The 60,948-nt window shown below is 36.7% G+C and overlaps 6 protein-coding genes across 11 annotated transcripts in view; 2 read left to right on the top strand and 4 right to left on the bottom strand.

The window, feature by feature from the left end:
* Window positions 1-7,452, bottom strand: part of cfap43 (cilia and flagella associated protein 43) — a 15,134-nt gene extending 7,682 nt beyond the window's left edge. The window contains exons 1-19 of one of the 3 annotated variants that reach the window (XM_077237064.1): window positions 7,360-7,452; window positions 6,718-6,971; window positions 6,490-6,586; window positions 5,761-5,928; window positions 5,490-5,640; window positions 5,040-5,202; window positions 4,813-4,892; window positions 4,566-4,697; window positions 4,224-4,340; window positions 3,792-3,872; window positions 3,537-3,685; window positions 3,242-3,345; window positions 2,524-2,673; window positions 2,224-2,387; window positions 1,965-2,132; window positions 1,706-1,836; window positions 1,384-1,555; window positions 1,155-1,256; window positions 120-197 (exon numbers count right to left, since the gene is read on the bottom strand). In XM_077237064.1, coding sequence (XP_077093179.1) covers window positions 120-197; window positions 1,155-1,256; window positions 1,384-1,555; window positions 1,706-1,836; window positions 1,965-2,132; window positions 2,224-2,387; window positions 2,524-2,673; window positions 3,242-3,345; window positions 3,537-3,685; window positions 3,792-3,872; window positions 4,224-4,340; window positions 4,566-4,697; window positions 4,813-4,892; window positions 5,040-5,202; window positions 5,490-5,640; window positions 5,761-5,928; window positions 6,490-6,586; window positions 6,718-6,971; window positions 7,360-7,388 — 2,490 coding nt within the window. In that variant the 5' untranslated portion in view covers window positions 7,389-7,452. Of the gene's footprint in view, window positions 1-119; window positions 198-1,154; window positions 1,257-1,383; window positions 1,556-1,705; window positions 1,837-1,964; window positions 2,133-2,223; window positions 2,388-2,523; window positions 2,674-3,241; window positions 3,346-3,536; window positions 3,686-3,791; window positions 3,873-4,223; window positions 4,341-4,565; window positions 4,698-4,812; window positions 4,893-5,039; window positions 5,203-5,489; window positions 5,641-5,760; window positions 5,929-6,489; window positions 6,587-6,717; window positions 6,972-7,359 lie in introns of those variants that run through there. The other 2 variants (XM_077237065.1, XM_077237066.1) reach the window with 2 other exon arrangements.
* Window positions 7,453-8,027: 575 nt separating this feature from the next.
* On the top strand, window positions 8,028-16,193 carry erlin1 (ER lipid raft associated 1). 2 transcript variants are annotated; one of them, XM_077237069.1, is made up of 12 exons: window positions 8,028-8,207; window positions 9,052-9,179; window positions 9,757-9,838; window positions 10,031-10,077; window positions 10,196-10,257; window positions 10,607-10,732; window positions 10,884-10,957; window positions 11,043-11,101; window positions 11,702-11,793; window positions 11,881-11,970; window positions 12,054-12,133; window positions 13,701-16,193. In XM_077237069.1, exons 2-12 carry the CDS (start codon window positions 9,067-9,069, stop codon window positions 13,923-13,925), a joined length of 1,050 nt encoding a protein of 349 aa, XP_077093184.1. In that variant the 5' UTR covers window positions 8,028-8,207; window positions 9,052-9,066; the 3' UTR covers window positions 13,926-16,193. The 2 variants fall into 2 exon arrangements, with proteins under 2 accessions (XP_077093184.1, XP_077093183.1); XM_077237068.1 differs by having other exon boundaries at window positions 8,060-8,207; window positions 10,607-10,738.
* A 9,582-nt stretch (window positions 16,194-25,775) lies between these two features.
* On the bottom strand, window positions 25,776-40,737 carry spef1 (sperm flagellar 1). Of its 2 annotated transcripts, none has more exons than XM_077237071.1 (7): window positions 40,522-40,737; window positions 40,249-40,360; window positions 32,712-32,862; window positions 32,554-32,596; window positions 29,009-29,069; window positions 28,805-28,901; window positions 25,776-26,807 (listed from the first exon to the last, which is right to left on the bottom strand). In XM_077237071.1, exons 1-7 carry the CDS (start codon window positions 40,634-40,636, stop codon window positions 26,724-26,726), a joined length of 663 nt encoding a protein of 220 aa, XP_077093186.1. In that variant the 5' UTR covers window positions 40,637-40,737; the 3' UTR covers window positions 25,776-26,723. The 2 variants fall into 2 exon arrangements, with proteins under 2 accessions (XP_077093186.1, XP_077093185.1); XM_077237070.1 differs by having other exon boundaries at window positions 40,249-40,363; window positions 40,522-40,727.
* A 60-nt stretch (window positions 40,738-40,797) lies between these two features.
* adam8a (ADAM metallopeptidase domain 8a) lies at window positions 40,798-50,707 on the bottom strand. The gene is made up of 25 exons (XM_077237072.1): window positions 49,730-50,707; window positions 49,495-49,607; window positions 49,321-49,394; window positions 49,143-49,221; window positions 48,972-49,048; window positions 48,488-48,671; window positions 48,263-48,328; window positions 48,107-48,175; window positions 47,824-47,993; window positions 47,359-47,440; window positions 47,131-47,264; window positions 46,845-47,022; window positions 46,302-46,391; window positions 46,005-46,200; window positions 44,277-44,343; window positions 44,012-44,180; window positions 43,845-43,922; window positions 43,616-43,700; window positions 43,392-43,506; window positions 43,103-43,286; window positions 42,940-42,975; window positions 42,783-42,839; window positions 41,920-41,991; window positions 41,753-41,827; window positions 40,798-41,609 (listed from the first exon to the last, which is right to left on the bottom strand). Exons 1-25 carry the CDS (start codon window positions 49,779-49,781, stop codon window positions 41,565-41,567), a joined length of 2,547 nt encoding a protein of 848 aa, XP_077093187.1. The 5' UTR covers window positions 49,782-50,707; the 3' UTR covers window positions 40,798-41,564.
* A 585-nt stretch (window positions 50,708-51,292) lies between these two features.
* On the top strand, window positions 51,293-53,741 carry znf511 (zinc finger protein 511). Of its 2 annotated transcripts, XM_077237074.1 has the most exons (7): window positions 51,299-51,385; window positions 51,509-51,551; window positions 51,746-51,819; window positions 52,165-52,366; window positions 52,999-53,123; window positions 53,288-53,479; window positions 53,587-53,741. In XM_077237074.1, the coding sequence occupies exons 1-7, from the start codon at window positions 51,354-51,356 to the stop codon at window positions 53,651-53,653; spliced, it is 735 nt and encodes a 244-aa protein (XP_077093189.1). In that variant the 5' UTR covers window positions 51,299-51,353; the 3' UTR covers window positions 53,654-53,741. The 2 variants fall into 2 exon arrangements, with proteins under 2 accessions (XP_077093188.1, XP_077093189.1); XM_077237073.1 differs by having other exon boundaries at window positions 51,293-51,551.
* Window positions 53,742-54,571: 830 nt separating this feature from the next.
* On the bottom strand, window positions 54,572-57,305 carry msx3 (muscle segment homeobox 3). The gene is made up of 2 exons (XM_077237075.1): window positions 56,752-57,305; window positions 54,572-56,155 (listed from the first exon to the last, which is right to left on the bottom strand). Exons 1-2 carry the CDS (start codon window positions 57,158-57,160, stop codon window positions 55,740-55,742), a joined length of 825 nt encoding a protein of 274 aa, XP_077093190.1. The 5' UTR covers window positions 57,161-57,305; the 3' UTR covers window positions 54,572-55,739.
* Between the last annotated feature and the right edge of the window lie 3,643 nt (window positions 57,306-60,948).

The following is a 60,948-nucleotide window of genomic DNA, read 5'->3' on the forward strand; positions in this document are numbered from 1 at the left end:
AGCCAGAAACAATTAGGATGAACCTTTCCACTTCAAATGTGTGTAATGGAAACATTCAAAAAAAAAATTTTTTTTAAATAAATACATTACTAATAGAAGCGGAGGATTCTTTCTCTTACTCTGTCACGAAGAACCTTAATGTTTCTTCTTAGGTTCTTCTTCATCTCTGCATACTGCTGGATCTCTTCTTGGAGAACCTGGTGAGATACCACTAGAGTCATAATCTAAAAGTATTAATGGATTATCTTTCAGTTATTCTATTTCTTAAGCATCTTCCTAGATGTTTGTGGAAACCAGTATAATAAATATACACTGCCATTCAAAAGTTTGGGGGCGGCAAGATTTTTTTTTTAATAAAGTCTTTAGGCTGTATTTATTTGATCAAAACTATAGTACAAATAATACTATTACAATTTAAAATAACTGTTTTCTATTTTAACATCTGAATTTTAAGCAGTCATTACTCCAGTCTTCAGTGTCACATGATCCTTCAGAAATAATTCTAATATGCTGATTTGCTGCTCAAAAAAAAAAAAATCTTATTATTATCAATGTAGAAAACAGTTGTGCTGCTTAATATTTTTGTAGAAACTGTGATACTTTTTTAAATGATTTTTGATGAATATAAAAGTATTCATTTCTTTCAAATGTATTAATCATACTGACCACAAACTTTTGAATGACAGTGTAGGTTATGGGTTTCGCTCAATTTATTGGGTTTTGATCAATTTATTCACTGTGGTGATAATAATATTAGTATGAATATAAATAATATAATAACTATTACTAACCCCAAACTTTTAAGTGTATATTTTTATATTAATAAAAAAAAAATTTAATGCACAGTACATACTGTTACATAAGGTTAAAACACCTTTGCCAGTACCACATCAGTTGTTAACATTTATACATGTTAATTATTTCCATAAATATATTTTGTAATCATATTAATTTTTTCTCCTGGAGGCCTGTGATCAGCCATTTTAAACTCATAAAAAATAAACACAAAAGTTGTTGCAACCTGAAAAGAATTAGCTGCTGGCAACAAATGATTCTATATTATACAATTAAGAAAAAGAAACACAAAGTGAATTTATATTTTTAATTAAATGAGACACAACAACACATAAATAAATTCAGAGACAAGCACTAACCGCATCAAATTTCCCATCAAGCCATGTTGAACTAGTTGGGGATGCAAAATAGTTTTCCTCTTGTTCTGTTTCATGACTCATCATCTTTTCATTAAAATTGACCTGCATGGAGAATTCTTTTGACAGTTTATATTGTGTATCTCAAGGAACATCTCCGCAGTTAAATTGCTAAACCAGGTACAATATTGTGCATACTATTTAAAAATTAGAAACTGCTGTGTTTCCATACCTCTTCTGTATGAAATGAGGCACATCTGGTAAAGGATTGTGTCTGTGAATCCCAGTCAGTCATTTTGGTGAGGACAGTGTTCTCTGAGGATACTACTGACTCAAAAGAATCAGCAACTGATTGACCGTAGTGGGTAGCTGCAGCTGCTTTGCCAGCTCCAGAAAGCTTTAGCCTGTTAAATTTGAAAGCGTTGTAAAAACAAAAATACTTCAGGTCCAGCTTCAAGGGCATTTTAAAATGACCAGAGAGAGAAAATATTGCTATAGATCAAAGTTCTATAGTAATATTCTCTGTTTGATGTTTTTTGAGACCCCGAGCTCACCTTAGCCTGCTGCAGACAAGCGAGCCATCCCTCAGGCCAGTGGTGATGATGGTCTGACCGTCTGGGGTGAAACAAACAGATCCGACTCCACCCTGCCAACATGAGTGGCACTGCAGCTGCACACACCTGTCCTGCATGTCAAAGGCATACTCTTACATACTCTTCAGATATTTGGGCATTTTCTGAGAAACATGTTGCTCCTAGCCCTGTGCTCATAAAGATGGATTAACTTGCAGAGAGTGGTTTTAACAAACAATACCATTGTTGAAATCTCACAGATGCGCAGCAGTCCATCCCTGCCAACTGTTGCCAGCCAGGCTTGATGTGGAGAGAGCTGTAAAAATGCAGGGCTCAGAAAATGGCCCGCTGCCTCCTTCTCTGGTATAAGTTGAACTGCTTCCTGCACATTAGAGGGCTTTTCAACACTCTGTTTAACACATGAGAAGCAGTTAGGGGCACTGCCAAAAAACAAAATAAAACTGTCATCAAGCTGTGAGTGTTGTCTGTTCTTATTGCACCTCAGGGATACTGAATCTTTGCAAGACTTTTCTCTGTTGGCAGTAACCAAATATCTTGTTTGTGGCCAGGACACAAGAACAAAGTGCGAGAGGGAGCTCATACAAACAGCTGTGAAGGACATGTTTACGCAGACGGCCGTGGACATCCACACAACTTGTTGAGTCTGGAAGAGGCACAACATTATAATAAGGAGAGCTGGAGTGATGTACTTTGAATGTCTATCATTTGTTCTCCTAAATTTTCAGCAAAGCCAGGCTTCTATGCCAGCCTCAATTATGGCATGTTTTTTCCCCATGTACCTGTAAGCTGTTGCACAATCAACGTCAGTAGCAGAAGTACATTTCCCTCATTGATTTCTCTCCCTGTCTTGCTGCATAGCACCAGCACTTTAACCTGTCCGCTTTCCTTTTGGTACTGAGTGGAAAGGCTTACAATGGCACCTGGAGCCTCTGAAAAAAAAAGTAAAACAACTTGTTAGAAATGTTTTAAAACTTTAGGCCAAAACGTTAATGCACTGCCATTCAAGGTTGGGGTCAAGTAGGTTTTATTTGTATTTATTTAATGTTTTTGAAAGAAGTCTGTTATGCTTACCAATGATGCATTTATTTGAACAAATATACAGCAATATTATGAAATATTAAAATAACTGCTTTATTTTAATACATCTCAAAAAGTATTTTATTCCTGTGATGGACCATGATCCTTCAGAAATCATTGTAATATGCTGATTTGGTGCTCAAGAAACATTTTTTATTACAATCAATGTTGAAAACGGTTCAAAACATACTGCTTAATTTTTTTCTTGTGGAAACCAGGATCAATTTTTTCTGCATTCTTTGATGAATAGAAAGTTCAAAAGAACAGCATTTATTATAAATAGAACGCTTTTATTATAATTATATATGTATTTACTTTTCCAATCAATTTAATGCTCGCTGAATAAAATGATTCATTTCTTTCAAAATAAATCTTACTGACCGAAACTTGAATGACAGCGTACGTTGTCCTAAAAATTACCAATCCATCCAATAACTTCAAATCCTTTTGATGGCCTTGCATTAAGCACAAACATGCGTGAGTCTGATGCTCCAGTGATTAAGAAGTTGCCACCTTGATCAAACCTGTTGAACAAATATATATTATACAGTATGCTCAACATTCAGTTCACATCCCAGACAGCAACATAGTGTCGGCCCATATCCGGCACACATTTGGTGCACGTAGATTCCACGCGTACCAGATGTTGCTGTCTGGGATTCCTCCAATTCTAAAGAAATATGAGAGCAAATAACCCTGGAGCTGAGAAACTCACACTAAATGGTCTACAGGGACATGGTAGAAATGAACTCTGTGAACTAGTCTGGGCTTCTGTTTTGTAGTCATCTCCACAAACAGGACATCTCCAGTGGCTGTCCCTACAACAACATACTGCGCTACGAGGCAGCATGCCATACTGGTCACCTGAAGTAAAGTCATTCCAAATAGTTATACACAGATTTGTGTATTTATGATTTGGGAAAAATAAGTACTGTGTGATTCATATAGAACCTGTAATTATAGCACTAACATGTGTTTGCAGAGAGATAGAGCCCATGCATTGTCCATCATCCAGAACCCACAGCTGTACGTCTCCCGCTTCTCTGACTGACTGCAACAATGGAGATGAAGATGCTATTATCAATAATATTTTATTTCTACTTTTTGTAATCTAATATATATTAAATTGTAATAATACTAGTCTAATAGTATCAATGTATTATTTATATTAAAATATTTTGGAGAATGTCAGTAACCAGTAACAGTTGATGGGCCCCATTGACTTCCATTGTAGTTGAAAAAAAGTCAATTATGGAAGTCAATGTTACCCAGCAACTGTTTGGTTACTCATATACTTAAAAATACATGTTACTCAAGTATTTTTTGTATAAAAATACAAATACTCAAGTAACTTGAGGGTGAACTATCCCTTTAACCTACTGACACTACAAAGGTATTTTACCAAACAAATGTTTCTATCAGTGTAGATTGGAGCAACAGCCACAAAATCTCCACAGAGGACATCTAGGACTTTGACAATTTTATCCTTCAGAAGTGGTTTGAATCTGTAAACACAGCCCTGTGAAGCAAAACCAGAATTTATTAACAATATTTCTCATCAATGTCTTTAAATAATTAGTTTTTTTTATGATTTGCATTGTATTATGGCATAAATATAAGGCTATGATGAGTTTTTGATCAAATATATTGTACATTATAATAAAACTGTTTTTACAATAATATGTCTGTGGCATGAATCATAATTCATGATTATGATTATGCAGTAAATTATAATAACACTTACTGTGTTAGAAGTTAGCAGGAGTGTCTCACCGTCAGGGGAAAAGCATATAGCCGAGGCTGCCTCATCCAAAGCCCAAGTCTGCACTACCTCTAATTTGTTTGCTTTCATTTGTATTTTTCGTAAAATGCCTTCCTGTAAAGGATTTGGAAATGCTCTTGAATCAGGTTGAAATTATGTCTGACTTCAAAAGAGAGTAGTGTTTAGTTTCAGGGCTATTATCAGGGTGAAGATAAATAACATTTCTTACAAATCCTGCAGCAAAGAGATTACAGTCCTGCAATGCTAAGCTCTGGAAACTGCCCTCCTGTAGCGACATTTCACTGTCATCTGTGATGTAAAATTACAATAAAATGCAATTAAAATAAGATCTAAAAAAATTGAAACTTAATAAATCTAAAATTCATACTAGTTACAAAAATGTCAATAGTGAAATCAATAATGTTCTAATTTCATATGTATCAAGTATAAGTTTACCAGTGCTGGTTACTTCAGTTTGGGGTTTATACAGGACAGAGACAAGCAAAGTGTCAGGATTCACACAAAGCAGGAAACCTTCCTTGCAACCAACATACAGGTCAGAAGAAGTTGACCAGCAAATGGCACTTGGACACAATTTTGTTTTTATTAGTTTCAAAGGCTGTTGGGACAAAGACAAATTTTTTGCTGTCACTTTCACAAAAATCTAGTGTAGTCTGAACTTTTAGAATTAATGATCTTTCCCATAGAAAAGCAGTCTTACTTAAAAAATGATCATTGATTAAACCAACGTCTGCTCTTTTGTTTTGATCGAAAAATGGAAAACATATAAACATTTTTTGTACATTATTTTTTTGTTTTAGATTAATTCAGCACTAATGAAAACCTATCTTCAGGAGAACTACTGGTTTATGAGAACACACTTCTAACTAAAGACACAACCCATACCACAAAGTTGTCAGCTTTGTCTCCACTCAGTCCAGCGACAGCTGAAGTGGGCATCTGAGGACTGAAGTGGGTCAGCTTCCTACTGAGCATATGAGATGGGTTTGCTTCACACTCAATAGCTGAACCATCAGTGGCGGGGAGATCGACAGCACTGCCAAGCATACATAAAGAAGATATAATGAGTACAATAAACAATTTCTGTGCATTGATCCCATCTGCATATGAAATACATGTGCAAATAACAGTGACATCTGCTGGAGACACACTCTACCTAGGATTCATCAAATGATAGTTGCCACATCTTTCAACATTCCAGATGGTAAGGGCTTTAGATTTTACAGCACAAATTTGACACCAATTCATGGGGTTGAAAACCAGTGCTGTGATGTCCTCTCCCAAAATTGGATGGCTACAAAGTGGAATCATACTCTCGCAGTTCCTAAAAAGATATTAATTAATAATATTAAAACTGTAATGCAAAATATAAATAACTTCTGTAGCAAATCTCAGACTAATGTAAATAAAATTATTGTATTTGTACTTATATATATATATATATATATATATATATATATATATATATATATATATATATATATATATATATATATATATATATATATATATATATATATATATATATATATATATATATGAAGACTTCAGATGCAAAAGCAATTAATTAACATTTTTATCAGGCTCCTATGTATAGGTTTCTACATAAGTAAAGACATTTCTGAATGGGCTGAGGGCTGGGATTTAGTGAGTTTGAAGTGAAAGTATTAGATGAATGTATACTATGTGCGGAGAGCATTCACTCAATACTATTATCATCTCATTTTTGACACAGGTGGCTTTTTTGAGCCTTTTGCATTGGAGGCTTTTGCATTGGAGGTCTTCATATATATATATATATATATATATATATATATATATATATATATATGATTATATTACATATATATACATACACACACACACACACACACATGAATTTTACCATAACGTGATGGTGTGATCAGGTATGGAGGAAGAACTGACTAAATAAGGACCAGTATCACACAGTGCCAAAGCTGTATAGCCCAGTTTAGTTGTACCTAAAAAAACAAAAGGGAAAAGTTTTAAATAGTTTACCATGTTAAAAATAGTTTTACATGTTTACAAAATTGTGTGTCCTAAAACAGCTCTAGGAGTTTTTTGTTTAAGGTGCAACTCAAAAATAGCTGACCTTTCAGTTCACACACTAGCTCAAGCTCTGGATAGTTGTAGATAAAGATGGAAGGATTCAGTCTGAGGTCAGAGAAAGCAAGACACCTGCGATGTCCACTTGCTGTAAAGGCCCCAATACCAGAAGCAGGACTCTGCAGAGTCTTCCTCGTTTTAGTTTCCACATTGAGGAAAACAATGAAATTTCCGCAGGTGTAGCATGCTGTTTTCTTGTCGACAAATTTAAATGTGCTATTGGTGAATCCTTGCACCCACCTTATACATGGCAATTAACATAAAAGCAGAATTATTTACATATCTTTAGTATGAATTCTCATCATTGCAAGAATAACGTTACAACAATATTTGTACATATTTTATTAGCTTTTTTATAGTTTTTTTTCAGATTGTAAGAGTAGTACGTTGATTTTAGTGTATTTTAGTCTACTTTATATCATAACAAAGTATTTCCAGTGTGTGCTGTGTATATTCGAGCAAGTTTTCTGCTCAATGCTAGGTAGCCTAACTGTTAGCTAACTAGGATACTGATGCAAAAAAATGTTATCGCGACAGGATAACTTTACAAGCTAAAAATTAATTATCTTTTACGGAAACAATGTTAAAGACTTTCCAAGTTTTCTCAAAAAAATAATTCGTAACTCACCGAACTTCCAAGTTTCCCAGTACATCCATTTTCAATCCGTAAGCAGCTCACCCTCTGAGTATGTGCGTCTGTTTCCATAGCAACCAATAGCACACGGACTTCAATAACAACAAACATTTTATTTTATTAATTTAAATTTAAGATTGTAATACATATATGAAACATAATATAATATTATGCGTAGCTTGTATGGTCTTGTAACACCACTTGCTTGAACTTAACAAAAGATGACTTTTGACTTCAAAGTGTAGCCCTTTTGCTTTTCACCATTAACATCTCCTTTACTAATGTATTTAACACTTCTTATTATAATGTTTAATGATTTTTAATAATGGTGTAATTAAGTAGTTTTAGAATTAAAGGGATAGTTAATCCTCCTAAAATAAAAATGTTCTCATCACTTACCCTCATGCTGTTCCAAACCTGTATGAGTTTCTTTATTCTGTTATATTTATATATATAATATATTTGAAAGAATGTTGGTTCCATAAACTGTCTGGTTACCAACATTCTTCAAAATATCTTCTTTTGTGTTAAACAGAAGAAAGAAACTCATACAGGTTTGTAACAACAATGTGAGGGTGAGTAAGTGATGACAGAATTTTCATTTTTGGGTGAACTATCCCTTTAACTCAACTGTTTTTCTGTTGCTGATTAGAAATGGTGCTGGTGACTCTTATTTTGAAGGTGAGCTTGAAGCAGATTTCGAAAGGGAAATCAGTATAGGATTCACAAAGCGTTTCAGTTGGGAACCTTCCAACCCAAAATGTTGGACACGGTGTCGTGAGTAATAAAGTAATGACCTGCGAAAGGAGGACAGCATCGTTCATTATATAAACGAATCATCGGTAAATTATTACTGTTGCTATTATTAGCCCATCGTATATGGAGTTTAACTTGACAGAATGTCGTTTTGCCTGCATTTCAAATAATTAGCTTAGTTAGCCAACCGTGGGCGTGAGTTAGCTTAATTGTAGCCATGTGTAAGTGATGTGGTGGCTTCTACAATGTCTAGATCACGTGAATGACTGTGACGGTTGTTTTAGCATATGAACCGAAAGATTACGCTCATTCATATCAGTTCGTGCCGTGTACAGTAGCACGGGCGAGTCAGCACTTAATTTGAGGAAGTAGCTAGCCTGCGTAGTCAGGACAAGTAACGTTAATGGAGACGCTATGTTTTGAAAAGATACTGAGTTGCCTTCCTAGACACCGTCATAGGCGCATTCGAACAAAAAACTGCCCTTTTGCACTAGCTGTCTAGGTAGGCAGCTCACTAGGTGTTGAAACGCAGCCAGACTGCAATTCCTTGTCACTGACAGCCTTATGATTGACACTCGTTTCCCTAAAATATCTTTGAGAGTTATGCAGCTCTCACTATCACTAATGCATGCACGATGTGGCCATAATAATGTATTTGTATATTGCACATTTGCATTTGGAAACATTACTTCCGTGTACGGGTTTAATGGACTTTGAAAACTTGTTATCTCGGTTTGCTGTGCAGCTCTCCAGAGATTATTGTGTGTTCGGCTCAGTGGAGATAGGTTCTGCAGCACAGGCTGATCTATACTTACATGTTTGCAACCAGGGCCTTAGCTTGTGTTATAAGCTGATCTTTTGTCACCTAAATTGAGTGTTTATCCTAAGTATCAACTCGGCTTTCCTTTTTACAAACTTGTCTTTCGGCAGGTGAGCGCTGGCTAAATGACAATGGCACATGTTGGGGCAGTGGTTGCAGCAATGGCTGGTGTGATGTCCATTCTGCTTCATTCTTCCATACACAAGATTGAGGAAGGACATTTAGCTGTGTATTACAGGTGAGTTTAAGGAAGTTGCATTGAAAATATCCAGGGTTTTATGCTGCTTATGTTAATCATTTATAAAATATCTGTAATATAATTATAGGTTGGGGAAAGGCTTGATCAGTTAACTTTGTTTCAGTCGTTCAAAATGAAAATTGTCATCATTGCTTACCTTCATGTTGTTTCAAACCGGTATGACTTTTATTTTATTTTCTGTCTAACATAAAAGAAAATATTAAGATTTTTTTTTGGGGGGGGGGGGGGGATGGGGCATACAATGGAAATCAATGCTCACTGAAATGTTTTAGTTACCAACATTCTTCAAAATATGATATTTTTTGCTCCACAGAAAAATGAAAGTCAAACAGGTTTGAATTGAATTGAAATGAAATGACATGACATGAGGATGAGTAAATGATGACAGAATTTTCAGTTTTGGGTGGACTATCACTTTGATAGCACTATCACTTTGATAGTCCACCCAAAAGTGAAAATGGCAGTGGTAATGTTATTTCTATGCAAATTAAATTGGTGACATTTATCATTCACTATCATTCATATTAGTTCATGTGTTTTACCATTCATTTTTCAGAGGAGGAGCTTTGTTGACATCTCCTAATGGCCCAGGTTACCATATAATGCTGCCTTTTATCACTTCATACAGATCAGTGCAGGTACCAAATGTATTATTATTTTTTTTACAACTCGCCTAATAACAAATTAATTATTGCTCCTATTATAGATTTAAATGTTGCTGATCATGATAATTTTATTTGACTTCTGTAATAAGGGTGGGTTTTTGAGATTATTGAATATTTTGTTGAAGATGCTAATTTGTTTCTCATGTTTGTATCATTTGTTTATAGACAACTTTGCAAACTGATGAAATAAAAAATGTGCCTTGTGGAACCAGGTAAACCTTCCTTTTGTTGGATGTTCTGTTAAATGTATAATAAATAGCCATCTTTATTTTGCGTGGTATATTTTCTCTGGCTCTTGAATAAAAATAATATTTTCTCTGTCTTCCACAGTGGGGGTGTTATGATCTATTTCGACAGAATTGAAGTGGTCAACATGCTGGTTCCATCAGCTGGTAAGAGCCTTAAAGTTCCCGTGAACCGGAAATTGCAACCGACTTTACTTCCTTGTTGTGATGTATTTCCAAGTGAAACGGAGGGTGGGGTTTTACTTTACCACACCTCCTCTACATAGTCCACTGATTGTTGGAGGGGAGGGTTGCACGGATTAATTGTTCACCACAAGACTAGTAATGTGCACTAACAAAGTAAATAGGGTCAATTTTGATTTCATGACGACTTTAAAGAGAGTTCATCCAAAAATGTAAAAAAAAAATCCTCTCATAATTTACTCACCCTCAATCTTCTTTCAAACCTGTATTACTTTCTTCCGTGGAAGACAGAAATAATGCTTTTTTTCCACAGTGCTGGAGATAGTGAAGAACTACACTGCAGACTATGACAAGACGCTAATCTTCAACAAAATTCACCATGAGTTAAACCAGTTCTGCAGTGTGCACACACTACAGGAAGTCTACATAGAGCTGTTCGGTGAGTGTGAGTCACTTATGTCAAACAGTTTATTCTGCCGAGTATACTGTGAACTTTAAGTTGTTTATATGAGCAGAGCACTGAAGTTTCTGCTGTGTCATAAGTTTCGTCTTTGTCAGAGACTTGCATTTGTGTCGTTTTTGTTTGACAGACATAATTGATGAGAATTTAAAGACTGCACTGCAGAAGGACTTGAATGCTATGGCTCCTGGTCTCACTATTCAGGTATGGTTTTTACTCCACTGTTTTTTTTCTCTGGGGTTTCAGCTTTGACTTCAGCAGAATTACACACTTGCATGATATATTGCAGGCCGTGCGAGTCACCAAACCTAAAATTCCAGAGGCAATCAGAAGAAACTATGAGCTAATGTGAGTGAATATTTATTTATTTTTCATTTTTATATTTATTATATTATTCTGTGCAGTTTGATTGGATGTGGTTTAAGGTATCTCCATATATATTTTTTTTTTTTACAAATCTTTTGAGTCTTTTTATAATATTATTACAATTTAAAATAACTTTAAATATATTTTAAAATGCAATTCATTCCTGTGATGGCACAGCTGAATTTTCAGCATTATTACTCCAGTCTGCAGTGTCACATGATCAATCATTCTAACATTCTGATTTGGTGTTCAAGAAACATTTATTATTATCAATGTTGAAAACATTGTTGCCTAATATTTTTGTGGAAACGTGATCCTTTTTTTGTAGTATTCTTTGATGAATAGAAATCTCAAAAGAGCAGCTGGAAACTTTCATAACATTTAAATTAATTGAATGCATCCTCCTTGCTGAATGAAAGTATTGATTTCTTTAAAAAAAAAAAATCTTACTGATCCCCAACTTTTGATCGGTAGTGTAATGAAAATCTTCAGGCATCTTGATTTATTGTCCTTGAATGCATGTATCTATTGTTTTATTAAAATTGTTACAAAATAGTTTTCCCTGTCTTTTATGATCTGCAGGGAAGCAGAGAAGACAAGGCTGCTTATCACCGTTCAGACGCAGAAAGTTGTGGAGAAAGAGGCTGAAACTGAGCGAAAGAAGGCCATCATAGGTGAGTCCAAACTTACAAATATAATGCTGATCATGTATGGGATCAGGGTTCTGCTCTAATTCATCTTGTGTGTTGCTCTCATTACAGAGGCTGAGAAAATGGCTCAAGTGGCAGGGATTCACTTCCAACAAAAAGTGATGGAGAAGGAAACGGAGAAAAAGATCTCCGAAATTGAAGGTCCGGTTTATCTACAGAGCATTTTCACAGCATACGTCACACAGAGTATGTTGCTAATCAGACCCTTTTTTTGATTGTAACAGATGCTGCTTTTCTGGCAAGAGAGAAGGCAAGAGCAGATGCCGAATATTACACTGCTGCAAAATTTGCTGAAGCCAACAGGGTAAAAAAAACAAAACAAACAACAACTCTTTTTTCCTATTCTTTTGTTACATTTTGTGTGTTGCTCAATGTAATTTTTTTTTACCATTTAATTTATTTAAGAAAATGTGAAATTGGTGCCTTTTACACGTGAACATTCAGTACCTTATTGCCAAAATTATTTTGAGAAATCCTTGGAAGATCCCATTTATTAGCTTTAAAGATGTTTTCAAATGTTATTAAGTGTATTTACACAGTGTTTAATCTGTAACACTTTACAATATGGTCTAATTTGTTAACATTAGTTAACAAAATTAGCTCAAATTAATTAGGAATAAACAGTAATTTCAAAGCATTTATTAAACTAAGTTAGTTAATTGCTACATTTAATAATACATTTTTAAAATCAAAAGTTAAGTAAGTGATAATGATGTACATCCAACCGGTTGTTATCGCAGAATAAACCCTGACAGGGTGATCAGGACTTGCATGACTGAAGGGGTTTATTCTGTGATAATACCCGGCTGGATGTACATAATCCCACTTGTTACATGGCTTCTTGCCACATAAGTAAGTAATTAGACAAATATTGAAAATTTAAAAATATTTTATTAGCTCTTTAAACGCAAATCTTTCGCAGAGAGAGCAAGAGCAGAGTACAAACAAGACGGACATTTAAGGGATTCGGTACGGTCATACCTCTTATTACACAGTGTTTCACATAGATAACTATGGGGATAAGATATATTGATTTGAGATTAAACTAATTCTATTCTACTCTAGATTAAACTAATTTAAAATCGTTGTTATCTTGTTTTCATTACAGCTGCGTTTGTATGAAACGAGAGAGAGCGAGTCTGTGATACCGGATGACATGATTAAATACCTGTACACAAAATATTGATTTGAGTTTTATTATTTTAATAGCTCACCAACTGTAAAACTTCAACGAGGAAAAAACGTTCCCAGTAAGTGTAAAGCCCCGTGCCGTCTTCAGTGACAGCAACTCGTATGAGCCTGCATTATCAGTTTTTAGCAGTTGTCATCGGGGAATAGAGTCAAGTATTCCACAGAGCCGTGTAGTAACATTAGTTAATGCACTGTGTATTAACATTAAAAACAATGAACGACTATCAAGACCAGACTAACATTAACGTTAACTAACATTAACAGAAATGAATAAATGTTGTAGAAAATGTATTGATCCCTGTTAGTTTACCTTATTGTAAAGTGTTACCCATTAACATGTAGGTTTAAATCACAGAATGGTCTAACAGTAAGTTTGTTCACTTTTAGTGGGTAAACTATCAATCTAATCTGTTAATTACATCAACGAGAAAGCAAAAAGACTTAATAAAGTAGATTGTGTGAAGGAATTTCACTCTTTTTCAGCTTATACAAAGCTCAAATATCCTTCAACCTAGATAGATATATTAAGAGAGCACATGTAGGAGGCTGTAGCTGATTTCATATTGGTGCTAGTGTCCACTCTGAACACATGGAAGCACATTCACGCATTCCTTTAGTACAGTTGATTCCACAGGAAATGCTCAGACCATTTATCAGACTACTGTCTCCCTCCTCCACAGCTAAAGCTTACACCAGAGTACCTGGAACTGATGAAATATCAGGCCATAGCCGCAAACAGCAAGATCTACTTCGGTCAGGAAATCCCAAACATGTTTGTAGACAACAGTGCCTCCCGTCCAGCCGTGGGCCAGGGTGCGGCAGATTTGATGGAGCAGCTGGAGTCCTTGAGTATGAAAGAGAATCTTAAGAGAGCGTCCAAGCCCAAAGCCACAGAAGGCCACTGAGGGGCCTGAGAGCTGCCCACCCCCTCTTCCTCTGCAATCTCTCTCTCTCTCTCTCTTTCTCTCTTTGTGGGGCATGGGTGCTTGTGAGGCATGCTGACATGGATGCTTTTCACTCTTCTACTGCAATGGGGTTGGGTGTTTGGCTTGCTGTGCTGTGAGTCAGTAAGCTGAAGAGACTGTCACACAGAGCCTGTGGTTTTCCAGCAGTCAACTGAGAACTAAAAAGAAATGTCTAAGAACTGTGCTACTGAATATTGCTAGGTTGAATTGTTGCGATTCAAATATATAAAAGAATTCCTCCAATGTCCCTAACTCACATCAGCATGCTTTTTCCCTTTTTTTTTGCTCTCAACTTTTGATTCTCTTTTACGAATCCATGCTAATTATTTTTTAGATGCAGATGCAACTAAGTGAAGTATGTGAACATTTCGAGGTTTACCTTTGTGTTGTCTTTAACATAACTGGAATTGTAAGGCATCACACTAATTGAGCTCAAAGGGAGTGGCTTTATTAGCTACAATATGATAAGACTCATTTTGTAGCCAACATTTGTCATCTTTTCTTTAATATATATTTGAGGGATACTTAACCCTAAAATGTATATTCTGTCATCCTTTGTTCACCCTCGCATCGTTCTAAACTTGTAAGGCCATCTTATTTGGAACGAGATAAAAATAAAAGTTTTTTCTTTCTTCTTTTGTCCACACAGTGAATTTTGTTAATGTCCAATATTGTACCTTACTTGGACCCCATTGACTTTCATTGTATGGACAAAAATAGTTTTAAACAATATTTTAGAATATCTATCTTTTGTGTTCCGCAGAAGAAATAGAATGTGAGGATGAGTAAATGACAGAATGTTCATTTTTTGGGTGATCAACCCCTTCAGAAAAGTCCTCATTTTCATTGTCACTAACGTTATAATTAAGATCTTAATTTAGTTCAGCCACAGCTGCCGAGATCAGTGGCTTTTACATGCAAGATCAATCTCGTTTTAAAATGATCCCTGCTTGGTTTTTGTTGATTTTTATGAAGACTTTTTCTTCGACCTTGAGACCTGAATACTTGGTGTGAATTAAATTTCATGTAATGTCAGAAATAGTGGGTTTGGTATAGTATTGTGTAGCTTGTTAGTTTTTGTGGGTGCTCTGTGGATGATGTTGAATTGTTGGTTTATAGAAAGGGTGACACTGAGCATGGGTTTCATAAAGTTTCATAAGATGTTAATGTTTTGTTCCGGGGCTCCTGCCTTTTGAAAAGCTATGAGATGAAAAGCTGTTTGTTTATAGTTGGTTCCTTTATGACTGATAATGCCTTTATGCCTTTAGTTGAGCTTGTACGTTTTGTCATTACTGGAAGGAGTTTATTTCAAAGGGAATTCAGTTACAATAAGGGCTGCAGTATTATTAGGCACTATCAAAGAAATTTAGCTTCATGCTGGATGAATGCATTAATGACCAGACATTCTAACAACATATTAATGCATTTTGGGAGCCAGGTGATGTTTTTCACCGGAGTTGCCCTGAAGCCTCAAAAGCTTCATCAGAATTTCACCACTAGAGGAAGCCAGTGATCTTCAGGATTCTAAAGACTGGACAACAAAGAGTTAAATGACTCCCAAAACTGTGGCAATGCTTCTCTTAAAAGTCTGCTTAAGTTATTTTCATATGCCAATATTAACAATTCATTAAATCAAACCATAGTCAAACCAAACCAGGTTTTGAATAGTGTCTACTAGTACTATCTCTCAGGAAAAGAGACCTGTGTGCTAAATTGAATGACCAGCTTTTTTGGTATCTTGCATTTAAACTCTTGACCACTTCACAAACACATGTAAGGTCATTTACATTTACATTTACATTTACACACATGTCTGTGTGAAACTGTCACACAGCACATTGTTTTTCCATCCTCTTCATACTTATCGATTAAAGAGACAAACATTCAATATGTTTAGTTTGAATGTTCCTTCTACAAACAGTGGCTTTCCCCATTTTGTGCTTAAATTGACTTTTCATTCAATGTTTTCCTTTTAGGTGTAAGATTAATTGCCTCAAATGATTTTTCTGTCCATATGATCCCTGTGATTCTTATGGTTGATTAAATGAGAGTGGACAGAACTTGACTGCCCTGGAATAAAACCAACTCTGAATGTCACTTTTTTTATGTCAGCATAATTTAAGCTCCTAATTTTAGAACATTTATATGCAAAATTTATAAAATTTTGACAATGTTAAATTCTGTGAAATAAAACCTATTTTGATACCATGAGATGACTTTTCTTGGTGGTGCAATTACGTGTTGATATTCTTGCCTTGCACATTAAGGAAGAGTACATGATTTCCTTCTAAGGAAGTATTTTGCAAAGGGCTAATGTCATAGATTGTGTCATGAATGTAGTGCTTTTAATACGAGCTGGATATGTTTTCAGAGAAATAAGAAAAAAAGGAAATAGTTCTTACGTATGAAAGAACTTAATTCTAAAATATAAGTGCATGCTAAACTTGCCACTGTGACGTCAAGCTGTTTCATGGTTGCTTAAGTGAAAAGATCTCTCTCTAATAGTCTGGTCTTCAGATGTGACTCTGGTTGATACTGTAATGCATGTCTTCGGGATATTTTTCACACATTTATACAGCAGAGCGAGTTACAAGTTTAAGTTTCATATGGTATTTATCTGATATGTAGAGTTAGGTGTATAACTTAAATGACAAAACAAAAAAATATATGTTGACATTTTAAAGTCATTCCTCTTGTCTTTAATCTTACAAAACCTTTTTCATTTTTTCTAACTCTGTTTTGGGAATTATCTGATACAGTTATTATCTTAAAAATAACTCAACCACTTGATGAACAATCACAGCAGGCAGTTATGGCCCATATAGTTGTGCTTGCTTAGTAAATAAACCCAGAATGTCTTAATCAGTGATATTTGTCCAAATACAGGAAAATGTCACAAAGTGTCATCTCCAAGTAACAAATGAGCCGGCTTGAACTTTTTGATTCAGGACTCAGGCCACGTCCACACGAAGCCAGAGCTTTCCCTATCCGATCTTTTTTTTCCTCGTTCTAAAAAAAAATTCTGTAAACACGGCGCCGTCTCAAGAAATATCTGCGTACACATGAAACCGACTCAAACCGATGTAGTATACATGTTACACTGTACATACATTTCTGACAAAGATACACTAAAAACAGAGAAGAAGACTTGCGCATAAACCTTTCGCGCTGTAGGCTATACAATAATAATACCGTATGAAATATTAGGCACAGTAGCTTCTTTTCTTTTTTACCAAGAAATTTATTGAACAGAATGAAAATCCATAAATGGCCTGGTACAAAATAGGGATGAGTCACGATATTCGATTAGTTAGCTAAAGCATAAAGCTTGCCACAAAGAACCGGCAAATAGCCTAATCATTATGAATGTGTCAAATATAGCAAGGAGACATTTTAATTGTTTATTAGGCCTATTAAACTAGTGTTTTTTGTGACAATGCTGACTCGCCACCTTCGCAGTATTGTGAAGGTGCCTATAGAGAGAAATGCGCACTTCATACGGATTATTAGTTGTCTGTTTCTTTTCGTTTTGAATTGTTTTGTTTAAAAGTAGACATTTCAAGCTTAGATATATTTCTGAGTTTCTGTTCATTTATGAGACAAGCTCCAGTTCACGTGCAGAGCCGGTCCGAGCCTTTTGGGGGCCCTAAGCAGAATTTGATTTGGGGGCCCCCTCCCACCAGTGGGGGACACAAATGTCACGCAATAATGATACATTATACATGAATACAGTGAGGTTATGTAGTAATACAAAATAAATACTTAATAAAAAATAGATGCCTACTTAAATAAAAAAGTTTTAACTTTTGCTTTACTCTTTTACTAACTCTTTGAAACTTCTTAAAAAAACTGTCTCAAAACATATAAAATAAATTATTTGCTAAAATAATGACAAAACTGAGAAATCAGAAACATAATAAGAGCAAGGGTTCAACAATGACAATTATTGTTGAAAACTGTAAAAATATTATTATGTCTCAACTGTCTCAATACAGTGTAACTGTCCTCAAAATCTTTTTTATTATTATTATTGTAACAGACTTTGTTGGATTGTAAATGACAGAATCCAACAAAGTCTGTTACTATAATACCGGTAATGATGTACTGGCGCTCGTTGTATGTGTGTATCCAATCTATTTTTCCCCTCGGGGCTTGCCGTAGATAGGAATGGGTCGTGCGCACTTGGTACCGGAGTGTCGCGGGTTTTTGGAGTTAGTGATCTGATGTGTGGTATAATAAAGTGGAGAAGAGTTCAAACTGCTATGTTTATTATTTATTCAAACTGCTACCCTTACACCTAGAAGGTTAAGTTCCCCTGCGGCTATTTTCTCCAACTTAAACTGATACCGTGACTATGCGCAGTTGCACACGAATTGTCTATGCACTCGCGAGGTGTCTAGATTTTGCGCATGACTTAAACGCTGGCAGACACAGCAGCAGTTGTTGGCAGGTATATTGATCATGAAATCAGAATTTTCTTGTCTTGAATTATTCATTCGTTCATTCATATTCATTCATTCATTCATTTATGTCACTTGTTTAAGTCATCTAAAAAAAAAAAAAAATTTAAACTCGATTTGGGGGGCCCCCTGGTGGCCAGGGGGCCCCAAGCAGCCGCTTAGTTCGCTTATGCCTCGGGCCGGCCCTGTTCACGTGCGATGCAAGCTATATCGCGTCGGCGCCTCCATGGCCTGATTATAGGCTATTGCTATATTTGCTTCCTATTTATTAAATCCAGGAAATTGGTTGATGAAACATTAGTTAAAATTAAGATATAATTTATACAAAACGAAATTCACTTTAAAGAAAGGCTTTATACGAAAAACTTAATGAAGTGGTCAAAATGATGTGTCTCGATATTGCGCATCTTATGATTAGGCTACTCACGCTGTTCACTTTTCATATAATCAACATATATGAAATGGAAAAAAATAACATAATATTTAAACATAAATATGAAACTAACTTTTCTTTAATGGCTACAACATAGGCCTACAGTACAGAGAAATTTAATGTCGGAGCGAACGCCGTGTCAACGGTGAGCATGAGGGGGCAGAGGTGCGTTTTTTGAATAATAATCAAATAATTCCCAGCGATCGTCGAATATTATTTTTGCTTGAAATGCCAATGCCTACAAAATACGAAATGTCTTAATCAGACAAAATACAAGCATCATAGCATAAGAAAAAAATATAAATAAAGAAGTAAAATAAAGAAATAAAATAAAAATACATTAAAGTAGCCCTAAATAATAAATAAAGAAATAAAAGAGGCTCAGTAGCTTCTGAAGCATGAACTCAAGCAAGTAGTCGCAGTTGTTGTTGTTACTGATTTAGCGTGTCTGACTAGTCAACACGTGGGGTGATGACATCATCGTTTCACAAAATATACGGATTGGCCGTAGGCCTACACACTAAAACACAAGGGTGTCGTTTTCAGATTTATCCACCCTGGGACCCGGTTTCAAAAAATAGCGGTTTCAGTCTCCCAAAATCCGTCCGTCTGAACGAAACGATCCGATAAAAAAATGTGTACGTAGCCTATACAGCTAAACGCGTCTCCGTGTGGACAGGGCCTCAGACTTACTAACAGTGCACGAGTAGAAGAAGGACAAAGGAAGGAAATAGTCACTCAAGGAAGTGGGCAAAAAGGTCTGTCTCCAGCTGACCTTAAAGAGAGAACAGAAGCTTGAGCTCCCCCAGGACCTCCTGAGTAAATATCAACCATTTAGATCAGTCCCTAGAGTGACTCAATCCCCAGACATTGAGAAGGTTTCCTGTTCCTGATGGTGAATAATGGTGAAATTAGAATTGTTGTATTTAGACTTTTAGATTGGATGAAAATGAATTTTAATGAAAGTGTCTCATTTAGAAGATGAATCCGTATGTAAAGTATAAAATGTGCGTTAAATGTTAAAATGTGCTTGTTAAAATGATCAATATCCCTCCTCGCTCCTCCGTCCTCCATCCTATGACCAGGTGTTGTGCCGAATTTCGACCCCCTAGCAAATTATTACCCCCCTCATTGAAGCTACCTGATTGCCTAATCCTAACCCCACCCCTAATTCTAACCCCTCCCCCACAACTAATCCTAAACCTACCAATGCTAGGGGGGTAATAATTTGGCGGGGGTCCAAATTCGGCACAACACCGCCATAACATCTCAATTCGATTGAGGAGTGAGGAGGAGGCTTCCTGCGGAGTCAAGAGCGGAAGAGTTTTATCAACTAAAGGTGACGCACGTATCCATTCTCCTCCCCCTTTACATCGGTCACACTCACAATAATTTTAATCTATGCTTTACTTTTGTAGTTTATATAAACCACACATCTCACATATTTCAACAAGTTATATTGCTTCAAATAATAATTAATTGTGAATTTCTTAAATAAACAAACTATTACAATATAAGGACACATCATTTGAGTGCAGCTGATGACTCTAAAGTGACGCTCGAGTGATCAAGTATTCCAATGTATAAAAAAGCTTTCATTCGATTCGTCCGTCCTCATTTTCTATCCTTGCAGCATTCCCCCGCATCCTACTGGGGGTGGACATGAGACGCGAGGAAAGGAAATGAGGATGCACAAATAAGAATTGAGAAGCACCCAGTGTCCAGGGTGCACCGTGCAGGACCGTGGCGTGCACCACATCCTTCCTGCTCTATTCATCAATGATATAAAGGAAGTGACTCCACCTCCTAGACTGTAGATGAGGTGAAGAGACCAAGGCTGCGTCAGAAATCGCATATTGTCTTGAGTAGATACTTATTTTGAATGAGAAATTACTTCATGACTGCTATAAAAGAGTATGTTATATATATAGTTTGAATGTAATAAGGAAGTAGCCTACAACTTTTGCCATGCTGCCCTCATCACGTGACCTATTAGCGTCAGTTGCATCCCTATTTTTTTTTACAATCTATGTTTGCATCGACTCTATGATCGCGTCCTTGAAAGGGACTTTGGTCGTGTGTCACTGCCATTCACAAATCCTATCCCGTGGCCCGGGGATAGTAAAGTGACATCGGACGTATGCACATTGCACACTTCAGAATCTCGCGGGTAAAAGTAGGTCATCCGGGTACTTTTTGCCTACTCTTTTATGTGTAGGCAACTGTGAATTTGTACATACTTTCATACTTACATACTGTTTTTCGCCTACTATATAGTAGGAAAGTATGAGATTTCTGCTGCAGGCCAACAGTCTTATGTTGTGGTTGTTTTGTCTGGCCAACTATATTGCAGATTCCATTAATAATCCTTAAGCCTTATTTAATTTAAAGGATTTTTTATTAACTAAACAGAACTGACTCTGAAGTCATGTTAAAACAAGTTAACTGGAGAGCAAGATTTTAATGACTCCCAAATGACTTATACAGGATACATCACTTGCACAGTCTTACTCAGCAAAGGGACGGTGGCCAACTTTTCTTTCCGTTGTTCATTGACATGGAATGAAAAAAGCAACATGTGCACTGTTAGAACAAGAAATATCCACAAATATATATTTTTATTTATCTTCAAAGAAAAGCAATTATCCAAGCAGGACACATGCAAGTATATATATAAATAATTTTTATTAGAACTTTAGAACTACTGGCAAATATGTGGCCTGCCTACAACCATTACAGGAAGGGCAGTGCCCAGGTTTTGTAGTTGGTTGGAGGGACTCTGGCGTAAGAGACGTCATGTTCCTATGACAACCATGATGAGATTTATGAATTACTGGCAACAGCCTGAACAATTGTGTTCTGTGTTCAGTCTGGCTCATCGCCCTGCTCAGTCCCCTGAAGCACTGCGTAATTTCCCAGGGAGTCATGGGGTAGCTTCTGTAAGGACATGATAGACGATAAGCCTGGCTTCTCTCAACCAGCTCTGTTTAGCACAATAATGCAGGCCTATCTAAGGGGATTTCTACATGCCCAATTCTGATTTTGTAACATATGACGTTGTGGTTAGATATAGATATAGCACATACTCAGGCTATAACTGGTTGTGAAACAGAATTTTGCATTATTATACACAAACACACACGCACGTTCCAAATTTTGGGGTCAGTAAGATTTTTCTTATAGGGGTCATGACATGAAAAACTAAATTTACTCAAACATTTGGCATAAGAACATTAAAACAACTTACAAGTTTCAAGGCTTAAAACAGCCTCAGTACACTGGTTTTTTTTTATTTTATTTATTTTTTTTATTCAATATTGTTTGTTATTTTATTAAAAACGTTATAGGCCTAGGATCCAGCATAAGAAAAGCAATACAATCCCATTACAGTTCAAGTTATAAGAATGAGGAGTTTTTCTCAAAATAGCTAATATTAGAATGACTTCAGAAGGATCGTGTTACATTGAAGAATGGAGTAATGACTAAGCTTTCACAGCCATCACAGGAATAAATTACACTTTAAAAAACATTAAAATGGAAAACAAATTAAATTTTTTTTTAAATTGTAATCATATTTTACGATATTATAGTTTCACTGTATTCCTGCTCAAAGAAATCAGCCTTGGTGCATGAGCATAAGAAACTTTTCAAAAACATGGCCCCGAACAGTTTATTGTGTGTGGTTCAGGTCAGGTGTACCCTACATTATGAGGGCAATATACAAAATCTAAAGTCCCCATAAGGAAAACAGTTTATCATATCATAGTGTGTGTTTTTTTTGTTTGTTTTGTTTTTAATTGTAAAATTGGATTAAAGTTTTCTGTGATGGTTAGGGGATAGAATATACAGTTTGCACAGTATAAAAATCATAATGTCTGTGAATTGTCCTCATAAAACATAAAAACCCACGTGTTGTTGTTTTTTTGCTTGTATCTAGCGTTTTGGCGATTGTCAGTGTGCATTCTGTGTGTGGTTGTCTTATCTTGGCAGGGGAAGAACAGTTATCTTCCTGCTTGCACATCGACTTAATCATCCTGACTCAGTGCAGGTCTGTTTTTAAGGTTGTGAGATTTGAAAGCAATGCTTTGAGGTCTCATTTTACCCCTGGGTGTGTCACAGGGTTGGCATCTCTGATAACACCTGAAATCGGAGTTTATCGCTGACTCTGTTTTACACTCTAAGATTTTTCCCATACTTGTCATCAGTTAACTCCTGAACTGGTTAATTTCAAGATTTGCTAAATTTTAATGGCTTTTAAGTTTAAAGAAACTTAAATTAAGCCATTTTCCATCCTGGAATTGTCATGACTAGAACAGTAATCATTAATTTGTCTTTATGTATTGGCCAGGATGTATCTCATTTAGACTAATAGATCTTCATTGATGGATCATGTCTCTGATGACAGCAGACAGCTTGTTTCCAGATTACACAGACAAAAAGTTCAACAGAGCACACAGATTATGTTATGTGAACATCTGCAGTTATATACAGCAGGGACATTAAGGAAACATCCATGCAAAAAATCAATCCCCAAACTATGTTTGTGGATCTCTTTCCCATCTTCAGTCATCCTATGAGAAAATAAGTGAAAAGGAGGAAAACACAATAAACATGCCAATTACCTGGTATAAAAAGACATTTTTATTTACAGAATGTTTTTCAGTCAGTTTGATTACCATGTGGTTTTCATTGCATTTCAAAATCTTCCCTCATTAATCTTCCAAGAGTCATTTAAACAACATAAAAGAAAGGAATTCTTCAGACAGTCATGTCTTAGTCTGAACAGAAACAGATGACTAGGATAGGAATCAAGGCTATCCCTTACATCTGAACTCTGTCACTGGAAATGTACCATCAGATTTTTATGAATTTACTATGCAGTGTCACGCCTTGAGTTTTGTTTGTTTTCACTGTGTGCAAAACAAAACAACACTATCATCATGTCATTTTACACTACTTTACCTGATGATCGTAACCTTCCAAATGTTGATAAATTGTCATAATGAATGCTTGGGTTGAATGTCTCGGCAGTTCAACCCTACACAGCACAGTGGCGGAAACTTTCAGTTCGAGAATTACAGGAACTTTCAGTAAAAGGATTGCAGGCCTACCATTATCATTGCTTTAATGAATATTTCAAGTGCAATAGACAGCATTTGTAGCATAATTTTAATTACCACAAAAATTCATTTTTGATTTGTTCCTTATAACCTAAAAAATCTAGGCTAAAGAGAGGCAAACCAGAGAAGTAAATGGAAACGTTAAAATACTCACTGTTTCTATAGCTAGGTACTGTTTATAACAATAAACAATATTCCTGTTAACATGATTTTAGTTTCCGCTTTTTTGCATAAAGACATATCTAGTTTTAAAACTTCTTTGCCATGATAACATAACGGCCTAAACCCTGTAATTCTGCAAAAAAGTTGATTTAAAAAAAACTTAGATCTCAAATAACACCAGTTTTAAGGGAAGAATTTATGTGCTTTAATACAATTATAACCTTCACATTTATGCATTTTAACTCTGCAAACTGATTACTTTGCCTCACCATCACTTGGATTTTTCACTCTTTTTTATTTTTAAAGAAAAGTTTCCAAAGTTTACTTTTTTGTGGTAATCAACATTATGCCACAGTTGCTGTCGATTGAGCCTGACATGTACTGAACATGGAATATTCAGAATAACTGGAAAAACATACATTGCCAAACCTGACATAGATTCTAAAACTAGTAGTGAAAAAAACATGATGACAATTAAACATTTGAAGACAGGATTCTCTGAAGTGCAAGCACTAAACATGCTCACGTGTCCAAAACAAGCTAGGAAGAGTAAGCTCTTTAATTTGAACACTTCTGAAAAAGTGCTCTGAAGGGGAGTATTTACAGTACTTTATTTTACTTTTCCTCTATTGGATTGGACTCTATTATACTCTGTCCTTTTGTAAATGGTCTTAAACATGAGACATTGTAATAGACTAGAGGGAGTATCACTCTCATTCTCTCTTTATGAGAACAGCTCCCACTCCAGACGTTCTCACAGTGTCTTCATACCATTTGCTGAGGGGCTCAGGCATGCATTTGACTGTAATTCAGTGTGACTCAGAGAGCTTTAATGCTGCTTTACCACCCAAAGATCCAACCCCCAAATTCCGCCGGTCTCTCTCTGAGAGCTCAGCTTGAGTCACCAGGGAGCTCTGAGAACTTTATGGCTCAGAGTATCAGCTTCTTATATGAAACATATATTTTTCAGGATATATCCAGCAATATTCACTCAATTATAAGAAAGTATTTGTAATTCATAATAATCTCTTACATATAGCCATAAAGCTTTTTTCCACTCTCAACTTTGCTGCAGAACTGTTTACATTTGGCCTGAGGTTTCCACATGGGGTTGATGTTAGTATAAACACATGTCTCATGAGAGAGACACAAAGTGATTGCAAGTACTGTCTCAAAAGGATTTTGTGAACTACTGGAGCCAAAAAGAGCAGAGAGAGGATGAGTGGCTGCAACCCTGCTGGAGGCAAGTCTACATTGTTGAAGGAAACCCCCCCAAATTACAGGTCTCCCATGATCTGATAACTTTATGATAAAGAATAGCCTGTGGTGAAATGAGGGAGCTGGTGATGGCCCCCCAGGGAAACTGAATGTGATGTGTTGATACCTTTGCACTCACTGGATAGACTCATGGAAGGAAGTTGATCAATGACTGCTAACACCTGTATGGGCAACTGTCGCATGCTGACGAGCCTTCTTCACAGCCTATAATGCCACTTTACAAATGCATTGTTAATAATAATAAACTTATATAGGCCTATATATAAGTTAAGAATCAATGGTTTCCTGCAGCCTATGTGTCAAAGGAGGATAATCTTAAAGAAAGGAGAAGTGAAACTTGATAAAAAATACTTTTATTTCTTGTAAATATCATTGTATATTTTAGTGTCTATGCAAAGTGCTTAACTCTTTCCCTGTCATTGATGGAATTTTCTGGATTTCCGTGTTTTCACTGTTATACGATAGGGAAGCGATATTACACTTCTTCTGAAGGAGAATAGAATCTCCGGATCAAAACACGGGTGAAAAAAAAAAGTAGACAAGATGTATTTTACATAAGCTAATGCATATGTAAAATAACGCAATAATCAACATTACAAATACTTTACTTTTGACATCTAACATCAGCCACAAACATAGCAGACCGGTCTTATGACATGACGACTAATAATACTGTGAAGTCAGTCAGGTGACTTACAAACAATGTAAAATGGTAAGAAGAATTCCAAAATAGAGTAAAACCAAATTTAGGAAGCAAAAAAAAAAACAATTAAGATTTTTTAAATCACACAATTATAACATCAAAATAATTATATATACTAAATATAATGTTCATTAATTCCACATAAAATAAAACCACTATCACTGCATTTACTGTTGAGAGTAAGCTTTGTAAGATTATCACGATCAATGGTGATGGAGGTCTGTTCTTAAATATTTAGTGAAAAAAGAAAGAATAGTGGAAAAATACTACGTAAATCCTAAAAGTAAAAAGTATACTGATACTGGTGAGTCATTCATATGCAGAAGCATAAACTGCTGAAGATGGCCATTGCTGGTGGTAATGCAATATGCAAGTTAAAGAAATTGCCATCAGTGTTTCTGTGTGCTAACGATCACAGGTTAGGAAACAGGTATGGAAAAAAGATAATTTCACATGGACAACATACCAGCTTTTTATAAGTTTACTAGGAGTGTTGTATATGCATATATGCACTTCCTTATGGTGGCAATGTAATGAAATAATGAGATCATGATAAAAATTATTATGTGCCTTATATTGCTCTTAGTGCTGCTTTGTCAAGTCCTTAATCCGTAGGTCCTTAAGATGCACAAGGTTCTCCAATCGGTTTACTTTAATCTGTAAAATCTGGAGGAAAGTAAAACATTTAGGAGATGTTCAACAGTGGTTGTAGGTTTATGATATAATATCTGCAAACCAAAGGCGAAGCCAATGGCACAAAGGAACAAACAACCGGAAGGGTAATGTCACAATCATTATAGTGTCATTGCCATCCATATAAACTTTGATGACTATTCAAATGACTGCAGAAGTTGATAAAAGGTGGACATAAGGTGGACAGTTACTGAATTTCTTTTACTTTCAATTAAAACGTAAACAGTTGCAATTATCAAACTTCAAGCAGTTGAATGTTTTGCTGAAAACCTAAAAATTGTCTTACTAATTGTCAGATGACAAATATCACATCTGCTGAACTCACAGTGACTCATTTAACAATCTTGCAATCTCTCTTACCACATTACCACAACAGTGACAGGAAACACGTCAGTGTACATGTGACCTGCAGCCCTTGACCAAATGCAGGGAGAACAGCACAGGAAGGACAAATTTCCCTTTTGCGAAACAAGCATCTCTCACCAGCTGTATTGTATACTAAAGGTGCTGAAACTAACTTTTTAGTTAGGTTTTGGGATTTGCAAGTCATAAGATTTAACATTTTTAAAGAATATCTGTAGGTCTCATGCAAGAAAATAAAGATTTAAAGGGGTCCTATTATTTTTGGGTTGTTCTATGCTTTTATGCTAGATTGTTCAAAAAACACATTATTCTGAAATACTAAATGTGTCCCAGTGTGTTGGCATCGCTAAGCGGCTAGAATCATGCGTTCAAGAAACTTAAAAGTTATAATTGGAACTGTTAATAGAAAACCGCAACTAGAAATAATAAGACATACTTACAAGTTGTGATCCACAAACAACAGATTGTCCCGACAAAATGAAAACTGCTCCATTTCAGGAGAAGCTTTTGTGCGTAGCCTGCATTGTTTTCTCTTGGTCTCTAGAAGCTGTCCTCGGTAAAATGTGCAGTGCACATACAAACGTTGGGGTCATAATGTTCAGAAACAGTGTTTAAAAGAAATGTTAATTACAAGTTTGTCAGCTGTTAGGAACTGTCTTCTCTAGTGCAGCTCAGCCAGGCCTCGGACCTTTTTTTGCGTATTCCGTGGGCGGGGATTATTTAAATGAGTAACATTGTGACTTCATAAGATCCGGAAAAATCGTGTTGTAGTCCAAACAAATCGTTTGTTGTAGTTCTTGGAAAGTGGATTCAGTTAAATAAAATATCTCCCTTTGGAGAAGAGCTTTGTAACCTGACAAATCTTTTTTATACTCAAGCAGCAACATTACAGACTAACTAAGGTTGAAAAAGTGAGAAAGCAGAATAGAACCCCTTTAAAAAGAATTTTGCACATTTCATTTGTGTTGAAACATAAGTATTGATAGATTTTTTGGTTCTGTATAGGGACGTACATCCAATTGTAACAGATTATCAGAAAATTATAAATGTAGGCCGATGACATAGTTCTATTAATTGGTTGTTGATTGAATTTTGAAATGTGGGCATTGCACTCAAAAACAGAGGCAGATGAATGTGAGCTTGCAGGATATTTAAGACTAAATGATTGATAAAGTTTGTCATTTCACTGGAAGATTGAGATACATTATTTTTTATTAGAAAATTACGATGTTAAAATAAATAAATAAAATGTATAAATGGATGAATCATTTACAATAAGATCAAAATATGCATTTTGAAAACAGATTTTAATTTTCATTGATTGCTGAAGGAGCAGAGTGTCGTTTCTGCACTACTAGTGGCACAAAACGAAATTGCAAACATAATGACTGTTTCGATGCAGGTTTCCTAAACCTTCCCCCCATATTTGGTCAGCAGACAAACAGGCAGCTAAACCCTAATATTCATGCTTTTGGTTGAGTAAACATGTCTAATCTCAGAAATGCAATGCTGAAAGTGCCAGAGATCAACAGTGTTTGCACTATATGAAATCTCTGCATATCAAGTTGGATTTTTTTGTTGTTGTTATTTTAACATCAAAACCTTACCTCAACAGTCTCCTGTAAAGTCAAAATTTCTTGCTCCCTTTTCTCCAAGAGTAAACGGACAGATGGATCCGCATTTGGTCCCAAGACTGCAGCAGCACTAGGCAAGATTTACAACAAGTCCATTATAAATGTATATCTTTTTTCACAGGCCTACATCAAAGACCTCAGAAAGTTCTATTTAAACTAAATCTCATTACTCAATACCTGACTTTGCCTGTTTTCATCACAGTGGCTGGAGTGTTCTCAAAAACCATCATATGATTCACTGTAGAAATGTGAGAAAACAGAGAAAGGGATAAGGTGATATTTAAAAAAAAAAACAATAACAAAAAAAATTCATTTAAACATTTTTGGTTTTGAAACTAACAAAAACGTGGTAAACATGTCCTGATGTACAAACTCAAGTGCCGGGTCTTGGCATAGACCAAGCTTCAGGATCCCTCCAAGCTAAATTCAGGCACCGAGACCTTATCCTCAATTTACCCTGCATCAATTTCCTCTAGATGAGTGGTACTCACCATACTTTAGGATTTTAAAGCTCATGAGAATTGCTTAGCCAGGAAGGCTAAACTAATTAGACTCCATTTGAACCCATTAAACACAATAAGGTCAAAAAGACACATTGACAGGGCACCAGACTGTAACAACGGAGCAGAAGAGTTTTATTTGGCTTTAAGCTTTGAATCATCAACACCAGCTGTGCTTCACCTTATAAACATAGTAAAAAAGTAAAAAGTACAGGACTCCCGTTTCCTTAACAGAAAAGGTCTGCACTTCGATATTATCATATATCAGAAACAATCTAGCCTTTAAGGTCTCATAATAGACTCAATGGTATACTGTTGGCTTGAGTTTGCTATGGATGAAAAGGGCTTTTAGCCAAGTGTGTTGAGCCTGTTGGAAGTGATAAGGGCTATCTGGTAAATGGAGCTGATGGATGCAGAACCTTTTCTATCAAGAAAAGAGGGAGTAGGACCTGAAACCAGATGTTGTCATGACTAAGACGCCATGATGATGAGGTGTGGGAAATGGAGGGTTGATCTGGCCCTTCTCCATGTTATGTTAAGAGAACAGACCATGCAATGCATTTGGCCTATTTCTAAACACAGCTGACTGTTTTTATTCCATCCTAATACATATGGAAAGAATAAGTTTCCATAACTGTTTAGCAAACTAAACTTGAAACTGGAGCACATATATTTATCTAAAATATATATATTCTATCTGTGGATTCTTATAAATTAAAATATCTTAAAAAAACCATATGACTTTATTTCTGTGAAACACAATAGAAGATTGTATTTTAGTGGATTTTCAGTGGCATTCTTCAAATATTTTATTTTATGTTTCACAGAAGAAAAGTTTGAAACAACATGATGGTGAGTAAATGATGACAGAAATGTAATTTTAGGTTGAACTAAGCAGAAGGCCTGAGCACACAAAACCTCAGTTAATTTTCAAGAAAACGCTCTTCTTTGCACATAAAAAGGCATAAATAAACGCCTTAGTTCTTGCAACACTTAAATTGCTAATCTTGGTAGTTTGGTTTACAGTTACTGAGGCAAGGGTTGAGTGTTGTGACAATCAGCTCATCTATGAACATTGACCTGTTGCTAAAAACATAATGATGACACATTTCCAAGTGTTGATCTGTTTAGACAAATGATGAGCTAATTAAACAGTGGAATTAGACTACATTCCTACTAGCATCAAAAATAATCATCACAATTCATAACACAAGTTTACAGTTCACATGTCCTCACAGCAAACAGTTGATATGGGTGGGAACACTGACTTCCACAAACACATTTAGGGGGTTGGTGATTGAGATCATGCCACATTGTGTCACAATTATCTGTGGTAGTCAGATTTTCAGCTGCCTTCTTGAGCTTCAAGGGATAGTTCACACAAAAATAACAATATTGCAGCAGAACTGGGTATTTTTTAATTTTATTTTATATTTACTGGGTAAATATACATTTACTCACCCTCATGCCGTTTCAAATCCATAAGACTCAAAACACAAATTAAGATATTTTTAATGAAACCTGAGAGATTTCTGTCCCTCCATTGAAAGTCCAGGAAATCAAAACTTAGGCGATCCAAAAAGCTCATAGATGCGTCGTAAACAAGTCCATTTAAATCGAGTTGTTCAATCCAAGTCTTGTAAAGAGACACAATCACTTTATTGATGAACAGATGTAATTTTGTGTGCGCTGAAACAAACCTCGTTGGTTATTGTGCATCGCACACGTTTGAGGTTTCATGCTTACCAAATGTGATGCGCTCTATGTATGAGTTTCAATCATTGTTTAGATATACTGTAAATAAAAGCATAATTTAAATCTGTTCATCATATAACGGATCGTATATTTTCACAATACTTTTTAAAGATTAACCAGACCCACTGCGCAATGTGACGTCAGAGTGACGTCTTTTCTATGTAATTTTTGGACGTCCAATTTCGGTCCACTGAAGGGGTTGTTTTGTAACGCCAGGCGACGTCTTTATTCGACGTCTTTTGAACGTCTAATATTGACGTCGGTGGGACCAAATGTGGTCGTTTGTGGATATCTTTTCTACATCAAATTTAGTATCTTCTATAACTTCTATAACTGTAGTCCCATGTTTCAAAAGGGTAGAGGACGCTTTTAAAGGATGTTTTCTGTACCATGTATTTACATTTATGCATTTGGCAGACACTTTTATCCACAGTGACTCACATTGCATTACACATTTACATTCCTGCTTTCTCTGGGAATCGAACCCATGATCTAGGCGTTGCACTAGATGGCCGTTACACAAGTGCCAACGCTCTGATGTTTGAGCTACAGCATTACACAAGAAATTTATCTTAAATTGTTGAACGTCAACATGACGTCCAAGTTGGGTCATGGTTGGACGTCCAAATAGTGGACCTAGTTTGGACATCGAATAGATGACCACAATTGGTCATGGACCGACGGACCCAATATAGACATGATCTGCACGTCTATCCGACGTCCAGTGTTTAGTCGGGAGTCTTATGGGTTTGGAATGGCATGAAGGTGAGTAAATGATGACAGAATTTTATTTTTTGGGGGATATTTTACAGACGACTAAAACGCTTTGATTTCTGAAGTGACTGTTTTATAAAAAAACGTCTTAGACTCAAAGCCAGTTACCAGGGATGGGCGATACCAAACTTTTTTAAGTTGATACGATACCGATACTTTTTGTGATTAAAAATATTGTGATTGAATATTAAAAAAATACAACATGAAAATAAATGAATTAAACTAAAATACCAACAAAATAAAACATGTACACTTTTTTAACGATTTCTTTCCCTTCTTAAACTGCTTAAACATGCCAAATTGGCCGTAGGTGTGTGTGTGTGTGTGTGTGTGTTTGTGTGTGTGTGTGTGTGTGTGTGTGTGTTGTGTGTGTGTATGTGTGTGTGAGTACCAAGCCATGTAATGGGGAGGGTTGGGGAAAGTCCTGGCAACATACCCCAGAAAGAACATAGCGAGAGATCGATCGCCTTAGGATCACAAAATGGTAATAGATTAATAGATATTGATACTGCAGTAATCGATGCGCCCGTCCCACAGCCCCGGGGGGGTCTTCGCCAGGGCCTCCCCCACCTACTCCTGAGCCACGACCTTCATGTCATATCTCTTCAAAATGACCTTCATTGCCTTACTGTAGCATATAAAACTTGAAAAGTTTTAGTCCCGTTTCTGTGCAACATGTTTTACAGTATTTACCTGGTCTCAGCTGTCCATTTGATGTGCTGTAATATTCCAAGTCCTTTGAAAAAGGATGAGACAGGGTTAAAATACTGCTCAATCAAAAATTATAAAGAATAATAAATCATGCATATATAATGTAATATAATGGACAACGCAAATTCACACAGACTCACCTGTGTACTATCGAATTGTTTTCCTGATCTCTTTTCATCTATCTTCTCTTTTAGAGAGCAAAGGACTGGTTCAATGTAGCCTGCTGTGCTGACCACAATTTTTTTCAGCAAGTCCTCAGGTATTTGAAAGTCCAGCTTGGAGAAAACTTTTCTGAAATGAGAACATGATGCAGGCGTGTGTTGTTCAATTCTATACAAACATAACGTATGTCTTGGTAGTAAAACGTCTCGGTTACGTATGTAACCCTCGTTCCCTGAAGGAGGGAACAGAGACGTAGTTGGACGTACCGTACTGATTGGGATAACGCTTAGGGAGCCTGTCATCTTTGAGGATTGATAAAACGAGCCAATGCACACTGGCTTCAAAGAGTATAGAAGAACAAGAGGCGAAAGTCTGATGCTTTTTTGGAAACAGCCACTAGGTGGCGCTTCGGTAGCGCGGCCGCCATTTTGGGGTGAAAATTCCAACTGGAGTTACTGGATAACAGCACAGATAACAGTTAATCCAATCATTAAATACATATTTTAGGCAGTTTTTTCTTGCTTTATTGAGTATTTCCATTTTATGCAACTTTACACATTTATTACTATTATTAGTTACCAACTCCACTAGCCCTGAAATATATTTTGTACGTTTTACCCATACAAAAATGTAATATATGGCCATGTATGTACTTATATTTTAAATAACATGACATATATCTATACATATATTTGACTTATCTGAGAACACAATATAGCCTATGCCTTCAACATATATGAACATTTATGTGTCCAAACATGTGAAGAAAATATTTGAGTTCATCCATATATGATATATATCTGCATATATTACAGTATCGGTTTCTCGCATATATGGACAACATTAAGTATGTGACATACATATTTGTTTACATATTTAATAAATGTATGTAAACATACAAGCATGTGATACTGATGCATTGAAATAAGTACATATATGCATTGCATATATACATATATGCGTCTATAGGCTACATATATTTAACATTTATGTGCATATACTTACATGAAAACGGCCATTTTTGCTATATTGTTTCATATATGTCTGTTTTATATGAATTTTGCATATATTCTCATATAGGAAGCAGACATACATGGGCAATGACATTAGGCTATATATGTAATTTACTTATATTGACATATATTACATTTCTGTATGGGTAGTCCCCTGGATCTTGCTACAAACATGATGATCTTAATAGAACATGATGGACAGTGGCTGTGTTTTTTTGTTTACATAGTCTCGCTTTAACGGTTATAAATATGAGATAGTATCTACTGCAAAAACAAAAAACAAAAAAACAGTTGACTGTAAAGCTATTCTATTGCTGTTATATATAAATATTGTCCAATATTCCCAAATATCTGATATGTCCTATTCTTACTTTTATATGTTGGTATTAATTCAGTGTTTGTAATGCTAATCAGGGTGGGAAATTAGCACCCGCCACCAGCCAATGGCTGGTACTTTTTCCAAGTGGTGGGTGACTTTGCCTTGTATACCAGCCACAGTGGCGGGTGAATTGTAAAACATTTTTTTATTGGTTACTACTTAAAACATTCCTTGTAACGGATTGGACATCTTTTGTCAAAGAATGCTGTTGCTAAGTAAAAATAATGCACTTTTGTCGAGTAACTAATTTGATTGGTTTTCAGCGCTGTGCGTCACGGACACAGCGCACGGACACGGCACTGAACGTACCGTGACACATAGGCTATAGCTGAGCTGAGGTACAGATGAAAGGAAAATTAAAAAAATGTGGCGACATATACCCGGTGTTAAGAGGCCCGCCGCGGAGTCAGCAGTATATGAATGTACAAACTGTTGAGGGCGAAGTAAATAAAAAGTGAAGGTACTTTTCGAACAAGTGGCGCATTGATGACGAAGGGAAAACGAGGGAATGGTTAGCCTACCTTCCCGTCGAACAGTCCATGTACTGTACTTACTGTCGAACCTATGTGTCGTCCGAAAATGCAAACAATTTGTTCGTTAGAGGAACAACTAACCTTAAAATAGAGTCAATAATGAATATGACCAATTCTATTCAGAAACGTCCATGCGATCGGCTAAAAGGGCAGACCTTTTCGGGACTACGTTTGAATGTGCAAGTAAATTACTAACTTGAAGTTGTGTTTTGTGATGGCTAGATAGCTATCGTTTTTTTAGTTTAGCGATAGTTTTAGCAGCCGCGAGGATAGGAGCCGATACCGTGGGTGCTCTGGAGCTCGATTACATGTCAGTTAAACTTTTCATCTCCAATCCTATCTGTATTTGTGAGAAGTGGTGCTGTCCTGAGTTGAAAGATAGCCTACTTTACGGCTTTATTATCGAGTTAACCCTCTGGGGTCGACAAACGCGCTGGCGTTTTTTTCAAAAAGCAGCAAAATACATTTAAATACTCCATCATTTATGGTCATACAGACTTAACTAATATTAAAAAATAAACTGTAAAATAACCATGCATAAAATTCTCTCAAAAATACAAACATGTACATACATGTTGCTCACATATTATGGTAGCCCTGTTTGTGCTGAATAGTGCTTTTTAAAAAAAAAAAAAAAGGGCGTGCGCCCGTGAGCATCCACGGAGGAAAACATAAATTGGCTCCTGAGTGCAGCATAACTCATATTGTTAAATGGATAAAACGAATTACATATTTGTAATGGACGTCAATGTTATCAAAGTCACAGTTCTCATTCATAAATTTGAATTCCAGAAAATGTGGCTGGTAAAAAATACAAGTGGCTGGTAAAATTGGGCATCCACCAGCCACTGTGGCTGGTGGGCAAAAAAGTTAATTTCCCACCCTGATGCTAATACTAAAGGTTTTGTGGGAAAAAAGTAGAAAACTTGTCTAAGTCTGTAAAATAAACTGTTAAAAGGGATTTGATTATCACTAGTCTAGGGATTGTATGTTATTCTGTGTTGTCATCATTCAGTTTGGATTTGATTGGATTTGGAAAAAAAATTACAAAGCAGCTAATATTGCCATATCGTCCGGCTCTTTTCAAAGAATCGGCTTTTTGATTCACGAGAAGCGGTTCGTTCGCGAACGACACATCAACACTAGTGGACTACCGAGTCGCTTTCACCCCAAAATGGCGGAAGCATAGCACTGCTGCTGGGCGCTGGTGTTGCAATGGAACGTTCTATTGAGTTTCGCCTCTTGTTCTTCTATACTCTTTGCTGGCGTGCAAGATTTCCAGGTATTACACGGAAGCAGATGTCCGCACCATTTGTTTTTCGCTGAGGAGCCGAGCGGAGCCCGGAGTCAGCGATGGTCCAGCAATAGTGGCGACGGGACTATGTCTCCGTTCCCTCCTTCGGGGAGTAAAGTTTACATATGTAACAAAGATGTTCCCTTTCAGTTCGGTCACGTTCGACGTAGTACTGATTGGGATCCCAATTAAAATGCCACTTAGTGCTGCCACCTTCCAGTGCCTAGCAAAAAGCCTCCTGATCCCCCCGCATTTATTGAGGCGGGGATGGACAAGGGTTATGCCAGGGAAGTCCACTGCTGTTCCGCATGACCCACTCAGGCAGGCTTGGATAACACTGGGAAAGCGTGCCCTTTCGCTGGAGAGACGCTGCGGAAGCCACATCCTGCCCGTAGGGAGGTATCAAGTAGAGGTTCCACATATGGACTGGGCATTTCCGGGCAGTACAATATATGGAATGTCACTGAGGTGGCTCCGGTCTATAGCAGGGGGGAGACAACACCAATCAGAGACGGCAGAGCAGGCTCTGCCAAGGGAAAGACACAGGCTCGCCGCAGGGAGCCGTACCGTGTAAGAATACACATTTTGGATCGCCGTAGGGATCACAACTATTGGTCAGACGATATATTGCCAAGACCGATATATCAGCCGATATTTGGCATTTTAAACTATCGGCATCGGCCGATCAGTTTTTCTGATTGGCCGATGTGTTTGAAGCGGGACTTTTATTTTGACGGCACTCCACACTTTTATTTTGAGAATCTGCGCCTGAGAAAAAAAAGGCAGCATCTGATTACACAGCACTCACTCACATTCTCCGTCTTCATTAGTTTACGATCTCTGTCAGTCATATCTAATACTTTGTTAGACAGAACTGGTAAACAAAGAAAGTAAATGGTATGCGAAAAAGTAAAGCGTTTGCTTTTATATTATTTGTAACAGAAAAGGCAAACAATCAGGCTAAAATACTTTCTCATTTACCGTCAACATTCAGTAAATGCTACATAATCTACATAATTTGAACAAATCTCTGAAAATCTAATAAACATTTAATTTCACACACCTTGCAGATTTAATCGAATACAGCTGTGATAAGTGTGCATTTGTAGCCTGCATAAACGTGTTACTGCGAGTGACGGTCGGTCCGTGTGAAGTGAGTGAATGTGAACAGAAGATCAGCTTCACAGGAGATGCGATTGTAAAACTTTAAATCCTTCATTTTAAAATATGCTGTGCTATATCCAGTTACCCACTGTGTCATATTCATATCGTTTTCACTGTGTCCTGTGTAAAATTAGCGTTGCCTTGTCTTTATTTGAAAAAACACGAAATTACCAGATTACTGAATGCCCTGTAACAGTGTTTACTTTGTTTTTATTCACATATTCATATATTTTTAAACAATTACTCTATTTGTGAAAATTAGTGTTATAGGATTGCAGATTCAAGAAGTTGCCATCTAAAGTATAAGCATGTTTATTTTAAAGATTTTTTTCAATTTTTTTTCTTATTTATTAAATATTGATTAAAATACATATAAAGTATATATTAAATATATCGGCCATCGGACACCCTACTCTCTAAGATCGGCCATGAAAAAAACAATATCGGTCGACCACTAATCACAACATATGGGACCTAGCCTAGCACAGTTTCCACCAATGCATACAAGTGTTAAGCCTGCTTTTGGACGCTCAGCCACATATGTTGCCGTGGGGTGTCGAAGAACTCAACAAGGTTCGGCTAAGAGGAACTCTACTGGAGCAAGAATGGCACACGTATTCAGTACATAGGAGGGAAATGCAGCAGCTTTGAGTGGGGCTTACGGTGTTGACTGGCTTCTATGCAAAGAGAGCACACGGGAAGCTACCGGCTCGACACGTAGGCTATAGAATCTAGCTAACGTGTATTGTATCGCCCAGCCCGCAGCTCAACAAATATCTGTCAGAGAGGCACCCTGTGCCAGCGCCCAGAAAGAAGCTACACTCCGAGTGGAGTGGGCTCGCAACCCAGAGGGGCATGGTGCGCCGTAGGATTGATACCCCAAGATGATGGCATCCACTATCCAGTGGGCCAACCTCTGCTTGGAGACAGCCTTTCCCTTCTGCTGGCCTCCGTAACAGACGAAGAGCTGGTCTGAGGTCCTGAGGCTTTACGTTCTGTCCACGTACAGGCGCAGAGCAAGGACGGGACGGAGAAAAGCCAGGGCTGAGTTTGCCTCCTCCAGGGGCAACGCTTGCAGGTTCACCACCTGGTCCCGAAAGGGAGTGGTAGGAACCTTGTGCACATATTCAGGCCGGGGTCTCAGGATTACGTGAGAGTCAGGCAGCCCGAATTCCAGGCACGATTCGTCGACCGAAAATGCGTGCAGGTCCCCTACCCTCTTGATAGAGGCCAAAGCAAGCAGGAGAACTGTTTTTATAGACAATACTTTTAACTCTGCTGCCTGCAATGGCTCAGAGGTGTGGAGGAGCCAGCTGGACCAGTTGGGAAGCACTTTCCAGGCTTCCACGAACCGGGCCAGAAGGACCAGAGGCACCACAGATGTACTCGGGGTGGGGCAGCGATGTGGATGACAAGGACCCGACTCGGAAGGCCCGGAGGTGGCCCCAAGAGGGGTCTGAGTGTGCTGTGCAACACCTACCTGTCTCCACAGGTTGGCAGGGGGTGCGTGAGAAAGCGTAATCGGGTCCTCCAACCGCACCTGGCTGCTAGCCGGCGATACAAGAGGGGGCTGACCTCTTTCTTTGAAAATGTGGGTGCAGCTGGACCACTCCGGAGACCCAGCGGCGGAACAGAAACAAAAACAAAACAAAGATTCTCTCAAGAACAGAGACTTGTCGGTCTTACTCATATTGGCCAGGTTGAGCCAGAGATGGCACTCCTGGACCACTAGAGTTGACATCACCAGACCGACCACGCGAGCCGCAACCTTCGTGCTCCGGAGGGCGAGGTCGGTTGCAGTGCGGAGCTCACCCATGAGCTCACAGTCTGGACTACCCTTGTGCATGTCCATCAGTGCATTGGCCTGGTGAACCTGCAGCAACGCCATGGCATGCAGGGAGGAAGCAGCTTGCCCACAGGCTTTGTAAGCCTTTCCCTTGAGAACGGACGAGGACTTACTGGCCTTAGAGCGGAGACGAGGATCACCCTTCAAGGAGGTAACGCTCGCCGGACAGGGCTACATCGTGACAGACCGCTCTATTGGTGGGATCGCCTCGTAACCCTTTGCCGTTCCTCCATCAAGGGTAGTGAGGGGGGAGGAGGTACTAAGGCAGTTTCTGTCAGAAAAGGGTGCCGTTCACGACCTATTAACCTCCTTATGCACTTCAGTCCATTGTGACTGTCAGCTGGGGATAGGGAACAACCGCATCCAAAAACGCACAGGCGGAATGACATCTTAAAAAAGCCGCAGACACACCCGTGTTGCTCTTTCAGGAAATGGGACTCTCACCAGTGCCGCAGCACACAGGGGAATGACCGAGGCGTTCGACGCATGCGCAGTAGATAGGCTAGATTGGATTTTTCCAGCGCTTTCGTGGTTTTAACCTATAGTGACCGTGCGTACTTGTCCGGGCAGTCACAAAAAATGGGAGGCACGCGGACGTCTGCAAGGAGCCTCCGCGCACACCCTCCGATGACGATTTTTACGTCACGCGGACCCTAGCGGATGCGAAAAGTATAAGACTAGCTTAAGGCTCAGTTATACTCCAGTTTGGATGCGTACATGGACAGCTGCGGACAGCACGGATGCCGACTACTTGTATTTATACTGTCTGCTGAGGTCTGCACGGTGAACGCGTTCCACGCATGCGCAGTAGATCGGCTTTTTCCAGCGTTTTCGCTGTTTTAACCAATAGTGACCGTGCGTACTTGTCGCCGCACTCACAAAAAATGGGAGCCATGCAGACCCCGCAAGGAGCCTCAACGCACACCCTCCGACTACGAATTTTACGTCACGCGGACCCTAGTGCACTCGCGGACGAGGAAAGTATAACACTAGCTTTAAGCGTGATCCCAATCAGTACGGACTACGTCGAACGTGACCGAACTGAAAGAGAACTGCTCTTTCTACATTATTCCCCCCACTGATCGAAATATGATGCCCAAGTATGCTGTCTAGTTAGGCAGCTCATTAGGTTTGGAGACCCAGCCAGTGTTAAATAGTGTTATTGCTGAGGTATAATGTCACATTCCTGCAATCCTCCAGGGAATGTGGCAAGCGACACGTGGGGTCAGATAAGCAGTTCGCTGTTTGCATTACTGTCTGTGTGGAGAACAAATAAATAGAATTGCCTGTTCAGGGTACTCCAGTTACTCAGCTTCTGTTGCGTGGAATGTGCGGGCGTGTAGTTGTGCAGCTCCACCAGTTTAGGGAAGAAATGCTTTACTACTTCTGCAGCCATAACTGCTTATGGAAACCATTGAGAAAATGTCAGTTAATTAGATGATAATATATAATAATATTGCATTATTTTCATCTAGTCATTGTTCGAATGAGATGTCAACAAACATGTATAACGTTAGTTAATTATTGGTTTTATGTGTTTCTTGAAGGATATACGGTACCTCCGTCGCTAAAATCTCTTGATATATTCCGTTTGGATCTGGAGAGCGGTATCTTGTCTATCCACGCGTAGAGGTATTGCAAAGTTTCTTCGTCTAATTGTTTAGGCCCATCCATAATTTTAAACAAGCTTTTGCGTGATTAAAGCCAGAAACTATTATCTCAGAGGAACGCGTATTATTATGATTGTTTGAATCGTTACTAGGCAACGAAAATACAGGGCGCAGTAGGTCGTTGCACGTAAGCGATTCACATTATGTGTAAATAAGCTAAACGGGTTAAAAAAGAAATTAGAAAAACTTTATTATAGTAAACAAATTTAAAAACAGTACATTCTCTCATTAAAAAGTAAAATCAGACCAGCTGACATCACTGCAAGTTTGAATCATAAAAAATAGGCAAAAAAACAAATTAATTAATAAAATTGCAATATTAATTTTAAAAACCTCAAAGATCACACACACAAAAAAAGGTCTAAGAAACTTATAAATAAGGCAAAGTCTGAACACAAGCTAATTACTAAAGCTATGTTTGAGAAATGGCACCAGCCTCTTTGCAGGACGCCTCTTGTAATTTCAAATGTCCAACTAAAAAAAAAGAGTATGGCAAAATAATTAAAAATACATAAATAAAGTTGCAGTAACAAGAATGAACACACCATAATACATTGCAGAAAAATTGTGTTTTTGAAGAACATGCTGTATGAGAGACTCTTTGCTCTCCCACAATGTGATGTAGACTTACAGGGAGATACAAGCTGAACTGACTGTAAACAGATGCACATAACACTCTTTAAAATTAAAATATAAAATAAATAAACAGCAAAGACAGCCAAAGTATAATAAAGGAAAGAAATTACAAACAAGTTGTACCAAAAGTGTAAAACAGGCGATTCCTAGAGTGCAAATGCTTTATTCTGTTTTACCATCCTTAACTTCATCTTGTTATTCAGAGCAATACCACAAAGAAAGATGAGCTTTGTTCAGCTTGTAGACTTCTTCTTCTGAAACTCCCAGTGATTCATGGTAACTCATACTGTTCCAGATCATCTGGGCCTGGCAGGAGGTTTTAGTGCAACTTTCTGGATTACCTAGGTGAATGTAAAAGAGCTTTTTTCAGTTATTCACACAACTGAACTGTCAAGCGGCTTGAAAAAATCAGTATCAGCAGTTTTTGAGACAAATGAAAATGCTTTTATAGTTTATAAGTGAACAGCTAAATGTAAAATTGTACCCTAGGTGGAGTGAATACTGGCTGCATCCCAGTAGGTTTCACTGGAGGCACTGGAGGCTGTTTTGACTTAGTCACCTATCAGTTCAAACAAAGAAGGGATAATATTATTGGGTGGTATTTATAGTATGTTGGTAGGGTTGGATGCTCATGAAAAAATAGCTTCTTACAGATTTAGACACCAGTGGCGGTAACGGTCTTGATGGAGGAAGGGGTTTAGATGGTGGCAGTAGAGTATTTTCCTGAAACAAAATTTAGACATGACAAAACAGAGAAAATTTTCATTACTTGAAAATACAGTTTGTCTGTTACCTCTGCAATGAGCTTGAAGGCATTAAAAGCAACCAACATTCACCGTTCAGAATTTTGGGGTCAACTTATTTTTGATGTTTTTGAAAGAAGTCTCTTATGCTCACCAAGACTACATTTGATCTGATCAAAATACAGCAAAACAGTAACACTGTGGAATATTATTACAATTTAAAATAACTGTTTTCTATTTTTAATATTTTTAAAAATGTAATTTATTCATGTGATGGCAAAGCTGAATTTTCAGCATCATTACTCCAGTCTTCAGTGTCACATGATCCTTCAGAAATCATTCTAATATGCTGATTTGGTGCCAAAGAAACATTTCTTCTTTTTATCAGTGTTAAATAAAGCAACAGTTGTGTTGCTTAATATTATTTGTGGAAATTGGGATGCATTTACAGTATTTAAGGATTCTTTGATTAATAGAAAGTTCAAAAGAACATATTTTATTTGAAATTGAAATCTTTTATAAAAGTATTAATTTCTTTTTAAAAACTTTTGAATAGTAGTGTACACTCTTAAGATTAAAGGTTATTATTGGCATCTATTATTCCATAAACAACCTTTAACATTCATGGAATCTTTCCATTGCACAAAAGTTTCTTTATAGTGCAAATGTTCTTCACACTATGGAAAAGAACAGTTCGTTTAAGAAAGACTGAAAGGCTCTTTGAGGTACCATTGTTTTTAAAAGTGTATATCAAGATATTCTAGGTCTCACCTGAGCTGGATAAATGTTTCTGGAAATGCCAGGAGGTGGGGCAGAGGGTTTCACAATCTAATAGAATATGGACATATATTATAATTTAAAAAAAAAACAGTTTTAGCCAAGAATAGATTTATATAATTACACAGTATTTTTTGATAAGATTAACTACCCGTTCTTTCCTAGTTTGTGGTGCATCCTTTGGAGGCTGTGCATTGTGAGAAATAAGTGATAGGAATTCAGTATATAATCAGAAGTTCCTTCATCCTAAAATACACTTTTAATGTGAAGCACAAATTGAACAGCTTGTTTCAGGGCTAAATTAATGATTTTACCAATGGTGCTGGTCTCCAGGGTGTAGCTGGAGAATAGAGAGTTTTGCAGGCCAGAGTAGTGGATGAATCAAGGAAAGTTGGTTGACTGATACGTGGCTTTGCACATCTGGGGCTGTTCTTTGCACTTCCTGGTTGGAATGCCGGATTGCACTGGCCTGAGGAAGTGTGGATGTCCTTCAAAGACCTTTTAATTTAAAATAGAATATCCTTCTTTAATAGTATAATATTTTTACTGAAATGAAAACAGACATTGAAAGTTCATTATTGACAGTTAGGTAACAGATCCAACCTTTTCTTTCTAAATTCTGTTATTTTTTTCCTGTGACACACCAGTGCTCCAATAATAATGATCAGTCCGAGGAGGACTACAGATGCAGACACACCAATTGTCACAGCTTTACTTACTGTAAATCAAAATCACACATTTGAAATTGCACAGAATTAGTATTGCATGGACAATAATTGAATTATGTGAAGTACTACACAGTTATGGTAAGAATGTAATTGGTTTACTTTTTAGAAGTTCTGAGAGTTGGACATCACAATAGGGTGGTGCCCAGCCTGGATCGCAGTGACACTTCCTCTCATGGTTACACACCTTTAAAAGTCAGTAATAAGTTTACATGTGTTTATGCTTTGAAAAATTATCACAGCACAGCATCAGCATGACAAACATTGCATTAATGCTTTTCTTCTCAAAAAGTTTTTAAAATAATATAAAACTGAAAAAGAAATCACACACCCCATGATTGTTGCATTTATCAGAGCAGTTCTCAGTGCCGTATATACTAATGTCTTGACACAGGCTGATGTAACACACCTGTTGATTAAAAAAAAAGAATACATAACTAAAGGTTTTGTACAATTTGTATTCTGTGTAAGGTAATATACTGGACATTATTTACTTGCCTTATTAGTACCACATTTGGTGCCTGCTGGAACCATCCCTAAGTCTTCTGTGGGCGAGGGATCCAAAGTCATGTAGCAGGTTTTTGATGGTAAAGTTATTACTGATTTTTTCAAGGTTATGGGGAGCTCATTTCCACCATAACAGTATATTTTCCCACATTTGCTGTGCCTATAGGATTTAGAATACCATTGTGTCATTACAAAGCAATGAACAAAATATTTTTTTTAGTATTTATCCATCAAAGAAGAGTTAAGTTACACTTACTCAATGCTCTTGGAGGTTCCATCAAATACATTACGGCGAAAGCAGGTGTCATCATCCACCTCAGCATCTAAACATATACAAGATATTGATTTTTATTATTTAATTGTATTAATTATTTATCAATTTCTATATAAAATATATGTTGTAAAAATATATAAATTGTTAGACTTTAATGTTAAAGTTTTTGTAAATGCATAAAAAAGCATTCAAAATGCCAAGTAATCTCGCTCAGCAAATTTGCAAGTTCCTAGCAGTTTTAAACACTGTTTAAAACCCTTGTTAAAAAAAACTTTTCTGGATCCAGCAATACATGACAACTACAGACCGATCTCCGAACTGCTTTTCATGTCAAAGATTTTGGAGAGAATTTTTAATACCAGCTCTACTCCTATCTAAATACATTTAACATTTTGGATACATTTCAGTCTTGTTTCAGATGTTTGCGCAGCACTGAATCTGTATTATTGAAGGTGATGAATGATATTCTACTCTCCATGAATTCAGGTTTGCCTGTTGTCCTAGTTTTGTTAGATCTCAGTGCTGCGTTCGATACAATCGACCATGATATTCTTTTAAATAATTTAAAATGTATGGTGGGCATCCAGGGGACAACCCTCCAGTGGAAAGGAAGGACATTCCTCGAATTTGGGGAACTTTTCTTCTGCATCGGCTCAGCTACTATGTGGTGTCCCTCAAGAGTAAATTTTGGGAGCCCTGTTATTTTCATTGTATATGCTTCCCCTGAGCTTTATCTTTCAGAAGTACAGCATATCTTATCACTGCTATGCCGATGATTCCCAATTTTATTTCCCAGTGACTATAGACAAAAAATGAGAATGCCTTATGTTGTTTTGAATATATCAAACATTGGCTGGATAACCATTTTTTACAATTAAATGAGGGCAAAACTGAAGTCTTGATCTTAGGTTCCTCCTTGTCTCGTTTACCTGACCTAGCTGTCCAGTTAGGCCCGTTATCGTTGAGGAACTTTGGAGTGATTTTTGACTCATCTCTACTTTTCAATAAGCAGATCAGTGCTGTTGTAAAGAGTAGTTTTTACCATCTAAGATCAATTGCTAAAATCAAAAAATTCCTTTCCCATACTAACTTTAATCTAGGTTATTTAATCTAGGTTAGACTATTGCAACTCATTGTATAGTGGTCTGCCCCAAAACGGCATTATCCCGTCTAGAACTCGTCCAGAATGCTGCAGCCAGGCTATTAACAGGATTAAGAAAAAGGGGGTAATTATTTCCCCAATTTTGGTATCTCTACACTGGCTCCCGGTGAAATTCAGGGTGGATTTTAACATTTTGACTTTTGGTTACAATGCACTATTTGGTCTCGCACCCAAATATATTTTTGACCTTTTACACCCTTACTCTCCAACTAGAGCACTCAGGTCTTCTGACCAATTGCTATTGACGGTTCCTCGTTGCCGTTATAAATCTAAGGGCGACCGTGCCTTTTCGGTGAAGGGTCCGAAATTATGGAATAGTCTTCCTTTCCATGTGAGGTCATCTTCATCGGTAGCCATTTTAAAGTCTTCTTTGAAAACATTTGTTTTCTTTAGCTTTTGAATAGATCCTGAAATTGGTTTTTGAAGCTGATAGAATGATGTTATATTTAAATGTGTTTATTTATTCTTGCTTGATCAGTAAAGCACTTTGGGTCAACTTCTGTTGTTTTTAAATTTGCTATAAAAATAAAGGTTGACTTGACTAGTACCTGATCCCCAAAGCATCTTGCAGTGTTCCTTATGTGTTGGACATTGTCCATTGTAACAGTAGCCCTGATTATGATTGCAGGGGAGTCCATTCATCTTATACTCATCTTCAGGACAGAAGGCTAACTCTCCAGTACAGTACTCATCCAAATCACAGTCGTGAGCACTCTTTCTGCACAGACTACCTACACGTTTCAGCTAGAGGGGAAAAAGAATGACAGAAATTAAGGTAATAATCTACTTTCACATGTATTTTCAATTGTCTTCTTGTGGAGCCTGGTCGGCGGCTTTTCTGATACCTGGCAATTGTGGCAGCACTCTCCATGTACACAATGGGCACCTTCGGTCAGTCGACAGGTGGAGGCATTGCAGCAGGGATTGTTGCATTCCTAAAATCATTGTTTGGGTCAACAAAATGAAGAACTTTTTTTTTCAGAATACACTACTCTTTGGGTTATTTTTTTAAAGAAAGGTATACTTTTATTCAGCAAGAACATGTTATATTGATTAAAAGTAACAGTAAAGACCCAATAAAGACATAATGCTGTTCTTTCGAACTTTCTATTCATCAAATAATCCTTAAAATATGTATCATGGCATCCACAAAATTATTAAGCAGCAACATTGATAAAAATAAGAAATGTTTCTTGAGCAGCAAATCATCATTTTAGAATGATTTCTGAAGGATCATCTGACACTGAAGACTGGAGTAATGAGGCTGAAAATTCAGCTTTGCCATCACAGAAATAAATTACATTTTAAAAATATATTAAAATAGAAAACTCATTTTCAAAACTCATCAGTTGACTCATTTGGAAAATTTCAAAACCAACATGTCAAACCTCAACAGTTCCGCAGTCACATTCTTCGCCTTTTTCAACAAAAGCATTTCCACAAACTGGGCCTCCATATAGTTCACCCTCATTCGGCACGTCTAGCAGACAGCTGCTGTCATAGTCCTGCAAAAATGTCCTCAAGGATGATTGGCTGCAAGTACTGAAGGAATCAGGGTAAATATCCCTGTTTGAAGAATATGAAACAAAAATTAAGGTTCTGAGGAAGAGTTAAACTGCAGTTGCTTATATCTTCTGCCATTGCATAAATGTATGCATTTACAATTAGCCTCACCCAATGGTGTCTTCCATAATGCAGCCATTGTTAGAGGAGCATCCACACTTTTGATTATCATGTGACATACCCAGATTATGTCCCATTTCATGTGCAACGATAGAAGCCACTGCAATGCAATTGTTATTATAGTCCTTTGCAAAGAAAAAATAATATGTTATTTACCACAACCAAAGCTTTATTTCAAATATTAGAATTTACATATATAAACATATTCTCAAAATATACCTCATTCACAGCACCGGAGGACGAAGAGCACATAGCATTCATTATAGCCAACCCAACTGTTGATCCATCAAAATCTACAGCACTGAATAAAAAAAGAGAATTTAAGTCATTAAATTATGTTTTTGTTGTTCCAAAAATCCACAAATAAAATTTCTAAAAATAAAAATAGATAATTGTATGTGGATCCTAACGCATAGAATAGATCAAATAATCCAGGCACTTTTCAATCTTTTAAAAAGCCATTATTTTCAGGGCAGGGCTACGTATTAAAAAAACCCAACGCACATCGGCCCAAATTGGCCTTCATCAAGGCGTCTGTTTAAAATATAATTTTCTATTGCTAAATAAAAATAGATGTTTAAAGCTTGTGGTGAGGCACATTTTAAAGGGAACAGTGTTCAGTGTGAGTACAAATGTGGCATTCTCAACACATAAACTGATTAAGATGAGCAGTCAGTGACTCACGTAATAAAATGGGCATTGTCATGCTTCTTTCTTTTGAGCAGGCTATCCTGACGCCATTGTAAAAAACGTCCCAGAGTAAGTTTTGGTATATTGCTGACATCAATCAAGTCTCTTTGAGACCAAACTTCAAGTCCGACCAACATGACACGTATGTTTAACGGTCGGTAAAGCTGAAAGCGAAAAAAGTTGTATTTATTCAATAATTATTACTTTAAAAACCATACCATGCTAAACCTATTATTTAATAATTAATTATTTAATAATAACCAAAGTTTTTTGATACCTTGTCTACGTGATTTGCAACCAACATCATTCTTGCTTCAATTTTCTTAAAACTCCCAAATTTCTTGGACTGAAGAAAATGCATAAATACATTTTAACAATATGAACACAACACATTAGTAATCAAGATATTTCTTCCTTTAAACCACATTCATACCTCTGTATGATCAACGACCAAAACCATCTCAATGATCCGCTGTCCTCCACTGGGTGCTTTGTTTTTCTGAAGGACAGTTGAAAAAGTCATTGCCATAAAACTTTTAATTGTAAATGCATTCTAAATAGACAATAGGTACAAATGAAAGATTCTGCATAATAATGAAATAAGGAACTAGTCCAATATTAATCAGATTTCAACAAGAGATCATTATAATATCATTACCATATATTTGCCTTTATGCAGCCCGCTAGACTTTGGGCCAAGGTTATAGACTGTGTCATTAATGTATCCAAAGGCCCCTTGCTTGGTCCTTAAATGCTCTTGCTTGTAAATAGCATGGTCCCCATCCAAAGACTCTTCTAGGGGCTCAATCAAGTAAACTTGATTGTTCACCCTTAGAAACCCTCTACAAAATAAAGGAGATACAATATTTCAAAGAGGGCTAAATGTATTATGTGCCGAAATTGTACATATAGTACACATGTAGTCATTTACACTAGACAATGTTATCCAAAGCAACTTATTACAGGCAAAATCCAACAACAAAAAATGTAACTGTGAAATATCTTTTTTAATAATATATATATATATATATATATATATATATATATATATATATATATATACATATATATATTTCAATGTTTTAAATATTCAATCACCTTTATAATTAACAAAAGTTGCTTAAAATTAACATTATCCTTACTCCATTCCAGAGCAAAGTCCAACACTGACTGAAGAGTCTTCAAGATCCTGGATGTGTCCCTGATAGTAGCAGTGATCCTGAAGTGAAAAAACAGAATACAATTTAATTTTAAGCAGCAATATTCACATACTATGTCAGACAGAATTAAGCTGTTTTAATTTTTGAACATACAATATTGTCTGAAGACTTTGTCTCTGAAATTCCATCTTCGGTATAATGTGACATGGTGTAATGTTTTCCTAAAAGCTCCCTGTGAAAAAAAGAAATTGAATTAGGCCGAGTGTGAATACAAGACCTTCTCTACATATTGTTTAGAGCATAAGCTGTTATAATATTGTCACATTCTCACCTATTTCTGTGCAAAGATATTGTTAAGGTCCTCCCATCTACAGCCAAATCATATACAAGTTGTTCAGGATATCTCTAAAGAGGTGAAAGGAAGCATACATGACTAAAAGTCGAATCAAGCATCCCAAGAGATGTCAATATGATATTTGCATAAATAGCCTGAAAAAGAGCGAACCTTGAGAGAAGAGTCGCTCCTTCTCACTCGCTCTTTCAGTGCCTGAGGTCGGAGTTGCACCACATCATAGCGCATCACATGAGGTAAAGCTGGATTCGCTGCCTCAAGATTCTCTAAAGCAACAGTCAATAAACAAATCATTAATATGTGTAATCGGTAAGTTAAAAACACATCACGCGATGTGTCGTGACATGATTCTCGTTGTAATTTAATCCTCATAATGCTGTGCGCTCACCCCATGTATAAACAAAAGAAAGCAGTGATATAAATATTCCAGTGTATTGCATGGTTCACTGTCCTGTGGACTTGCTCGAGGACTCGTGGTGGGCTGCTGTGGGAACTCATACTTAAAGTTAATGCTCCGCCTCGGTTATCCGGTACATTTGCATAAACATTACGACCTCCTTATCCAGTAACAGCAACTAGTCACTATGAGTCACGGCCCAGTAGCTAAATGTGTAGCATAAGTAATTCCGCCTAGGTAACTTATAGGCTACCTACCAGAATGCTAATTTGGTAGACTTTTGTAGTTCATCAAAAAAATGTTTAACTCCATAACTGGAGGGAATATGCTTGTGTAACAAAGTATTTCTATTAAAACGTTCTGAGGTAGCAAATAATTTGTAATACACTGTCATAAACAATTAACTAAACAGAATGTTAAGTTACTTTTATTTATAAAGGCTAGCGCTTACAGATTGTTTCCACAGATTTAGTGATAACCGGAAAATGATTCAATGATGCAAACAGAGTTCAGTTCGGTTGCAGCTCTTTTAGAAAATTGTGTCATTATTCAGCCGAACACAGTTCTGTAGAAAACAGTGTTGTCATCGCCCAGCTCAGTTAAGTTCACATCCAATAGTGTCAGTGCAGTCAAATCATTGTTGAATAGGCTAAAGTGTTAATTAAGTGTTTATTACTAATTTGATCTTTACACCCCCAAAAAAACATTTTCTACTCCACATATCTAAAAATCTAAAAAAATTTCCACAAATTCCTCAATATCAAGGAGACTATGATAAAAAATACTTAATATTCAAGGTAAACGACACATATCACTGTTATCCAGAGAAACATAATTAGATCAATTAAACTCAGAACTGTTTCCACTGACTAAATATTACCTATGCTGATATTCAGATTAAATTACAAAATTAAGAAGAGCATAGCCATTCATTAGCCTAAATGTGTTGAGATGAGATGTTGTCATCTCCTGAAGGATGATGTCATAAAGGATAGGCTATGTTCGTTATTACAAAAAGGATATTGCAAAAGTCTATAGTTGGGACAGAAATTGAAATTCAAGATAACTTTAAAAAAAATTAAACCTTAAAAAAAATGTCCTTGGCCAAGTGTTTTCTTTTTATAATCATAAGGAAACACTTGGCCAAGGACATGAGTAAGGTAGTAGTTAAAATGTATCACATGTGCTATAAGAAAAACAACAATATAATTTCAAATTGTTAATTTGTTGTCAGTAATATTTTATCCAATGATGGGAGCATCCAGTATCCCAGCGATCCTATTGGACAAGCCGTCAGGAAAATAATGGATGAACAGCATAACAAGAATGAATCTGCTGACACCTTGTGGTTATTTTCCGCAGGTGCAGTTTTTCTCTCAGCTTTTTTTCTGCTTAGGTTCACTAACAGCAGTCAGCAGGAATTGTTTATCAGTATTAGACTATATACTGACTATCAGACTATAAATCAGACTTTTTTTTATTAGATTGTACTGGTTTTACATCAAAATAAAATTACAAGTTTCTCATGAAATCGTACGTCATCAACAGGCTTTTATTTTGAAAGAGCGATGACACGGAATCGCATGGCGGCGTGTACACGGAGTATGTTGACATAATGCTGCAACCCGAATTAATTGAACTGTTGGGGTCTGTAACACCAACAATTCTTGCAGATAAGATACCTGTGATTGATTATAGAAAATACGCTTGTCTTGATTTACAACAAGAAGAAAGAAGTGTTGAAACTGCTCTTTCACCTTTTGGTTTCAGACCTCAACGAGTTCGCATTGCTGTAGAAGATGAATTTTTTGAGGTTGGTAGATTCGACTTGGTCGACAAGAATTTTGCACTTAAAAAAAAAGTTAAATCCTTCTGCCAATATATCAACAATGGCATGCTTTTCTCTCAATATGTTACTTAACCTAAGAGTGTCAAAGTATAAACTACATGACCACATGTGATGATATTTACCAATATCCCGATCCCGATTTCATGTTTCTTCATCAGGATGGCGACATACACAGGCACATGTACCTACGAGATGTCGTGACGGCTGTTGTATATGACGAACAACCTCCAACGTGAGTAATGTCGCTTCACCATTGATATTGCTTTGTAGTTAGGCAAATTACTTAACAAATCATTAATAATCATAATAATATTTGGTAGATCTTATTGAGATCATAATTGTTATGCATCATAATTGTTAAAGCTATTAAATAATTATCATGTGTCTTAGTCTATAAAGAACCTCAGTTGTTCAGCTCTCAAAATGTCCTTGTAAATTTATTCTAGTTCAACTGGATGTCATTTTTTCTCTGTTGCTGTCATTATGTGACTTGCTAGATTACTATTAATGTTCATATTTTGATGAACATCCTCTTGCCTTGACAAATGTATCACTAATAACTCAAACCTCTTCCCAGTATCTCTGAGTTCAGATGTCACATAGCTGGATGCAAACAGTTATTTGACACCTTGGAAGGGTATGAACACCACTACAATTCATTGCATCGAAATGTATGCTCCAACTGCAAGCGCTCATTTCCATCAAACCGACTGCTGGAGATACACATCTTGGAGTGGCATGACTCGCTCTTCCAGGTCATGGCGGAGAAACATTGCATGGTAATAGTACCACCAGATAGGTCATAGAACTGTACTGAGTGATACCTATGGTTGTATGAAGTGCTATGGTTATGTCTTTCATAACATGTTTTTGAGTGGCATGTGTCAGATAGACTATATGCATACTAGATATAGTTTTATTTACCACTTTGATGAAGTTGATGAGAATTGGAGTGTCATTGATTGCAGGCTATCTTGCATTAATTCTTTGGGTTTATGTGTCTACCTACCAGAAAAGAAAATCTACTGTAAAAAAAAAAATATTGGATGATACATAATTTTTTGTAGTGCATACTAACTAAAAATACATTTTCAAGTTTTATATTACTCTATCACTGGAAATACTATTTTATTTTTTTAAGAATTGATATTCATACATTTACACAGAGAAAAGTACCGGTAACCATTAATTAAAATGTTTATGAAATGCTGCCACCTACTGGTTTCAACAGCAGGTTACATTAGACTCACTGCATGTTTCATTGACTTGAAACCAATTTTAAAGGGACAAGAAATAACATTTGTGAAAGAAAATATTAGTACACCTTTTCCTCTTCCCCATACACACTCTCTTTGAACAAAAAAATATCATTCAGCTTTGCTGATTGTGTTCTGTTAATATTGCTTTTCAGTATGAGTGCTTGGTTGATGGATGTGGATTGAAATTCAAAACAACCAAAGAAAGGAAAGATCATCTTATCAGAACACATAGCTATCCAGCAGACTTCAGATTTGACAAATCAAAGAAGAGTGGAAGGTTTGAAATTAATACTGATTGTAAATTGTGACAATTTTAGAATATAGATATTCTAAGTTTGCACTCCTATCCAGTCACTTCAGTCATTTCAGTGCATTTCAATTACTTTTTAAAATCATTTTAGATTGTATTTTTTAAAATTATCTTAATACGCAAATCAACAGAATACGAGGAAAAAAGACTCGGCAACAGAAGGATGCACATATGGAGGTTTCTGAAACAGAAACTATACAACAAGAGAGCTTTGAGAACTTTGAGTCCATGGACTTCTCTCTGACCCCAGATCCAAAAAGCCTTAAGACTGCAGAAGGCGGACCAATGCATGCAGCTAATCTAAAACCACAATATTCATACAAGTGAGTGGATTCATGGTCACGGATTCATATAAATACTTGATTAAGTTTCATTACCCTGTAGACTCAATGATCAGATCTATCTGTGTTGATTAATATCTTTCCTCCAGAGTTCCGTCATCCATTTGCTTCGGTCAAGGCTCAGTCAGAGGCTTCAGAGGAAGAAGGAAGAAGTAGACCAAAGCTTTTATTCAATGCAAACAATTGCAGTAATTTGTCCAGAGCGGCATTTTTGTAATAAAACTTGTAAAAGCAAACTTTAAAAGGGTGTCTTCTCTCTTTGATATTATTAATCAGATCTAAAACTGAGGCAAGAAATTTAAGTGAAATGTCAAGCAGAATATCTTAAAATATTTGCACATATATTGAGTACTTTAAATACATATTTTATGTATTCTATTAAGTGTTGTATGTGCTTTGAGATCTAAAGATGCTTTCAACGAATGGCACATTGATTTGCTCTCTCGCTTGATGCTTCAGACACAAATACGTGGAACTACTCACATAAGACCTGTTATAAACTTGAGATGCAATGGAAGGAATGTGTGTTCTCGAATGGCTTTTACGGGGATTTGGATTTTGTAGCACTATAAAAAGGTTATCTGAAGGACTAGCATTTGGAATCTATACGGATCTTTCGTTTTTCATTTTGGTTGCGAGAGTTCGGGGTTAAGTGTTTGATCCTTTTATTTAAACACTTCTATTCCTCTTTTCTTTTTAATATATATATATATATATATATATATATATATATAGGAGCATATTATATATAGGATATTAGCATATTATATATATATATATGTATATATATATATAGGAGCATATTCGTGTCTATTGGAAATGGTCGTGCTTCCCATTTGGCGCTTAGGCCTATTTTTAAATTAAATGTCTGTAATCGTCCATGATTAAACAATTTAATACATGGAACAATGGGCAGTTTTAAGGCTATAACAATCCTCAGTGAATTACATAGGCTAGCGCTTTTTATAGGTTTATGAAACGTAAGAGAGAGAAAAGAAAGAAAAAATCTCCTGGAGCAATATTAGGTTGAAGTTTGTATTTTTTACTTGTAAATAATGACATTGTACACATCAGTCTCTGTGAAGATTTATTTTTTAATGCAAAAGATGATTTTTCTAATTTGTATATACATAAAATATACAATAATTTACAGAAGATAAATGTAAACACTGTATAAATATCAGCAATTCTATTTGTATTTTTTTTCAAAAGGGCAATGCAAAATCGGTAATATATACGCGTATTTACAATAATAAAAATCTAGACATTAACCTGCAACCTAGCATACATAGTCTACTGAATGGATTATGCCTAAACAGGCCAAAAATACCAAAATACTCTGTATCTACGGCATTTAAAAACGTTTGGTAGGAAAAGTTCAGTAAAAGGATGGTATAATGGACGATGCTGTTTGTCTCCGCATAGCTTCTCTTCAATAAAGACCAACGGAATAACAAGCATCGTATGTAAACATAAAACCGGTAGCCTGTCAAATTAATGGAGGGGAGGGGGGGGGGAGTAAAGTGTAGCGGAGCTCGGGCAGATTTCGTAAATTTTAGCTATCTGGGGTAGCCTATATACAATCTTTGCAATATGCTACAAAATATTTGGTTTGCGTGAAAATACACGTATTCATTAAAAAAGTGGGCTCAAATTGACTATTTCGAATTTGGCTGCAGGTATAGGCTAGGCTAATGGAAATGAGTAATGTCATAAGAAATTAAATGTTTATTATTATTATTATTTATTTTAGCCTATTAGGCGTTTCTGCGGTAAATCGCAACAAGCTCTTTAAGTTAGAAAAAACCTTTTAAAAACCTAATTATAAGGGCATTTCTTTAATAAGAGCTTTGTTGGATCTGGTGGATCAGTGTTTTCTCGCGCATCACCCATCAACAAGTGATGCTGATCAACAAGTGGCACTTGCCAGATCGGCTGTGCCCTCAGTAGAAATAATCTCTTGGAAATTGTTTTCTCTGAGACTAAGATAATCAGGCACACTGTGTTATGTCTGCTTGTTTATAATACAAGATAAAGTCTTCTGTATTCAGGGAAGTAGATTCATTGCACTTTTAAAGCCAATTTGGGGACTCTCACTTTTGGAATAAACTGTGTAGTTCAGAAGAATAAATTCTTTTAAATTGGTATATTTGCTGAAGTTCTTTAAAGAAAACATATTTCACTCGTCATTTGACTGGCAGAACCGCAGCAGACGGTGAACTGAAGGACGTTCTTCAGTCGGTTAAGACAAATAGTACATTCCGTAGGTCACTGGCCCACCGAAAAGTCCCGGGACTGGTAACGCAGGTCTAGCAAAGGAACTGGACGGTCCGTAGAGGGGTGGAGAACCAACGTGTGTTCCGAGTGGGAACGGAAAGGCGAACGCAGGTAATAATGGCTTGGTTGCAAGTTTCAGTTTCTCTAGTTCGGCCTCTTGAAGCCTTTTTGCCTTCGCCCGTCTGTTTTGAAACCAGATTTTAACTTGAGTCTCTGTGAGGTTGAGTGAATTGGAAAATTCCGCTCTCTCTGCAATAGAAAGATACTGTTTTTGACGAAATTTTCTCTCCAAAGCGAGCAGCTGCGAGGTGGTAAACGGTGTCCGCGGTTTTCGGTTGTTCTTATGTTTTCTGAGGGTACACGGAGGTGGACTTGAGTGCCCTGCGAACAAACAACAAAACATTAAAGTGATAATAATTATATACGTTGCCTTGATAACAATGAATTCCTGCGTTTTCCACTTATGCTTCACGTTTATTTTCAGCATGATCAGAAGTAGCCTAGGCTATTCGAAATTGGAATAGCCATAGCTTACTTGAAATGCATATTAAATTGCCTGTACATTCACATCTGAAAATATCAAACGCTATATAGCCTATTTTTAAATCAAATACATCCATTTGCAACGCAGGCTTTTCTTTGCAGAAGTAGGCTACTGGTGGTCAATTATATTCTACTTTTGGATAACATCAATACCTTCCTCTACACATCTCACAATCGTTTTATTTTCAGACAAAAAGCTTATTTCAAATTTATAAGTTATTATTATAGGCTATATATATATATATATATATATATATATATATATATATATATATATATATATATATATATATATATGTGTGTGTGTGTGTGTGTGTGTGTGTTTGTGTGTGTGTGTGTGTGTGTGTGTGTGTGTGTGTGTGTGTATATAGCCTAGGCTATATATTATTAAATTCATGTTTATAATTGCCATGCCTCATCACTGAACAACTCACTTGGCGGAGAAGTGTACGAGGGTGTCTGAAACCAGCCGGACTGTCCCTTGTCATTTAGTTCGTCCATATCTCCTCTCTTGCAGTCGGATAGGTTGGAGACGCTCTCCACTGGGATCTTTCTGTCTGCGTAAAGAGCCATGGGCGAGAGCCTCAGCCGCTCATCTGCACTGGATGTCGGAGATATAATACCAGATTCAGATGACGTGTATAAAGTCCGTGTGCTTGTTCTGTCTGATATTAAAGATTCCACACTGAACGGGAGACTCTGCGCCTTGCCTTTACATCCTTTGACAGTCGCTTTATCGTTGGTTTGACCCTCCTCTTTGTCCGCACTTTTGCGTTCCTGTAATTTTCCTTCTTGGGAGAGTGGCCCTTGAAAAGAATTCATCATGGATGATAGAGGGGCCATACAATAAGAATATGTGAGTCGTCCTGAATTGTACTCGTTCCCCAGTGCCTTTCCCTTCTGCCGTCGCGCTTTTGCGACGCCTGCCTCCCTCTCCTAGCAGAGCGCACTCGCAGCTATAAACTTCCAAAAGTTCTCTTTTTTCCCTGCCGCCCTCCAATCGGCTTGACATTTCACCCACATGACTTTCCGCTTGCTCGTCCTGATTGGTCAAACAAGTTTCTTTGAAACGTCACAATGATTTTGAAAGAAATGTTGCATGGTTAATCATACTTGTCTTGCCGAGGTGGTTTATTGATTGCTCTGGGGGCTCCAGTCTTGGAGGCAAGGAGCCATTTGAGAAGTTTTGTTGCAATTAACCAGAGGGGATGTCTGTATAGCGGGCCTCCGTACTCATTAACTGAACTCTTATTGAAAACATACAGCGAAACAAACCACTTCCTTGGCCTCTTCGTCCACAATTTCTGGGAGATTTTCTTTATAAAAACGCTGGAAAGTGGAGATAGCGGAAACATATTTATATTGCACATGTGATAGAATTTTTAGAGTTTTATTCAACGCTCTAAGATAAGGCGGGTGGTTATATTTTTAAAAATTGTGGTAGCCTCAATTTTTTTTATTGATTTTTTATTTTATTTTAAATTCTAAATTGCATCGTTTCTGTTTTACCTAAAAAAATACAACTATATGTTCAATAGAGAGAGAAAAAAACGTTTAGGCCTATCCATAAAGGCAAAATGGCAGGACAAAATGATGTGACTGAATTGAGGATGATTTTGTCACGCTGCATTACAGCAATTTAAAGCTTGTCTTGGCCCTTTAAGACAGCAGAAAGCCTCCATTGAGGCGCAACTGGCAACCCCTCACCGTAAGTCAAAGCATTTCATAACGCAGACAAGCCCTGTTTTGGAAGGCGCCAGTCTCGGCAAGATCAAAAAGGAAGCTACCTCAGGGAGAATATGCAACAGTTAACTCCACTTAACCAATTGTCCTCGAAGAGTTTAATGTCAAGGCAATAGCCAGAGGGCAATCAGTTCCCACAGACAGCGCGCACCCACTCTGTTAACTGTTGCCTCACATGTCTACTTTTAGAAGGTTTAGACTTTATCATTTTTTTTATTATCGGAGCATGTTTACTTTGCAGATTTCTGCGAAAGAATGAACTGGAGCCATTAGCCCAGTAAAGTTTACCCTACTTTTAAAACGGATTTAGACCTTTTTGCCAACAAGTTAAATTAACTAGCTAACATAAATTTAATAAGCGACTCCTGTAATTAGCCTATATATTTTTTTGTTTAATATTGAATTTTTAAGCATTTTATGAGTTCGTTTTAAAATCATAATATAAAAACGCGTTCATTAAAAAAGGTTTATTAGGCTATAGGCCTACTATGTTTGGTTTTATTTTTAGCCTGCGGCCTGCTTGTGGATCATGACATTCATTTGATCAGTTTCAAGACCTGAAGAAGCATATTTCTTCCAGGAGGAGAGTTAAAATTTAACCTATTTAACAAAAGTAATTATAAAAAAAGTAGCTATAAACGGAAACTTACTGTATAGGCTATGTCAATATAGGCTAGGATGTAGGCTACAATTTATACGAATCCATTTATGAACTACATGATTCACCGATAAAAACTGCGGTTTGCAGACTAATTCTGATTCAAACCGGCTATAGCACTTATGTTTGATGCAGTCTGTAAATAGGGACTATTACGTTTAGTAGCCTAATATTTGATTGACAATTTGTTAAGAGTAATGCCAAATGCCTTTTCTACCTTTCAAGATGAGTGTTGTGGACTTCATGCTCTATGTTTTTCAATTAAAACAACACCGGGGAGAAAAAAGTGGAGTGCTTTTTCTCCTGATCCACAGTGCCTGATCTCGAAAAGGCGGTATTTCAGCGAAATCCTTGGTGAATGTAATTGCTAGGCCCATGTAACCTCCTCCCATGAGAATACCACTCCAAGTGTTCTTCAAAACCAGTGCACATATTGAAACATTTACTAAGGAACTGGTTCTCTGATTTATTACAAAACAAAATACTGTAAGTAGTGTGTCTATGTGCTACTCATTACCCCAAAATGGCAGAAGCTGACATGGGTTAAGATGTGAAAGAGCCCAAACAACTTACATATTTATATAAATATGTGTATAGAAAACAGGACCTTTAAGACTAGTTATTTGACTGATAACTGGAGATTTTCAAAAACAACAATATAGTGATTTTAAAAACTATAGGCTAGCCCTATTACAATTATTCCCCCTAAACCATTCAAATATTTGCTGAGAATTATTATTTTTTGTGAAGAATTATTAATTATACATATTTAGCTCACTTTCTACCACAAAATTAATTCAGAAAATGCTGAAGTTGCCATAGAATAAATTAATGTTCTTGCATTTACGTGAGACATGATATATTTGCTTTTAGATGCTACAAAGGTACAAGTGGACTGTAAAAATGCTTAAGAAAATTGTGTATATATATATATATATATATATATATAAACTATTAATCATATAATAAAATATGATTTAATGTTACTGCTGTAAATCAATATTAAATTATTATGGGATTTCCTTCAATGCTTTCAGAATCCTTACTTTTTAAAATAGTTTTGTTTATGTATTTTTAAATATATATTTTTATATTAACATATTTTAATGACAGTATTTATTGAACAAAAATGAACAAGTATTAACTTAGACATTATTAAAAACATATTATTTTAGCTTAAATATTTGTATAATACTGTTTATTATATATACTGCCCCACCCCATACTGGTGAGCCTTTCGTGTGTGTGGGTAAAAGGCCCACCTTGCCACCTCATACATAAGATTTTTAAACAAAATAAACCACTTTTATGATTTATTTTCACACAAAATATGTTGGTCCATAAATGTTCAATACAAACTTTTTTTTTTCTGCAAACATACACATAAATATTTTCTTAAGGTGTGCCTTTAGCCCTGTTCAGCCCTAAACCAGAAGCCAGACTTGCATCAGTGGGCCACAATGCTCTCATTACTTGTTAACAAACCAAGGTTTTCATATTCTTAGAGCCAGTGTCAAAGTTGATATGTTAAAAGACCACATTATAATTTCTATCTGAAGACATCGCTGTTGACTTTTGCTTCTATATTGCTATTAAGTAATTTCCTTTGCCGTCATCTCAGGGCGTTATTTCATCTCTGGGGAATTTAATGTCATGTGTAACTTTCCTCCAGTCTCCCTTGACTCTCAACCTTTTTTATTGAATAATTAATTTTTCCTGTTACTCTTCTTGAGGTTAGTATAATTGCTTGAAATGTAAACACACAATGTTATTCTTTGGGAATCCCTCTTGACTTGACTATTGCTCTGCCAATGGAACAATTGCTCTTAAGCAGTACAATACTGTTTATGTTAGTCCTCTGTGCATGAGTTCTAAGTTTTTCAAAGATCTGATTCTTGATGGAATGTTTGCCAATGTCCAAGGGGGGTTACATAGATTTCTCATGCATCCTTAGCTTTGATTCTCATGTTTAAAAAAATAAAGCCAAGAAGAATTCTATGCTGATTGCTGAGAGACTTTTGTGGTTGGAAAATGCATCTTTTCAAAGGGAAAATTGTTGGGAAAAGTTGTGTCAGTTATAAAGTGGTACGTTTTTGCTTGCTCCTAGTTCATTGGATGTAAGCAAACCTAAGTGTTCGAAAACAGAAAAAAATGTATAGTTAAACAAATACTCCGCCAATTTAGACTAATAATTCAGATTCATCCCAATATCTTGAATGATGCAATAGTA

The sequence above is a fragment of the Siphateles boraxobius genome, unplaced genomic scaffold (assembly GCF_051911475.1).
Source record: "Siphateles boraxobius isolate OS27281-9 unplaced genomic scaffold, OSU_SipBor_1 20, whole genome shotgun sequence".
Lineage (NCBI taxonomy): Eukaryota > Metazoa > Chordata > Actinopteri > Cypriniformes > Leuciscidae > Siphateles > Siphateles boraxobius.

Coding starts and splice junctions, on each gene's coding strand:
- znf511 (XM_077237073.1), top strand. CDS start 51,354: ATGCTGCAACCCGAATTAATTGAACTGTTGGGGTCTGTAACACCAACA. Junction 51,552..51,745: donor TAGAAGATGAATTTTTTGAG/GTTGGTAGATTC, acceptor TTTCTTCATCAG/GATGGCGACATACACAGGCA. Junction 51,820..52,164: donor TATGACGAACAACCTCCAAC/GTGAGTAATGTC, acceptor ACCTCTTCCCAG/TATCTCTGAGTTCAGATGTC.
- erlin1 (XM_077237068.1), top strand. CDS start 9,067: ATGACAATGGCACATGTTGGGGCAGTGGTTGCAGCAATGGCTGGTGTG. Junction 11,971..12,053: donor AAAGATCTCCGAAATTGAAG/GTCCGGTTTATC, acceptor TGATTGTAACAG/ATGCTGCTTTTCTGGCAAGA. Junction 12,134..13,700: donor AATTTGCTGAAGCCAACAGG/GTAAAAAAAACA, acceptor CCTCCTCCACAG/CTAAAGCTTACACCAGAGTA.
- spef1 (XM_077237070.1), bottom strand. CDS start 40,636: ATGGATGGGCCTAAACAATTAGACGAAGAAACTTTGCAATACCTCTAC. Junction 32,863..40,248: donor AACTGGAGTACCCTGAACAG/GCAATTCTATTT, acceptor TTCTCATTTCAG/AAAAGTTTTCTCCAAGCTGG. Junction 32,597..32,711: donor AACAATTCGATAGTACACAG/GTGAGTCTGTGT, acceptor CCTTTTTCAAAG/GACTTGGAATATTACAGCAC.
- msx3 (XM_077237075.1), bottom strand. CDS start 57,160: ATGGCCCCTCTATCATCCATGATGAATTCTTTTCAAGGGCCACTCTCC. Junction 56,156..56,751: donor CTCGTACACTTCTCCGCCAA/GTGAGTTGTTCA, acceptor GTTTGTTCGCAG/GGCACTCAAGTCCACCTCCG.
- adam8a (XM_077237072.1), bottom strand. CDS start 49,781: ATGCAATACACTGGAATATTTATATCACTGCTTTCTTTTGTTTATACA. Junction 48,176..48,262: donor TGGTCGTTGATCATACAGAG/GTATGAATGTGG, acceptor CATTTTCTTCAG/TCCAAGAAATTTGGGAGTTT. Junction 47,441..47,823: donor GACAATGCCCATTTTATTAC/GTGAGTCACTGA, acceptor TTTTTTATTCAG/TGCTGTAGATTTTGATGGAT.